The sequence below is a fragment of the Cibotium barometz genome, chromosome 36 (assembly GCF_041138505.1).
Source record: "Cibotium barometz isolate CiBa-2024 chromosome 36, ASM4113850v1, whole genome shotgun sequence".
In the NCBI taxonomy this organism is placed as follows: Eukaryota; Viridiplantae; Streptophyta; class Polypodiopsida; order Cyatheales; family Cibotiaceae; genus Cibotium; species Cibotium barometz.
This window is the reverse complement of record NC_141081.1, coordinates 44,615,893-44,687,981: the sequence shown is the minus strand read 5'-3', so window position 1 is coordinate 44,687,981 and position 72,089 is coordinate 44,615,893. Positions and strand designations below refer to the sequence as shown.

Sequence of the window (72,089 nt, the reverse complement as noted above, 5' to 3'; positions counted from 1 at the left end):
TTAAGCATTTTTATGGTTAAAAATGTATTTTTTATACATTTTTGCGGGTTCTTCCGCGGGTATGCGATCAAATTTCTGCCGATTTTCTGCTGAAATACAGTAGGGGGCAGCATGTTGATGCATGTAATGCTCTCTCCTGTGCTGCGTGGGACCCTCTTCGCCTCTCAAATCTGGTTTTTCTCGTCTATTTTCCTCCCGCTTGTGTGAACTTCTCTTAAAAGGGATTTTTTAATTAAATATTAGTCATAATTAATATTTAATTATGATTAGTTTAATATTAATTATAATTAATATTTAATTATGATTAGGCTTAGTTTAATTAAAAAGATTGATTAAAGCTTAATCCTCCTCTTTGTTATAACAGAGAAGGAGGGGGTGGAGAATAAGAATTGGATGGAGAAGAAGGAGAGGTGAGAGGTGAGAGGTGAGAGGGAGTCTCCTCTCCCTCTCATTTTTTTGTGCACGCAGGGGGGGGCAGGCAGAAAAAATGCCAACCCCCCCTTAAAAAATCATTTTATAAGCTTTATAAAAATCTTATTAAAGTTTTTGTTTTTTTTTAATTTTTAAAATGAGTTTTTTTATTTAAAAAAAGCTTTTGAAAATTTTTCAAAAAAAGCTTGGAAAAAAGCCTAAAAAATCAGGGAAATTTGACATTTGAGAAAAACAAATCTCTGGAAATTTTTTATCTTAAAACCTTTTGGCTTTTCATCTTCCGGGAAACCGGCTTTCCGTTTTCTCGAAACCTTTTGGCTTTCCAAATTCCGAAAAAACTTTTGAACTTCCGTATTACGGAAACTTTTGACCGTTCACATTCCGATTTTTTTTGTCTTTTCATTTTCCCGAAACTGTTGGCTTTCCGTATTCTAGGAAAACCATTGGGATTCTCAAATTTGTGACTGTTCGTATTCTAAATGCGTTCGGGGTAAATTAAAAATTTTTAAAAATTCTTGAAAATTAGTGAAAAATTAGACAAAGGTTATTTTAAATTTCGAGAAAATGTGGGGTTGGTGTTTGGCATGTGGTGTGTCCATTCGGGCACCCGTGACCATTCAACTTCTTTTAAAAATATATTTTTTGACCCAGGAAATTAGAAAATCCATTAAAATTGTAAATTTTCATTGGATTTGAGAATTGTCGGCGGAATTGGAAATTTCGTGAACGATGGGATTCTCAGGAAAAATTAGTAATATTCTAGAAATTATTTTTAGAAATCCTAGAAATTGGTATTTTTTAAAATATAAATGGTATTTTGGTAAATTTAATTGCTATTTTTTTTTGAAAAAATATAAGTTTGAAATTGCCATAAGATAGGTTTGGTGAAATTCAAAATTATCATATTTTGAGGCCTTATAAAATTAGGAAAAATTAGAAAAAATTTATGTTAATTCTTTTTCTTGAGAATTTAATATTTTTGAGGGTTATTTATTGTTGAAGTACATTTTCTCGTACTGACATTAGATAAATGCAAGTTATTCGCATATTATTAATACGATTATACCTCGTATTAGTAGATATTTCTATTTGGATTAATTTTAAACGATGTTTTCATGATTTTTTACCATTGTTTAGCTATTCTTTTTGGACATGTTCCTTAATTTCTTTTGATGGCTATAATTTGCGTTCAAAGTGGGTTTCAACTTTGACACTTTTCCATGATAATTTATTTTGCACTTATTTAAGTGTGGTCTATGCTTAATTTCTTAAGCCTAAGACAAATTCTATTATGGGTTAGTTGCAACCGGAATCTTATTCTAGGAATTGATTGTGGAAGAGTAGAGAATTAATTCAATCATAAAAACCATTGCTTGTAAGCTTCAACTAAATCAAATCAATTGAAATTTAAACACTTAAACAAAATTAATAATACTTAGCTCATAGACCATATTGGGTGCAATCTTCCCCCCTCTTGTGCGTGGCCTCTCCCCACACAAGAGTATTTCTTTATTAGCTTTCTCTTTCCACAAAATTAGGCCATAGCCCCCAAAATATACAAGATGTGCTTTTTAGAGAGCACGGCACTCTTATTTAACAAAAGTAGAGTGTCAAATTGGGACTAGGGTAAAGCCATAGTCTTTAATAAATTCCACATAAATAAATGTATCTTTCCGAAAGTTCAAAATGAAAAAATCATTTGATAAGGTTACAAGCTACTATGCTTGCCAAAAATGAAATGAGATGAACCAAGACATTTCTTCCAAAGTAAACTCTTCAATTTTCATAGTCTTTATCACTTGAAAATATAAGCCTAATTAATTATTAAATTAATCCCACAAATATTAAACAGGCACAAATCATCACCAACTCATGACTACCAGGCGTAAGTACCCCAGGAATCACCCTGCCATACAAACCTAACTGAAATAATCATAGGTGGCCTCAAACATACGTCATATACCGCACGTATTAATATTTATAGTGGTGTCACCCACGATATTAACCTAGCCGGCATGACGCAAGAGTAATCTAGGCGTCCCCAAATTACTCAAGAGGGGATAAATAATATTTTTCTAGAGGACTTAAAATATATTCTCATGACATCCCTCTTACTTGAGTTTGCAATTGTCCTCAATTGCGGATTTGCTGGGTTTGAAAAGAATGAAGAATTTCAGGGTAAACTCGGAAAAATTTCTCAGGCATCCATTTAGCATCTTCTTGTGGATGATTCTTAAAAGTCAAAAGATACTTGAAGTATTGATTACCTGTTCTTGTTGTTGTTATCTCTTGGTCAATGATAGCATCAGGAACTAGTACTTCTTCCTCTCCTTCAATAAGAGGTGGTTCCTCATATGTTGGATGAGTAGGAAGTGTTCCTCGAAAAGGTTTCAAGAGATGGATATGAAAAGAATTGTGGATATTCCAATTAGATGGAAGCTCTAGTCTATAGGCCACATTATTAATCTTTTGAAGGATTTTAAATGGCCCATAATATCTAGGCGCTAGCTTCACTGCAGGGAATTTTTCCACACTCTTTAATCGACGTTTTTCAATTCTCAAAAGTACATAATCACCTTCTTGAAATGAAAAATCTTTACGCTTCCTATTTGCTTAAGATGTATACTTCTCTTGAGCTCTTGCAATACAATCACGCACTTCAGATAGAATGTGATCAAAGTCTCTAACATATTGGTCGGCAGCTTCAATTTTATGAGAGAGTCTAGTAGCCGGAATAGGCAATGCTCTTCCATAGATAATCTCAAATGGTGCTCGACCAGAGCAGTATGAGGAGTATTATTATAAGCAAATTGGAGTAGGTGTATGTACTTATAAGCATATCTAAAATAGTGCTATTTGTAACTTCGGTTTGTCCATTTGATTCCGGATGGAAAGCCGTGGAAAAATCTAACTTAGTGCCTAAGTTTGAGAAAAGAGCAACCCAAAAGTGACTACAAAATTTAGAATCTCTATCAGAAACTATCACTTTGGATAGTCCATGATGAACAAAAATTTGCTTAACAAATATGTTCGCGGCTTGCTGAGAAGTTAGTGTTTTTTTACATGGAATGAAATAGGCTTGCTTACTAAATCTGTCCACTATTGTCCAAATCATGTCATGGTGACTGGACATAGTAGGAAAGCCAGTAATGAAGTCCATAGACACTTGTTCCCATGGTCTATCAGGAATAGGTAGAGGCATAAGCAATCCTAAAGCTTTGCCTTTGTAGCTTTTAATTGTTTGGCAAATGTTACATTCAGCTACAAATTTAGCTACATCATTCTTCAAATGAGGCCAATAGAATTCTCGAGAAACTACTTGAAGTGTTGCGGAAACTCCTCTATGTCCCACAAATGGTGGTTGGTGCATCTCTTCCAAGACAAGTTGTCTATAAGGTTGAGTAACACACAATCTTTTCTCAAAGAAAAGATAGCCATCATTATGAGAATAACTTCCTTGAGGTGTCCAATTGTTTTCACGCAATTTGATCCATATTTCAGAAAAATCTGGATCAATTTCATAAGTTTCTTTCATGAGTACAAATGGTTCACTTTCAATAATGGAAATGTTGTTGATATTTGGTCTTCGACTCAAAGCATCGGCAACAACATTTTCTTTTCCAGGTTGGTATTGAATCATAGGTTGGAAACTTTGAATGAAAGATGTCCATTTAATATGCCTATCTGAAATAAGAGGTTGCGTAAGCAAATGCCTAATGCTTTGTTGGTTTGTCTTGATAAGAAATTCAGAACCCATTAGGTAATGCTTCCAGATTTTCAAAGCATGCACTACTGCTGCTAATTTCTTGTCATATGTGCTATAATTTTGCTCCACAGGCTTAAGCTTTCTACTTTGATAAGCAATAGGATGGTTGTCTTGCATAAGAACAGCTCCAAATCCTTTGCCACCACTAGCATCAGTCACTACTATAAAGAATGGTCTTTGAAAATCAGGTAGTGTTAGAACTGGTGCTTGTGCTAAAGCATTCTTGAGTGTTGCAAAAGATTTATCTTGCTTTTCAGTCCAATTGAAATTTGTAGCTTTCTTAAGGAGTTCAGTCAAAGGATGAGCAATACAAGCAAAATTCTTGAGACGAACTTCTTATAATAACTACATAAGCCAAGAAAAGATCTAAGATCATGTATGTTTCTAGGTGTAGGCCAAGAAGCAATACACTCAATTTTCTTAGGATCTACACGAATCCCTTCAGCCGACACTATATGACCTAAGTATTCAATCTCCTCTTGAAAGAAAGAACTCTTTTCAGGATTGATATACAATTCATTTTCTCTCAAAAGATTGATATACAATTCATTTTCTCTCAAAAGATTGAACACTTGTTCCAAGTGTTGTTCATGCTCTTGTCGATCCTTGCTGAAAACAAGAATGTCATCAAAGAACACTATAACAAAACTTTGAAATTTAAGGAATATGCGATTCATCATACGGCTGAAAGTAGCTGGAGCATTGGTCAAACCAAATGGCATAACCAAAAACTCATAGTGACCAGTTTGGGTTCTAAAAGCTGTCTTGAAAATGTCAGACTGAGTCATACGAACTTGATGATACCCAGACTTTAGATCAATCTTGCTAAAGACCTTTGATCCTCTAAGCTTGTTTCAAGAAGATCATCTACCCTAGGAATAGGATATCTGTTCTTGATAGTAATCTTATTCAATGCACGATAGTCTACACACATTCGGTAAGTTCCGTTCTTCTTCTTAACAAGAAGTACTGGAGCTCCAAAAGGTGAACTACTAGGTCGAATAAGGCCTCTCTCTAGCAAGTCTTCTATTTGGCTTTGGATTTCTTTTTGCTCTAAATTGTTGACTCTATAGGGAGCTTTACAATGCGGGGAATTTCCAGGCAATAAGTCAATACTATGATCCTCAGGCCTAGACTTAGGTAATCCTGGAGGTAGATCTTCCATGAAACAGTCACTAAATTTGGAGATAAAAAGATCAAACTTTGGTCTTTTGGATGTGTCAGACTCAGCATCAAGCTGGTTAACCCATACCATATAAGTCTTGTCTCTTTTTCTTAGAGCTCTCTTTACTTGAGTGTGACTCAACAAAGGACTCATTTCTCCTTTGAGACTTGACACTGGAGGATAATATCTTCATTGTCCTTCCTTAGAGAAATGCTATGAGTGTCATAGTCTATAATAGGATTGTATTTGTGTCTCCAAGGCATACCCAAAATTATATCTACCCCTTGTAAAGGTGCAACTAAGAAATCCCTCTTTTCTGTTAAAGGTTTGATGCATAAATCCAAACTTTTCACCTCTTGCATGCAATTATACTTTGCTCCAGTAAATGCTGCTTTGACTTTAAAATGCGTAGGTAAAGAATGAAGATTTAATGCTTTAAGTACCTTTTCAGAAATGAAATCATGTGTACTACCATCATCATGCAAAATAAGAACTTCATGTCCATTTATCGTTCCTTTTATTTTAAGCAAAGAATGAACATGAGGTTTACCTTCTTGTTCTGAGTAATCTGGATCGGAATTACCCTCTTGCTCGAATGATTCTTCTTCATTGTCGTCTTCTTCAATCATATTGACTCGAGCTGCTGCTTCTGCTGGTGTTGAATTCTCGGTACGCTCCGGACAATTCGGTGCTATGTGACCTTCTTTGTGGCACTTGAAACATTTGATAGGAGATGTCTTGGGTTTGCCACCATTGACTTTCTTATTGGTACTCATGTTACCTTTAGCCTCGTCCTTGCCTTTGTCATAACCTGGTTTATACATCTTCTTTGAAGCATAAAAAGATTTAGTAAATGGTTTAGAAGAAGTACCCTCATGTGCTTTAATCTCTTTGGGAAAACCATTTTTACGTTCTGAATTAGTTGCCAAGATATTGCAGAAGATAGTGAATGAGGTCGAAACATATTCACATCGGCCCTAATGGTAGATCTAAGGCCCGATATGAACTTCCTTTTTTGATCCTTCTCGCTGACTCTATCCACAACCTACACCTGTAATAAAGTATTCCAGAACTTTTCTACATACTATGACATAGTTTCCTTTTCCAATTGATGCAAAGTGTCCCATTGGTGCCTAACTTTGGACTTGAATTGTGAGGGTAAAAAGTACTTTTTAACCAGCCGTTGAAATCTTTTCCAAGAATCTGGCTTGTCACGACCTTGCTTTACTACACTCCACCATAAAGCTGCACTGTCTACCAAATGATTGACTGCACATTTAATCTTATCACTCTCTGAAAATTTTTCTCCAGAAAAATAGTCATCTAGTTGACTAAGCCAAGCTAAAATGACCCTAGCATCCTTCTTTCTATCATAATTTTGAAATATGAAAGCTTTCCGACTAATCTTGGATTCTTTTTGTGAAACCTTTGTGCTTGCAATGTAGCATTTACAGCCCTTTGAATAGTGTCATCTTCGTCATCAAAAGATAGCGAAGAGTCACGCTTGCGTCTACGACTCGTGAGCTGTCTTTCCAATTCAATACGCTTCTCTCTTTCTTCTACAATTTGATGTTGTAAAGAAAGGAGTTGCTCTTGAATTGATGGCGAGATAGGCAAATCTGCCATAGTGCTTGTGCAAATGATATAGATAAATAAAATTTTACTTTATTTGATGTAAATAAATAAAGCAAAAATAAGTACTTATCTTGTTTTTCTCCCGCAATTTGATCTTGGTTGAAGCTGAACAAAGACGTTGTTCAATGGCTGAATTAAATTCTCGTCGCCTCAAACAAATCCCGAACGATTCTGCGTGATTCAAGAGTCTTGGGCTAGTCGAATTGTTGATGAAATAATTTTTTTGCACTTTGAAACCTGCTGAAACAGTCCTGTAAACCTTGTCCAATCTCTGTAATATTTTTTGAATTTTTTCATAATTTTTCAAAAGCGATTTCGGAATTTTCTGGCCTTTTCTAGGCAATTTTCAAGCCTTTTAAAACCTGTAAATCACTTTTCTGCACCCAAAAATTTCCAGAATTGGAAATCTTTGAAATTTCTCTTCAAATTTGAAAATAGGAGAAGTAAAGGTTCAAAAAGGAGTGATGTGACTTGTATGGGGATTGGGAAAAGTAAGATTAGATTAAGAGTTGATTAGCTTATAGAGGATTAGCTTTGGGTTTTTTTTATCACATCCACACGCCGTTTTGCGCCGGCAGGCTGCTGCCGTGCGCCTCCTTCTTAGAATTCTTTGTGTGATTTATTTGATGGCTTTTACAGAGATTTACCTCCTCCGTCCATTATAGATTTGCTCATGCTTGAAGCTTTCTGATTTCTGAGAGATACCCGTGTGAGGTTTTTGGCTATAAGGATTTCATCCATACGATCAGATTTTGATTTCACTGAGTATTTGGAAAAACCACTTTTTGATAGAGAGGGATGGTTTTGCAAGGTGGTGAGTGGGTTTGAGAGTAGATCTAGTTTTGAATCTTTGACCTTTGGGTAAAGACCTACAAAACAGCCTTCTGTCCACTGGATAAATTCCTACACTTTCTTAATTTTTGAGAAGTTGAAGCCCTTTCCTACCTTCTCCACAAATCTCCTAGCCCAAGCTCTGATACCACTGCAACCGGAATCTTATTCTAGGAATTGATTGTGGAAGAGTAGAGAATTAATTCAATCATAAAAACCATTGCTTGTAAGCTTCAACTAAATCAAATCAATTGAAATTTAAACACTTAAACAAAATTAATAATACTTAGCTCATAGACCATATTGGGTGCAATCTTCCCCCCTCTTGTGCGTGGCCTCTCCCCACACAAAAGTATTTCTTTATTAGCTTTCTCTTTCCACAAAATTAGGCCATAGCCCCCAAAATATACAAGATGTGCTTTTTAGAGAGCACGGCACTCTTCTTTAACAAAAGTAGAGTGTCAAATTGGGACTAGGGTAAAGCCATAGTCTTTAATAAATTCCACATAAATAAATGTATCTTTCCTAAAGTTCAAAATGAAAAAATCATTTGATAAGGTTACAAGCTACTATGCTTGCCAAAAATGAAATGAGATGAACCAAGATATTTCTTCCAAAGTAAACTCTTCAATTTCCATAGTCTTCATCACCTGAAAATATAAGCCCAATTAATTATTAAATTAATCCCACAAATATTAAACAGGCACAAATCATCACCAACTCATGACTACCAGGCGTAAGTACCCCAGGAATCACCCTGCCATACAAACCTAACTGAAATAATCATAGATGGCCTCAAACATGCGTCATATACCGCACGTATTAATATTTATAGTGGTGTCACCCACGATATTAACCTAGCCAGCATGACGCAAGAGTAATCTAGCCGTCCCCAAATTACTCAAGAGGGGATAAATAATATTTTTCTAGAGGACTTAAAATATATTCTCATGACATTAGTTGATCCGTTTGTTTTGGTGGATTTTATTGGATGTTTTCCAAGTTTTATATGGACTCATCAGGTTCTACCTAGATCACTTGTGTTTAGGGGTTTTTTATTGAGTGCTACACACATGTGTTTCACTTTTGCTTACTTTGGAGTTTTGCTTGAACGACACCACATTCATATACTCCGGATTGATGAGTTGGCCACTAATTTTAATGCTTCTTTTGGCATGATTAATGACCATTAGATGGTATGCATTGATTTTTATGATCAACTATGGTTTTCTTGGATTCGAGAAGCTTCTATGCTTTTATCCATGGTTTTATATTGATCTTTTGGATAATATCATGTGCTTTGAAGTAGCATTTGTCTTCGTTTTTTGCACTTAATTTTGGAGTATATTGCTTGTACTTTTGTACATATTCCAACTTGTATACCTAGTTGCTTATGTATCTAGGTGAGTTATTTTTCTACCCTAGCTTTAGTGTGTGTTCATTGGGTAGTTATCATTAGAAAGGCGCCAATATTTCAAAATTCTTTTCTAATGATGTACTCAGAAAGAGTTATTCCTTGATGTGGTCTCAGGAATATAGAGACAAGTTTTAGTATGTGAAAGTTTGGGATAAGGCCATCTTATTTCTTTTATAAAGGATTTTATTCATATCTCGTAGACGGCATACTAGGGAGTTTCAAATTAGTAAGGTATGTATGGGTGGTATCATGGTGGTATGGGATGCTAGCAATCCCTCCCATATATTATCTTATGGGATAATTTGTGCTCAAGATTATTGCTTTGCTTACATCACTTAGCATGTTGACCTCAACATTCAAAGACAATCTCATTTTCTAAATTGACTAGAAGTTATAGTGTGGGCATTCTCTAGATAAACTTCTTTTATCTATAGCCTGCATGTATTGATGAGTGTAATCTCGTCGGCATTTTCACTTGTTGAAATCTCTTTCTTTAGAGTTCAACAAGTTTATCTTGTTGTGTTTGGATTAAGGAAATTTGGATTTTTCCTTTATTGGCATTTCTTTCTCTAGTTCCGTACTTTAGGTGATTTATACAGTCAACCTGATGGTTTATGGATCAACATATGTGACTCATCGAGACGCTCATGACTCTCTATGTTGATATGGGTAACTCAAGACGTCGATTATTCCATGTGTAGATGTGGGTACGTTGGGGCACCGATGAATCCCTGGTTTTTGCTGTTATAATGCCATGTTTTCCTACTTTATTCTGAATGGTTTACAACGAGGAAACTACTTTGAGTATGAATTCCTATGATCATCCATAGTCTGATGGGCAAACAGAGCGTATGAATCAGATTGTAGAGGATATGCTTTGTGCATATGTCTATGGAAAAGCATCAAATTGGGAAAAATATCTTCCAATGATGGAATTTGCCTATAACAGTTTTAAACATACGGCTATTGGTTTTAGTCCGTTCATGCTTATGTATGGGTATCAACCCAGGGCACCTATTGATGTCGGTCTTAAGGACATCGAGCTTGATGCATCGAGGGATTTCTTGCATGATATGCCAAGAAATGCCGACCGAAGCTCAAGATTCTATCAGGAGTGCTCAGGATAGGGCATGGTTCTATGCTGATGGAGGATGCTCAATTTGGTCTTTTGAACTAGGAGCGTTGGTTTATTTAAAAGTTCCCAAAGATTTTCAGACTTTGTCAATAGGAAAATGCTCGAATTTATCTCCTAGATATTGTGGTCCATTTCGATTTATACATGGGATTGGCACGGTTGTGTATGAACTAAAACTACCTCCAATTGTTAGAGTTCATCTAGTCTTTCATATCAATAGATTGAAAGGGAAACTGGGAGGTGAGGATAACACAGTTACTCCTCAAGAACTCGTTGAAGTCGAAGAATTATCCTATGTTCCACATGAACCTGATAAGGTACTTGAATTCAGGGAAAGGAAACTTTGTAGTTGACTAATCCCTGAGGTTAAAATTAGGTGGAAAGATAGGGAAATAGAGGATTCGACTTGGGAGTCCGTTGATATTGTTCAATGCATTTCTCCTTCTTTTCATTGCAAGAGTGCAATGTTTTGAGAGAGGGGAAGCATGTTATATGCACATTATGTGTGCATATACTAGGAGGCTAACCCACATTAACATGGGAACAAGTTCTAGTGGAGCATGGGTTAGGACTAACCTTAAGGTTTAAAGTTAGGGTCAGGCATCCAAGGGTCAAGCATGGGAAATAGAGAGTCAAGAGTCACTTGGGGACCCTCCTATATAATAGGGGCATGGGGCACACTCAAGGGAGGCTTAGAGGCTTGAGGCTTGGAGGCTTAGAGGCCAAGGCTATGTTATCTTGAGGCTTAGGCTATGGTCTCTTGATGTTATCTTGAGGCTAGGTTATGTTATGCTCTCTTGTGTAGAGGACCATAACTACTCACCTACCATTTCACACTATAGCTACATGCTATTGGATTGGAGTTATACCTCTTGATGGTATGGGACATCAAGGTAAAGGTATGATGTATTTCATTATAATTCATATGTGCATCCCTTGGACTCGGGGGTGGTCGGGTGGATGAGTTTATGCCTGATTTATGCATAACAATTATCTAGAGAGATCTTAGGGTTTTAACAAGGTGAAAAGTCAAGTGTTTACACTTGGCACAAGGTTCTAGATGGGGGTAATGGTAAACCTCAACAAGATGTAAGGGTGGGAAAAGCTTCGCGGAGAAAAAGAGAAGAAGGACCTTCACAACTACATTCAATTGATAGAGATTGACTCAACGAGCTTCAACAAATGGATGCCAACTGATAAAGACAACCAAACTTCACATTGCTAGCACCAATCATTTAAAGAGAAAGATAAGTGATATCTTTTCTTTTTCTTTATTTTCAAATTCTTAAAATGTTGTTTATCAATTAGTCTAGAAAAAATTGCTTTTACATATCTTTTTATAATAATTAGTTAAACTTTAACTAAATAGAAAAAAAAATTAATGGAAAGGTAGTCATTGTTTAGTATTTATTTAAAAAAAGGCTATTGAGATTATTGCTTATTAGTCAATTCCATCAAATCAAAAAGTAAGATTGCATTCTCTTTAGAATCAAATAATATAGCATTAGAGTAAAAGAAAGATCCTGTTTTACCCTGTTTTGGCCTAGAGAGAGAAAATGTCTAGAGGGAGATAATTCAAAATTGAGATATTTTTTTATATAAAAATCCTCCTAGTGTCTAAAATGGTTTCCCCTAAAACAGAAATTCAAAAAGAACTTTCCAATGTGTAATTGGAGTTAATTGAAAAGAGATAAAAAGAACCTTAGCCTAAGGGTCTAGATTTTCCATTTTTTTTTTATTATGGTCCAATTAAGGTTCCTATGGACCAATAAGATTAATCCAAATGTAGGGAGGAGATAAATTGAAGAATTAAAAAAAAATCCCAAAAATGAGTAAATGCTCACATAAAATGAAGAGTTAACTGAGTACAAGGTTCATTAGTTAAAAATTAAGCGATATTTAGAGAAAATGATGCATTTTTGACACCTCAGTGTGGGGATCTTCCCTCATGAAGGAGGCACCTATTTCACATGTGTGGAGGAGTTTTAAACTAAAAAATAATGAGATATTGAGATATTTTCATCTCTCCTCTCTCCTATTTCAACTAGATCTAAAAAGTAATCTAAACTGACCCAAAAATGGTCAAAAATTGACCAAACTAATCTGGAAAATTCTAGAATCAGTTTGCTTGGTTAGAGGCTCACTTTTTCCTATAAATAGAAGCCTTCCCCTTTGTAAAAGCTTAATGGTGTTTATGAACTGTTACTCTACTCCTACCCAGAGTCATTTACATTGAATTTTCTTGATAATTCAATTGTTTTTGGCTTAATCCTCTCCAAAGTAATTGGTGGCCACTCTTGCTTCAAACAAGAGTAGAACCCTCAATCCCTCAAGCCAAAGGAAAGCTTACAACTCTATGTAAGCTGAATTTTTCTTACTTTTTAATTTTAAATCTATGGTTTTCTTGATTTTCTTGTTTTATAGATGATTGAAGTAAATTCTAATGCTATGCCTTGATAAAAAGGCCACCCCCTTCTCTTCTTTACATTTCAGCCTTTCTTTATCCTAGAATGATTAACAAATCGATTAATTAAACTTTTCTTATTGTTTACTCTCTTGATTTCTAAAAATTGAGTAGATTAGAGTCCTATACATCAAGATTGGGTTAATTTAAGTTGATATTAGAATGATAAAAATAAGAAATGGTCAGCCATGTTGCCATATATATAGGCAGTGATGTGTGTGAACACACTTAGGACCGCTGGGGCACTTTTTCCCTCTTTAGGAGGTTTTTTCCCCCGACTTGTATATACGCCCATCCTTCTAGGGCTAACTTATCTTTGTACATTGACACAATCTAATACTTTTTGTGTTGTGTGCATTCTTGCTTCTTCTTCTCCAAGCTTTGTGTGCTTTCCTGCAACCCTAATTCCAACAATTGGTATCAGAGCAGGCATCGGCTCCCAGGGCAACACCGCCAGCACCCTCCGACTCACGTTCTCCGATTGAGGTGAGTTTTCACGAGCGCTTGCAGGTCCTTATACTATGCAAATTTGCCCGTAGGGCTGTGCGTTCTCAGAATTTGCATCTAAGGTCGTTTCGGGCTCCGTTTTTGCATTTCAAGTTCTGCACAGGTGTTTTCGTCATTTTCTGCAGAAATTTCGACAGTGCAGTTTTCTGCAAAACAGGCATACGTACTCTATTGTGGACCGTGCTACATAGCACGAGTTGTTTTCTGTTCAATCTTTACTTCATTACAGGCAGCTTTTGCATCAGTTTCAGTCAGTGGCCATGGCTGATAACAACAATGATGTATTTCGCATGTTGTCTGCTGAAGACAAACTGGATGGAGATAGCAACTACCCACTTTGGGCATACATGATGCAGCATGTTTTGGTTGCAAAAGGAGTGTGGAACATTGTGCAGGGTATAGATGTACGTCCAGGTTCTGTGGATGTAGGATCTGTTGAGGATGTTGCAGGTTCTAGCAGCTCTACTGTTGCTGCTGTTTTACCCACTGCTGAACAAGCTCATTGGGATGGTAAAGATACGCAGGCTCATGCCTTGATTGCACTTTCTGTCAAACGTAACATCACCCCACATATTCGTTCAGCTAAAACAGCAAAACAGGCTTGGGATATTCTAGCTGGTTTGTATGCAGGTCGTAACGAGGCAAAAATCGCTTACCTGCGTAAAGAGCTAGAATTGAAGATTATGCAAGAAGATGATGACATGAATGTTTTTCTTGCTGAGATTAAAGATCTCAAAGAGCAGTTGATTTCTGCAGGTGAGATTATTCCTGATCATTCTCTTGTGCAGACTGTTCTTGATGCTTTACCTGAGACATATCAGACTTTTACTTCCACGTGGAGACTTCTTAATGAGGACAGACCTGATGCTGTCAAGTATGATACTTTAGTCAACAAGCTCTTGCAAGAAGCGCAGTCCAGGCAAAATAGGGCCAGGCAGCGTGCAGTTGATCAAGCATTTATTGCTGCCCAGCAACAGAGAAGAAGTGGTAAGGCAGCCCCTTCCACTGTTTCTTCTCCTATTAGTAGGTCTGCAACTTCTTCTCCTTCCACAGGTAGCAACAATAAGTCTGAGAAGGCTCTTGATAAAGGCAAGAAAAAGACCAGGTGCAACTATTGTAAGGCAAATGATCATGTCATTAAGAATTGCCCTAAGCTAAAGGCTAAAGAGGCAAAGAAGAAAGAGTCAAATGCAGCCACAATAGCGGATGCTTCTACAAATGCAGATTCAGCAAATGTTGTGCAGGATACAGAATGGGCGTTTAGCGTGTATTGCAAGTATGACCCATCTGTACATGATGCATGTTTGGCAGTTTCTGTTGACTCTCATGTTTGGTATTTTGACAGTGGTGCTACAAAGCACATTACCTCGCATCGTGATATGTTCACTTCTCTTGAGGCTGTCCCTAATGGGAATACTGTCACATGTGCCAATAATGCTTCTTACCCAGTGAAGGGCATTGGTAAAATTATGCTTACTGCTGCAAATGGCAGCGCTTTCACACTTTCAGATGCTTTGTATGTGCCAGGGATAAAGAAGAATCTATTGTCTGTCTCTGCGCTTGCTAGACTTGGATTTGTAATCAAATTTGTGGATGACAGATGTACTGTTCATGATTTGACTTCTGGTGATACGATTATTGTATCTGGCACCTTGTTTCGTGGGCTGTATAGGCTCAATTCTTATGACAAGTGTGTGGAAGATTCAGCAAATGCAGTTTCTGATGGAAAGGCAGTTTCAGATGCAAAACTATGGCATGCTCGTTTTGGTCATCTGAACTTTGCTAGTTTGCTGCGTTTGCAGAAATTTGATATGGTTGCTTCATTGCCCCCTCTTGAGGCACCATTGAAACATGTTTGTGAAGGCTGTATTTTGGGCAAAATGCAGCGTTCTGCGTTTCCAAAGGATGGTTCTGTGCGGGCCACTCGCAAATTGCAGCTTGTACATAGTGATGTATGTGGGCCTATGCAAACTCCGTCATTTGGTAAACACTTGTACTTCGTGACTTTCATTGATGATTACTCAAGGCATGCATGGGTATATCCACTGAAGGCAAAGTCCGAAGTGTTTTTGTGCTTCAAACAGTTTTTTCTTATGGCTGAAAATGTATCCAATTGTACTGTGGGCACCCTCCGTACTGATCGAGGGGGGGAGTACATGTCTAAAGAGTTTGATGCATTTCTGGCTAGTCGTGGGATAAAACACCAATGTACAGTGCCGTATACCCCTCAGCAAAATGGTGTTGCTGAGAGGAAGAACATGTCACTTATGGAGATGGCACGATGTCTGGTCAAGAGCCAAGCTTTGCCACATGCGTTTTGGCTTGAGGCTGTCATGTGTGCTGCATATGTACTCAACAGGTGTCCCACTAAGGCCTTGCAGTCTATTACTCCATACGAAGCTTGGCATGGCAGGAAGCCTTCTATTGGTCACTTGCGTGTCTTTGGTTGCTTGGCCTATGCTTTAGTGCCTGTGCAACAACGCAGAAAATTGGATGATAAGGCTGTCAAATGCATTTTTGTTGGTTATAGTGCTGAGAGCAAGGGTTACAGATTGTATCATCCGCAGTCAAAGCGTATCTTGATTAGTCGAGATGTTGTTTTTGTGGAAGATGCTGTGCAGCCCTTGTTATCATGTACCAAAGAGACAGGTGTAAGCTCACGGGATGTATTTGATACGTTGTTGCCTCTCTTTACAGGTGGGAATTCAAATGTAAGTCCTAATGAGGCAAATATTCAGCCTATGCAGATTTCAAACGACATCATAGATCAACCTATTTCTGATGCAGATTTACAGGATGTAATTCATGAGGATAGGGCTGAAAATGAGCAGGCTAGAGGTATGCCTAAATGGCTGGTACAAACCTTGCGTGATAGTAAGATTGATGCACCTATTACTAGTCGTACTCGTTCAGGTTTTCAGCATGCCTCTTATGCATCAGATTGTTATGCTTTGGCTGTGTCTAGTATGTGTGAAGAGGAAGAACCTCTTTCATTTGATGAGGCACAAAATTCAGAAAATTGGTTGGCTGCAATGCAAAGTGAATATGATGGTATAATGAAGAATGGTACATGGTCTTTGTGTGATTTGCCTATTGGTAAAAAGGCCATTGGATGTAAGTGGGTTTTTAAATTGAAACGAAAGCCAGATGGTAGTGTTGATCGCTATAAGGCTAGACTTGTTGCAAAGGGTTATGCTCAAGAAAAGGGCATTGATTTTGATGAGACCTTTGCTCCCACTTGTCATATGACTACCATTCGTAGCATTTGTGCATTGGCAGCTCATAATGGTTGGAATGTACATCAGTTGGACATAAAGACTGCGTTCTTGAATGGAGATTTGCATGAGGAGGTGTATGTATCGCAGCCTCGTGGTTTTGTTCAAAGAGGGCAGGAAAACAAAGTGTGCAGGTTGAAAAAGGCTTTATATGGTTTAAAGCAAGCTCCACGAGCTTGGTATGAAAAGATACATGCATATTTGACTGCACATGGGTTTCAGAATAGTCCAACAGAAAGCACTTTGTATGTTAAACGTGTGGATGGTGTACATCTAATCATTGCTCTCTATGTCGATGACATGCTGCTCACAGGACCAAATGAGAGTCATATTGCTGATTTTAAGGCTGATTTGAATGCCTCTTTTGAAATGTCAGATTTGGGGCATTTGCATCATTATTTGGGGATACAATTTAAGCAGTGTGATGGAGGTATTGCTTTGTGTCAGACAAAGTATATTGAGACATTGTTGCGGAGATTTGGCCTTGAAGACTGCAAGCCTATTGCTACTCCAATGGAGACAGGTTTGAAGTTGAGTCTTCATGATGCTGGAGATCACTTTGATGTCACACTCTATCAGACAGCTGTTGGTTGCCTCATTTATGTATGCATTACGAGGCCGGACATTCAGTTTGCAGTCTCACAGGTGAGCAGGTTTATGCATAGCCCAGGGTCTCAGCATTGGAAGGCAGTTAAACGCATCTTTCGCTACTTGAGTGGCACCATACATCTTGGGTTGTTTTATCCCAAGGGGGGATCGTTGCCGCCAGATTTACATGCTTTTTCGGACTCAGATTGGGCTGGTTGCTATGACACAAGAGTGTCCACAAGTGGTTTTTGTTTCATGCTCGGTAGCTCATGCATATCTTGGTTGAGCAAGAAGCAACCTACTGTGGCCACTTCTAGTTGTGAAGCTGAGTACAGGGCAGCTTTCACAGCTACGGTTGAGTGTGTGTGGCTCAGACGGCTTATGGCTGACTTGGGTGTTGGACAGGAGTCTGCCACCTCTATCTTCACTGACAGTCAGAGCGCATTGGCAGTTGCGAAAAACCCAGTTTTTCATGCTCGCACAAAGCACATTGAGGTGCATTATCACTATGTCAGGGAGAGACTCTCAGCAGGAGAGATCAGCTTGGCCTATGTGCCAACACAGGACAACCTCGCCGATCTTTTCACAAAGGCGCTTCCTCGTGAGAAGTTCGAAGCTTTCCGCAAAGCTTTGGGCTTGCTCCCCTTTGTGGATTGATCTACTTCGGGCATGGCACTCCCCTATACATGAGTGCCAGCTCTCGTTCACACCATCACTCCCAGGGGGGATTTGTTGCCATATATATAGGCAGTGATGTGTGTGAACACACTTAGGACCGCCGGGGCACTTTTTCCCTCTTTAGGAGGTTTTTTCCCCCGGCTTGTATATACGCCCATCCTTCTAGGGCTAACTTATCTTTGTACATTGACACAATCTAATACTTTTTGTGTTGTGTGCATTCTTGCTTCTTCTTCTCCAAGCTTTGTGTGCTTTCCTGCAACCCTAATTCCAACAAGCCATACAAAGGAGGTTATGGTAAAATTTTCCAGAATTTTGTGGAAAAGAAAGTTTGTTTTTATGTTATTCTAAAAGAGTAATTCCCACCGTTTGTGCATTCAAAAAGAAATATTCTAATTTATTCCATGTACATATTCACCTATGAATATACATGGATATCATTGATACTAATTATTAAATTTAATTTCTATGCATGGAAAGATGCATAATAGAATTTTTTTATTATTAAAGTGTTATTTTCATTAAATTTAATTTCTATGCATAGAAAGATGCATAAAGGAATTTTTTATTTCAAAAGTGTTATTCTCATTAAAATTGATTTTTATGCATAGAAAGATGCACAAAGGAATTATTTTTATTTCAAAAGTGTTATTCTCATTAAAATTGATTTTTATGCATAGAAAGATGCACAAAGGAATGATTTTTATTTCAGAAGTGTTATTCTCATTAAAATTGATTTTATGCATAAAGGAATGATTTTTATTTCAGAAGTGTTATTCTCATTAAAATTGATTTTATGCATAAAAAGATGCATAAAGGAATTATTTTTATTTTAAAAGTGTTATTCTCATTAAAATAGATGCATAAAGAATTTTTATTTTAAAAGTGTTATTCTCATTAAAATAGATGCATAAAGAATTTTTATATCAAAATTAGAATTCTCTTAAATTCTATGTTTAAATTCTATAATAGATGTGAATGAATGGATGGATAGATGTGATGTGAATAGAGGTGATGAGAATAGAGGTGATGGATAGATGTGCTGTGAATAGAGGTGATGAGAATGTGAGGTGAATAGATGTGATGTAAATGAATGGATGGATGGATGTGATGTGAATAGAGGTGATGAGAATGTGAGATGAATAGATGTGATGAGATGTGATGTGAATCAGATAGATGTGAATGAATGGATGGATGGATGGATATGATGTGAATAGAGGTGATGAGAATGTGAGGTGAATAGATGTGATGAGATGTGATGTGAATCAGATAGATGTGAATGGATGGATTGATGGATGTGATGTGAATAGATGTGATGAGATGTGATGTGAATGAATATATGGATGGATGTGATGTGAATAGATGTGATGAGATGTGATGTGAATCAGATAGATGTCAATGAATATATGGATGGATGTGATGTGAATAGAGGTGATGAGAATGTGAGGTGAATAGATGTGATGAGATGTGATGTGAATCAGATAGATGTGAATGAATATATGGATGGATGTGATGTGAATAGAGGTGATGAGAATGTGAGGTGAATAGATGTGATGAGATGTGATGTGAATTAGATAGATGTGAATGAATGGATGGATGGATGTGATGTGAATAGAGGTGATGAGAATGTGAGGTGAATAGATGTGATGAGATGTGATGTCATGTGAATCAGGATGTAAATGAATGATATGGGATGTGAATGAATGTATGTGATGATAAATGATGTGAATGAGTATGTGAAAGAATAGATAAGGATGTGTATGTGAAGAATGGATGTGAATGTGTATGTGAAGAATGGATGTGAATGAGTTTAGAAAGAATGGATGTGGATGTATGTGAAAGAATGGATATAGATGTATATGTGAAAGGATGATGTGATATAAAGAGATGTGATGTGACATGAATGTATGTGTATGTAAAGTGATAGATATGAATGTATGGATAGATGTGAGTAGTCGTACATGTGAATCGGGATAGATGTGAATGAATAAGATGTGAGGTAAAATGAATGAGATGTGAGTGAATGTGATGTGGTCTGAATGGATGAGTTGTGAATGAATGTGATGTGGATATGGGTAGATGCGATGTGGATATGGGTAGATGCGAGTGGATGAGATCTGATGTGGTCTGAATGGATGAGATGTGAATGAATGTGATGTGGATATGGGTAGATGCGAGTGGATGAGATCTGATGCAGATAAATGAGAAAAGATGTGATGTGGATATGGGTAGATGCGAGTGGATGAGATCTGATGCAGATAAATGAGAAAAGATGTGATGTGGATATGGGTAGATGCGAGTGGATGAGATCTGATGCATTTATCTGATGCAGATAAATGCATCAGATAAATGAGAAAAGATGTGATGTGGATATGGGTAGATGCGAGTGGATGAGATTTGAATGCAGATAAATGAGAAAAGATGTGATGAGATGGAAAATGATGTGATGAGAATGGAAACACGTATGAAATAAATGAGGATTGATGTGGAACAATATGGAAAGACGAGAGTTCGTTATAGAAACTGTATTTATGACATTTTTAAATGACTGTTTTATGTCAAGAATGCTGGGGAAGCATTTTGACCGTCTTGTGAATGAGGTCGTGGAGACCTAATCTGATAAAGTTGCAACAGCTGACGGAGAGTCAATGGAGGATGTCTCGCGTAGCAAGGTCAGCAGAGGTCTTAACCAGCCTCGGTTTGATTAAAATGGTGAGCTTTCGGTACGGTGGATGAGGGACCAACGAAGCGGCCTATAAGTGAAGCGCTAGGTCACCTGCCTGCTGCGAAGGATCCTAAAGGGTGCTGACCATACGGTGCTCGGGCTCTGGGTCGCACGATACCCACGCGTGCATCAAGGAAGATATTGGAATAAGGAGTAAGAGTTGTTTTCTGAATCCGAGCATGTATCTGGTTGATTGACCTTGCTGGCCCTCAACGGATGAGTCCATGGCTCTTTTATATGGATCTATTGGTTGATCTTGCTGATCTTCAACGGAGAGTCCATCTAGATTTTTATAAGTGAATATATTACCGAGTATTATGAGCTAGGAACTATCGAAAAGACCCCTGAGTGGACATGTGGTGAGCATTCTGGTTGCCAATGATGCCATAGGTACACCGATAAAGGAATGATTGGAAATTAGAATTCAACCGAAGATTTTGAGGATTATGCTTTGTGACACTATGATTTCATTAAATGATTGTTTTAAAGACAGCTGAATCCATAAAAAAGGTAATTTCATATTGGGTGTGTAAGTGGTGTGACTAGTTTTAAGTTTGCATGAATATCCGGCTATGGGAGCCTGGGAACTCTTTTCCTTGGTACCCGGGACAAAACCTATTCAAATTCCTAATTGGATCCCATCACTACAATGGTTGGGACAGTTGGCTAACCCACGGGACTGGATGGGGTTAGGCTGGACTGATGGATCCCTAAAATGAGACTCAATTCTGTTATGGTACAATAGATGAAGTGAATCCCGGATAAAAATTGTTCTATGGAAAAGAATCAATGGCTGTGCCTCTCAATGAGGAAAAAAGTGTTGGTCTCTATAATCCAAGTGCAAGTCTTTTCCTTGATCTGTCTATGATACTTACGGGTTCGGTCAGATCAATTCAGTTAGTTAAGGCTCTTGACTACGTTAGAGAAAAAAATATCCTAGAGGAATCGCCCGTGCTTTCCGAGCGAGGGAAGTTTTTCCAGGTTCGGTTTTGGAAGAAACGAGGGATTAGTCTCTTGTTCGGATATCTGGGGCGAGGACCCGAGTGAGGGATCCTGCCCCGCACAAGAAATGCTACTTCCGCTGCTAGCACCCCTGAATTCGTTGCGCGGTGGGGACAGGGATCTTTCAACACTAATGTGAAAGAGAAAAGTCTATACTGTTAACCCTAGCTACATGACAAAACATTATAAAGGAAGAGGGAGAGACTAGAGACTATAGAGACCATAGAGATCATAAACAATAGCTTGAAACACTTTACAAAATTTATGAGTTACTACACATGAATATCCTTGTGAAGTATAAACTTAGAATGACCATAATAAATTGCTTTTAGCTTAGATAAGATATATGTTTGAATATCATTATTTTATAACTATTGAAAAGCCTAACTTATAGACTTGAGGAAAACACAAACTTAAACAATCATGGTAGTTTTATGTTTGGTGTGTATCTTCTAGATGCGGAAGAAGATACACGTTGGAACATCATTTGTTATTAAGATTCGAAATACTTGAATTTTGAATGTGATTAGATAATGATAATCAGCACACATGTCTCACATGGCTGGTCACCAATGAACATGTGTTACTTATTGTCCTTTCACATTAAAAGAAACTTTTAGAATATTAAACTTTATTGTTGTCCTTTCCTTGATGCCATACTAGTATGGGATGGTATAAAAGTTAAGGAATTTGATAGTAACAATCACAATATTCATACGAACTAACTCGACACTTGACCATAGTTCTCATCACTTTATTTCACCAAGACCATTTAGATATTTATCATTTAGAGTTATTACTACTTAAAAGCTATCCATCTAAACAATTGAATTGTAGAAATGATACTTGGTGTACACATGAGTGGTTTTTCCACACTTGTCTAGACCTTATCATCTCATATAAGAAAACACGCAACTGAGATAAGTTACTAACCTAAGAAAGAAGGATGTTAGATATTTGAGTCTATGGTTGATTGGGAACACTTGAGATACCGCTATACCATCATGCTGGCAGTTGGTATTGTGGGTGATACCACATTAATAATGATGAGCTAGTGTTATTGGTATATGCATTTGCGGCCATGCTAGTGTTATTAGTATTACAAGTGATTTATAGTGTTAAATATCGAGCTAGTGTATTTATTATGTGTTTGTGCCTAGGAGCGTAATACAAGTGATTTATAGTGTTAAATATCGAGCTAGTGTATTATTATTCGTATTATGTGTTTGTGCCTATGCCACATTAATAATGATGAGCTAGTGTATTATTATTCGTATTATGTGTTTGTGCCTATGATACCACATTAATAATGATGAGCTAGTGTTATTGGTATATGCATTTGCAGCCATGCTAGTGTTATTAGTATCACAAGTGATTTATAGTGTTAAATATCGAGCTAGTGTATTATTATTCGTATTATGTGTTTGTGCCTATGAGCATAATCATATTGGGATTAATTGTTGAGGAGTCCAATTAATTGTTATGACCAATGTGATTTGATGCTTGTGAATAATAGGCATTGAGTAGTGCAAGGATACCATTTGAGGTGTCGTATGGATGGTGGCCTGAGCATGGTATTCACAATGGTGGCTTGAGCATGGTATTCACGATGGTGGCCTGAGCATGGTATTCACGATGTTATATATGGCAATGTGCCAATTTTCATATTTAACTAATGTCGTATTTTGGCTTGGTAGGGCATTGTATTTGTAATGTTACTTTATATTCCATGGTTAGCACATAGTAGATGTGTAGAAGATCAATTTCTTTATTATAAAGATAGTGTAGAAGGCACTAAAGTTTCTTTTTGAAAAAAAAAATCCAAATTTGGACGGAGCAACCTATTATTTTTCTCTACTAGACATATCATATTCAAGCTGAGCAAACAATAATTAATTAGCGCCCATAATTAATTATTGTGGCCCTAAGGTCTCAACCTTAGGGTTATCTACTTGGCAGCTGGAGAGCAGAGCGTAGGGCAAAAAAAACACACGTTTTTTTTTTGTCTCCTCATAGCCGAAGAGTAGAGCGCAGGGCAAAAAAATATATGGATTTGAAAAAAAAACCGCTCGTCATTGCTCTCTCTCTCTCTCTCTTTGTTCGTTTGCATTGTGCTCTCTCTTAGATAATGCTAACTGCGAAAAAAGCCATTCATCGTCGTCATTTCTCTTTCCCTGTTCATTTGCATCGTTCTCTCTCTCTCTCTCTCTCTCTCGTGGCCCAAACTCATGCTCTTGTTTAGCACGCCTATTTATAGGCTTCCCAAAATCCTCTAGATCTAGAACAGTCTGGAAGCCTCCTGCTCAATCCACATGGCATCTTCACGATTTCTTTTTTTAAAAGGTTGATTAACCTTTTGCCTAAAGTCTTTCGCTATCCTAATTAATTAATGCCCAAACTAATATTGGGCACCTGAACTCCACGTTTTTTTGGGAAAAAAAAAAGCTACACAGAGCGAGAGAGAAACACTTTTTATCCCCATCCGGAACACTGTGCACTGCGCAGAACGTGTGCATGGAGGTCACCTTAACGCTAAAGCCGTTCTTGCACTCGCGCCCTTTTCCTTCAAATGCAAAACCAGGGCGCAAGCAATGGAGCCCGGGCCGCGTTGAAGCTATTGCATCTTGCACAAGCAACGCCGCCATGGTAGGCGATCAAGAGAAGAAGGTAGCAGATTTTACAGCGTGGCTCCAAGCAATGGGGCACGACCAATGCAACCTGCGCCTCCACACCTTCCCTCCAGGTGCTGTGACTCCAGGCTTTGGAACCATCACAGGTCCGGGTGGAGTCCAGAAAGGACAAGTTGTTGTCCAAGTGCCCCTCCAAGCATTCATGTCTGATGAGGTGAGCTCCCAAACAGTGCTTATGTTGCATTTAGGGTCCACATGAATCCTCTCAACCTTAACCTTGGGATTAAGGTTGAGCGCTCAGTATGTATTACAGTGAAGCTTAACCTTGCGGCAAACAGCTTATACTTTGAACTTTGATTGCAGACTGCCCTTGCTTGTTCTCATGTCGGTCCTCTTATCAAGCGGGCGGAGATGACGCCTTGGCAGGGCATGTGTTTGCATCTGTTGTTTGAGAGAGCTAAAGGCTGTAAAAGCATGTGGCATCCATATATTGCATTGCTTCCTACCGAGCTGGAGATGGCCGAACACCATCCCTTGATGTGGCCAGAGGTATTGTTGCAAGGTTATGCATGTAATTGTTACTCCTTTGATCCAGCTGAACATGTGCATATGCCATGTTAGTTCTAATTCACCATTTGATAACTCACTCCAGGGTCTGTGCCAAGAGTGGCTAGCAGGATCACCCATGCTTTCAAAACTGGAGGGCAGGTTTGCTCAATGCAAGTACGCATTATCCTGCAGTGTCAATATGGCTTTCTCGCTCTCCCTGTTGTTTGATGAAGATTTTGGAAGACTAAATGTGTCAGACTCTCAAGGGTTTCAGGGAGGACTACGAAGCCATACTTGTGGCTGGTGCAAGCGCACTGGTATCTTTTACTTCAGGCAGTAACTCCTTCATAACTGAGACGTCTGTACGGTGGGCAGCATCCATTTTGCTCAGTCGAGCATTCTCTTTGGACCTTAACAAACAGGCAATTCTTTGTTCTTTACCAAAACATAACATTCTTGAAGTTGCTCAAGCTACTTACGAAGCTTATGTGTCTCATTGTTGTCTTACTCAGGGTGACAATTTATGGAGTGATGAAAGCCATTCCACTGTTCTTGTTCCTTGGGCTGACATGTTAAACCATAGTAGTTCAGCTGGAAAGGAGTCATGTCTTAAATACGATTGCAGCAAAAGAGTTGCTTGCTTAAGTGCACACATAAGTTATGAGGAAGGGGAGCAAGTTTTTGACTCGTATGGACCCAATCTTTCTCCCTCTCAGTTGTTGCTGGACTATGGCTTTGTGGACGACAAAAACCAGAATTACTCTGTCGATTTACCGGGAGGTGTCTCTTTCGCTAAGTTGATGCAATTTTGCATGTGTAGTGAGGATTGGATTAGCCTTCGCAATCATTTGAAAGCTTGAACTCTTCTGCAGGCTACTGTCTTGGGTCCCATTAGAAGCAAGACAAATAAGGCCCTTTTGCATGCTATTGGGCTTCCACCAGGTATGCCAATCAAATTTCTGTGTTATCTCTGGTTAACATGTATGCTGCTCAAGCCCATTTTCGTAGTAAATGTTGGATGATTATCGCAAGGATTGTTTCAATACATTTGTAGCATGCTTGCGCAGGTGATAATTTAGTATTAAGTGGATCGTTTTAGGCTCTTTTGAAGCTTCTATTGATTGTTTTGATGTTTTTGAGATAGAGAGACTCTAGAGTCTCGTATATTTGAGAAGAGGTTTTTTGAGAGAACTTGATCCATAGATATTAGATCTCTAGGTTGGGGATCGAGCATTGTTTTGGGAGATCCCAAGGGTGGATGATTTACAAGTTTCCTTAGATTGATCAACTTCGTGATGATGGGATTTAATGTTTCTTTTGGGAATCAGAGTGATGCTATTCTAGGTAATATCTTTCCTTGGGATTCTTCTCCATAGATTGGGACAAATGAAGTCCTTTGTTAGGTATAAACCCAGTGGGGCATGCTATGACAGATTCCGCCACGTATCCAAGAGATAGAAAAATAGAGAGAGAAAATAGAGTGAGGGACAGTGTAGGGTTTAGAGAACTTTGCACATACGACACACACTGAGTGGGGAACAGGCCCTGCCCCCTTTCAAGAATTTATTCTGGAACAATCCATGGGCTCGCAAGCCAAGATCAATACATCAATGAATACAAAAGCAAACAAATATGCCGATGTAGAAATCAATGTCTTGGTCGATGTCAAGGCACAAGATCCCGTTGCTAAGCACACCATGGGGATGGCTCACAAGATCCATCATCGGGCTAGTACCAAATCCAAGGGGAAATTTGCCCAAAACTTGAGCAAAAGCACAAATTCTCCATAAGTTTGATCTTCCCGCATGAAATCCAATGTACCCCAAGCTTGTAAATGAGGTACACAAGTGATAAGTGTAGATGATGAAGTTTATGATGTTCAGCAGCAGATTAGACGCCAAATCCGGAGTAGAAACAGTCCAAAAGGCCGTACAGATGTGTACGGACTAGAACAGATCCACATGGCAGCATGACAACAGCCAGTCGGTGCAGAACAGCAGCGCCGCACAGTTTTGTACAAACTGTGTGGATCCGTACAATGTACGGCCGGTTGATGATATGGCATAGGGTGACACCAGCATCGCTTTGGAACAATAGCACGGCGATGATGAAGAATTCCACGCTTCAATGATGATGGGGAGAGAGAGGTTCATGCTGAAAGAAAGAGAAAAACATAGGTTGGAGGCGTAAGTACAAACTGTAGAAGACTGTACACAGTTGATTATTGCTGAAAATGAGCATGAGGGAAGCCCATAGGTGCTTACAAGCATAAGAGGCTGTTGCAACAACCAATTTCCTCCAGCAAATATGTAAGAATGAGGTGTAAAGCCTTATATATCTCCCATATGAGCTAGTCGGCCAGCTATAGCAGGCTGACAGCAGTCGTGAGGCATAAATGTGTAACACGCGGAAGCTTCGGGGGTCTTCTTTCAGCCCTAAACACTCCTGGAAACATGCTGATGCAAAACGCAGATATGAAGAGAGAGTAGAGAGAGAGAGAGATGCTGGAAATTCAGTATATTAATATAGTTCAAAAAGGTACTCAGCCCACAGCCCTAGGCTTCTGCCTTGTAAAAGGGTGAACATCACCAAAATTCTAGTCCTAATATGGACCCTAAAGACCCAACCCCTAATGAGTTGAATGCCTAACACAATGAGCACTGTATACCTTTTATAGGCTCTTGGATCATAGGAGTACTACAGTCGGTCAGCCGACTAGGCCTATTTTCTCCATAAATGCTGGTTGGCCATCTTGACCATGCTGGTTCTCCACAAACGCTAAAGCGCCTGCAGCCCTTTCTTCTGGTACATTCGACACCCTGGTCTTGCAGCCGACAGCAGCAGTCTTGGCAGCCGACAGCCTCTTCCATGCCATGCTCCAAGTCCAAAATTTTGCCTTGTGCTCCAAAATTCTGGTTCTTACTGTCTTTTTCTGGCTGCCCTCTTCTGGATAATCTCCAAGAATGTCCATGGCATATCCATGCACATGACATCCCCCTCTGCTAAACTTGATGACGGGATTCCAACATGTTCTTGGATGACTGTCATCATCCCACTCTATTCCCGGAGTCCCTCTGTCATCCATCCATCCCTGGCAACCCTTTTCTCTGAAAGCCTGGCTCGGTCTCCCAAACCACTCTGTCTCATATTAAGATCTATGCATCTATTCCATCTAGTCCCCAATCCATTCTTGCCCTGACTCTAAACACTGTCTTGGTCTTCATTCCTGAGAAATGAGTCTGGCACTCACATCACCCCTTGGACCTCCCTTGGGACCGTTGCTCGAGAACATATCTGGCTCACAGGACTGCCATCCCCTCTGGCTCTGTGGAACACCACCAACAAACCTCCTAGGAGCTCTTCCCGATTCTGTGTTCCTTGCCTTGGGCTTTGCATCCGTGTACTTTCGTGTACCTTGAACCTATACACCATCATATGGGATTGAATCGCTCTGAATCCAAAATTCTGGCTTGTGCTCCAAAATTTTGGTTCTTACTGTCTTTTTCTGGCTACCCTCTTCTGGATAATCTTTGAGAATGTCCATGGCATATCCATGCACATGACAAAATATGCCATAAATAGCCTAAAAAGGACTTATAAAATGCTAGAAATTCCTAAATGATGTCTGGTAGATATGCTAATGCAAGGCCTCATAGAAATGACTAGTATAAGCATGCTAGGGTACATGTAGACCATCTGGAGATGATATATTTTCCAACACCTCCTCTTTAGCGCCAAATGGGTGGTCCAATACTAGCACCTTGAAGTAACACCTCCAAAGTAGCTCTTGGAAGTGGTTTGGTGAACAGATCAACCACATTGTCCTTGTGTAACATGCAGAAGCTTTGGGGGAGATCGGTAACTTCAATGCTCATAAAAACAGCACACTTGTCGCGACGAAATTAACGCACAAAACTGAATATAGATGTGCAGAAAAATAGAGAGAGAGAGAGGGAGAAGAGGACACAACATTGGGTCCGAATACCCTTTGTAGGGTCCCCAAGTTGATGAAGATGCAACCATGGACACTGCAGTACTGCGCTGTACTGGATACACCTCGGAAAGAGCACCTGCCAACCTGTGTCCTCGAAACAAAATGCCGCCTTGAACTCCGAATTCCCACACGAGTGTGCAGTGAACTCCAAGAATAAAATGATGAGCTTTTGGACACACCGCGCTTATTATCCCCGAACAGTGGATTGTGAACACATCACGTCCCAAAACCTCGAACAATGAACTTGGAACTCATCTAGTCCATTATCTTTGCTATACCAAGCAATAGACGTGGAACACATCTAGTCCATAGCTCCAAATTGAACTTGTCTCGCCAGATATTTTTAATGCTTGGAACTCCGACTCACGGATCCCATGCACCAGAAATGGAGCTACTAACAATCCCCTCTCTCGCCCACACGCCTTCTATGGCTGGAAGCACATGGGGGAGAACTATCTGTATAACTATAGAAGTTGACCATCTAGGTCCTCCCTGGCTTGTGCAGCCTTGGGGACACTAGAAGTATTAGAGTCATCATTGTGTATATGATCATTGCCCATCTTTGAAAACTTAGTCCTGGCTTGGGCTGCACCTTTGGTCTTGCAATCCTTGGCCAAATGAACCTGCTTTCCAGAAGAGTAGTAAGTGTCTGAGCCTGTCCACTAGAAGGAAACCTTACCTGCTCTCAAGAAACAAGGATAGATGCCTCCTCCAAGAGGGAACCCATATCCACAACAATAGCACCCCTCTGAAAGCAAGCCTTTGTGACTGAGAGAGGAAGGGGCTGGACAGTAGCAAACAGCCACCAAAACTTACCGGAAAACACCCACAAAGTAGGTAGTTCCATCGAAAAAGAGGCAGGCTGAATATGCTAGGAGTCTGTGGCACTCCACATGCGAAGAAGAGGACCACCAACTGCTGTCCAGAGATCTGCTCCAAACGCCAACACCGCGAAAGCACAGGACCGACAGCCCCCTCTGAAGCGAAGGCAAGGCTGAAGCACACGGGAAGAAACACCTCCACTGCTACCCAGGGCTGAAAATGTAGCCCACGCACCACTAACAACAACGGATGATGGAGAAGATAGCATAGGAGAGCAAGAGCTGCTGCCACCTCAAAAATGCAGCCACCAAAGCTGAAGCACAGCACCCCCAGAAGAAAACGCAGCCACCAATGTGAAAACGCAGCCTTTGGGAGGGAAACGCAGTCACTAAGTGGTGAGGAAAACACAGTCGCGTGGAAAATTGCACAAAATGTAGCCCTTTGCTGCATATGTAGCAAGAAACGCAAGCCTTCTTCTGCCGCCAAAAATGCTGAACTTCTTGCAGTAAGGAAACTTACCACTGCCTTCTTGAAGTGTGTCACGTGCATCCCGCACTTGGATGCCACGTAGACATTCTGTACAGAAGGTGCAGGACCTGGGATGGTGAACTGGTCCCATGTGAGCCCAGTCCGGGACGAGTCAGCCAGGGATCCATCTCAGTCGTCCGAGGTCAGGTGTGCATTGTCCTGCACATGAGTCCAAGGTCAGGTGTGCATTGTCCTGCACATGAAGCAGTGCCAGTCCGCGCTGTGAGTCTCCCTCTGGAATGATGTCGGATGTGCTGTGTATCTGGTTTGCAACTGGATGCCAGACATCTGTAGGCATGTAGTTTGCATGTAGAGATGGGGTCAGCCCATAGGGCTACCCCAGGACAAGGGTTTGCATGTGCATACTTAGATGGGCATGGGGGAGGTGTAGAACCACCCCCAAGGGGCCAGGAGGGCCCAAGACATTGCCCACCAGCCAAGGCAAGGGCTGGAGGGGCAGTCGGCCAGCTCCAGAGCCTCTGGACAGGCAGCCGACAGAGACTGAAACCCTAACAGCAGGCGGCCAGGTGTGGGGGGGCAGTCCCACACCTATGCGCAGCATGCCCAGCAGCCAGGGGCTGTCCCAGAGTCATGCGCAGGCTGGACAGGTGTGAAAACACTTTATTATGGTGTGAAAACATTTATTGCACAAGACACAGTCGTGAGGCTGTCCTGAAGACAGCCGACTGCATGATATGAGTAGTATATAAGCCCAGCCCATAATTCATTCATCCCATCTCATAATTCACCAAGAGCTCCAAGCAACCAAGGGCCAGGACAGCCAAGAACAGTGCTAAAGCTAAGGGGTGAAGGACTGAAGGTCAAGGGCAGGTTTTCCAGCCAAGAAAAGGTCAAGTACTTTGTATTTGTTTTCAGATTTACATCATTCTAATAAAGCAAATACACCATCCGTGGTGGGGGCCCTACAGAGGGTAATTGGGACCCAATACTGTGTCCTTCTCCATCTCCCCCTTCTCTCTCTATTTTCTGCACATCGTCTTTCAGTTTTGTGCGTTAATTCCGTCGCGAAGAGAGTGCTGTTTTCTGAGTTTTGAAGTACCGATCCTTCTCCGAAGCTTCCGCATATTACAGTGGTATCAGAGCCTACTTCAAGGACGAAGATTCAGCAAAGAAAACCAGAAAATTTTTCGCTCGTGTGGTTGGTTTTTAGACGCCGGTGGACTACCCCTTTCGGAGTGACTCCTGTCCCTCGAAGGACGGTTGGTTTTTAGCCTCCGGAAGCCTCCGGAAGTCTCCCACACAGATAGTGGATGGTCAGATTGCGTTCCGGAAAGGAACTGCATATTCCCGCTATGGCGAGCTTTGGCGACGAGAGAGAACCAGAACCATGGGACCAGAGTGCACCAGGCAGCCCAGCTAGGGCACCCGGCTTGAGTGTACAAGACATGTTCCAGCAGATGATGCGAGCAATCGCAGACCAGACAACCAAGTTGGACGAGCAGAAGGCGCGGATTTTGGCTCTGGAGGAGCGTTCTCGCTCTCCAGCGTCGCGTTTTCCATCTCCTCCTCCCTCTCCTTCCATACCCCAGATACCAGATCCTCGTCACAGGGACCCTCTCGAGGGGTCACAGCCGCAGTCAAGCTCCTTGCTTGAGATGCAGATACGGGCATTGGAGATTCGACAATGAGAAGACGAAGCCATGCGACGAGTGGAACACGAGCGTTACCTCCGAGCTTTGGACGCCAGATTAACACCGGCGGCGCCCTCGAATCATTTTCCCGAGAAAATGAACTTCAGTAAGTATAATGGTAAACTCGATCCCACTACTCTGTATTCATGGTTACATCAATTTGAAGCTTACTTTGCCGCAGTTAGGAAATCAGATATTGACAAAGTGATCTTAGCCAGTTGGTATTTGGAAGGTGAGGCCATTCCTTGGTGGACTCAGTGGGCCCATGCCCACACCAGATCAGGTATGGCAGCTTATGGGTGGGACGAGTTCGTCCGTGACCTTAAGCAGCGGTTTTTACCGCCCCAATACCTTGAGCGACTCGAAGACGAGTTCAGGGGTGCGCGTCAGAATGCGCAACCAGTCCTTCAGTTTGCCAATGGAATTTCGACCTTGTGTCTACAATTAGGCTTATCTGATGCGGACAAGAAAGGGCAGTTTTTGTATGGCCTGGACACGCATATCCAATGGGAGGTGCGTATGTTTAGACCAGCCACCTTTGAGGACGCACTCTCGCTTGCGCAGAGTGCAGAAATGAAACGCAATGGTGGCAAGCCCAAGACTTCCCAGCCGGCTTCTCCCAAGGCTAACACCTCGGGGGGCAAAAGCCAGAACCAGACGGGGTCTTCCCCAGGACAGAGCCCGGGAGCCTCTGGCTCCAAGAACTCGAACAATGCGTCTAAGCTTACTCCAGACCAGAAAGCGGAGGCAGGCAAGACAGGTGGCAAGTTGAGTGCTGAGGAGCTTGCTCAGTACAGGAAGGAGGGTAGATGTTACTTTTGTCACACAAAAGGACATACTTCTCGGGATTGTCCGAAGAAGCCTCCAAAGCCCGCCCCCGCCTCCACAGCTTCCGTGGTGAGCACAGCTCCCACACAGACCCCAGCGGCTACCCCTAGTTCTTCAACCCCCGGTGCTTCAGTCGGAGCAATTATTAGCCGGGAGCTCGAAGATAAGCAGAAGGGCGCCCATGACCAGGAGTATGAGCGCAACGAATTGCTCAAGTCCTTTGGCTACATAGGTGGCCAGAGAGTCGTTGTCTTGTTTGACAGCGGCAGCACGGAGGATGTGATCATGGAAGAGGCCGCTAGGCGTGCCCGTTTCGAGCTCACTCCGGTGGACAAACAAGTTGAGGGTTTTAGCACAGGTATGACTACGAGCGTCAAGTATGAAGCTCTAGGTGCTAAATTAGTCATTCAGGGCATAGAGTTTGTGCGTGATTTTATGGTTGCCCCTCTTGTAGGAGCAGACATAATTTTGGGGATCCAGTGGTTTCACAAGTTTCTCCCTGATGTCAAGTGGGACAAGCACACGTTCCAGATTGATCGGAATGTGTCAAACACCCCTGTGACCATTAAGTGTGAGCCGGGTATTCCAAACTTTCCGCTCATAAGCCACTTGCAGGCTAAGCGAGCAGTTAGGAAAGGCGCACAGTGTGCGATGATTTACATCCAGACAGCCCAAACGGTGGCCAGTGCTTCCGAGAGGTACTCGGTTCTCCATGAAAAGTTCCAGAAGATTTTTCTTCGGGACAGTCTCCCTCCCCAGCTTCCCCCGTCCAGACCGGAGGATCACAAGATTGATCTCCTCCTAGGCTCGGAACCCCCGAGCAAGTTTCCGTATCGCCTTTCTAAGGCAATGGAATCGGAGTCGGACCGCCAACTCCAAGAATTGTTGCAAGCTGGCTTCATCCGCCCCAGCGTGTCGCCATTTGCAGCACCGATCTTATTTGTCAAGAAGAAAGATGGGTCTTCTCGGTTGTGTGTCGATTATCGTGCACTCAACAAGCTGACGATCAAGAGCAGATTCCCGATGCCTCGAATTGACTATATTCTCGAGAGGCTGAATGGAGCTAAGGTGTTCTCTAAATTGGATTTAAAGAGTGGGTACCACCAGGTTCGGATTGTTGAGGGGGACATCCCCAAGACAGCTTTCCGTACAGAACGGGCCCACTATGAATTTGTGGTCATGCCATTTGGTTTGACGAACGCCCCAGCTACATTTAACCGCATGATGATGCGTATTTTCCGGGAGTTGATTGGAGTGTGTGTGTTCATATTTCTGGACGACATACTCATATTTTCAGCTACAGTTGAGCAGCATGACATTGATGTGGAGAAAGTCCTTAAGTTGCTGGAAAGCAACGAGCTCTATATCAATGAAAAGAAGTCAGAATTTTATCTGTTCCAGGTACATTACTTGGGATATATAATCAGTGCCGAAGGCATTCGACTTGATCCGGCTAAAGTGGCCGAGATTGTTAACTGGGAAGTACCTCAAACTGCTTATGACATTAGATCATTTGTGGGTATATGCCAGGCATATTCCACCCACATTGACAAGTTTTCTGATCTCTCGGCAGACCTCACCGATCTGCTAAAGGGAGTGAAAACAAGGAGGCAAAAGATTCGAATGACTCCACGAGCGTTGGAGGCATTCCAGAACCTCAAGGTGGCTTTGTCAGAAGCGCCTTGTTTAGCCCTTGCCTCGTGGGACGAACCATTTCAGGTGATCACCGATGCAAGTAACATCGCAATTGGAGGTGTATTGCAACAGAATGGTCATCCGGTAGCTTACATGTCTCGTAAGTTACTGCCCGCCGAAAAGAACTACTCAGTCTATGATCGTGAACTCCTAGCAGTCATACAGGCCTTGAAACATTGGAAACATTTCCTGTATGGCCGTGACTTCGAGGTTCGCACTGACCATCAGGCATTGCGCTGGATTCAGACGATGCCTAGTGCACAGTGGAGTGATCGACAGCACCGCTGGAGTCAGATATTCCAGCAGTTCGGTGGTATGATTGAGTACCTTCCAGGAAAGGCCAATCCAGTGGCCGATGCTTTGAGCAGGAAGGGACAAGTATCTGCGATTCAGACCACTAGACTGGACCTTGTTGGTACAGGACTAGAAGACATGAAGCACACGTACGCGGATTCCGAGGAATTCGGTACACAGTGGGAACAGGCATTGGATGCCACAGGACCATGCCATTTTCTGATACGCGATGGTTGGCTTTATTACAAAGGCCGACTGTGTGTCATGAAATCATTCCGGGCAGCTCTTCTCCATGATGCCCATGACGCCATTACAGGTGGTCATAGGGGCATGAATTCGACTCTGGAGAAATTAGAACGGCAATACTATTGGCCAAAGATGAGGCGTGATGTGTTTACTTATGTACAACGCTGTGACATTTGTCAAAAGGTGAAAGCTCCTCGTGGAAAGAAGATAGGGTTGTTACAGCCTTTGCCAATTCCTGAGGGTCCTTTCCAAGACATTTCGATGGACTTTGTCACAAATCTGCCTCCCAGTCCGAGTAAGCGTAATACACAGTGTTTGACTATTGTTTACAGGTTCAGCAAATTTGTGATGCTTATTCCTTGCAGGGCCAATGTAACCGCCGAGGATGTTGCCCAGCTATTCATTCGGCATTGGTACCCGATTGGTGGGATTCCTAGGACCATAGTGTCAGACCGAGATGCCAAGTTTACCAGTCATTTTTGGAGGGCATTGTTTGATAATTTTGGTACTAAGTTGAATTTTTCCAATGCATTCCACCCACAGACAGATGGCCAGACAGAGATATACAACCAGTTGGCCTTTGATGTGCTGAAGTGTTATGTCCACGATCAGCAAGGTAAGTGGGAATCGTTTTTGCCTTTAGTTCAAGCTGTTCTGAATGACTCTTTTTCTTCAGCTATTGGCAGGACTCCATATGAGGCAGCGTTTGGAAGGCCTTTCCAGTCGTTGTTAACCAAGACGTCGTCTTCAGTACCGGAGGCGAACAGAGTGACGGAGTCTTACCAGGAGACACGTGCATCCCGCACTTGGATGCCACGTAGACATTCTGTACAGAAGGTGCAGGACCTGGGATGGTGAACTGGTCCCATGTGAGCCCAGTCCGGGACGAGTCAGCCAGGGATCCATCTCAGTCGTCCGAGGTCAGGTGTGCATTGTCCTGCACATGAGTCCAAGGTCAGGTGTGCATTGTCCTGCACATGAAGCAGTGCCAGTCCGCGCTGTGAGTCTCCCTCTGGAATGATGTCGGATGTGCTGTGTATCTGGTTTGCAACTGGATGCCAGACATCTGTAGGCATGTAGTTTGCATGTAGAGATGGGGTCAGCCCATAGGGCTACCCCAGGACAAGGGTTTGCATGTGCATACTTAGATGGGCATGGGGGAGGTGTAGAACCACCCCCAAGGGGCCAGGAGGGCCCAAGACATTGCCCACCAGCCAAGGCAAGGGCTGGAGGGGCAGTCGGCCAGCTCCAGAGCCTCTGGACAGGCAGCCGACAGAGACTGAAACCCTAACAGCAGGCGGCCAGGTGTGGGGGGGCAGTCCCACACCTATGCGCAGCATGCCCAGCAGCCAGGGGCTGTCCCAGAGTCATGCGCAGGCTGGACAGGTGTGAAAACACTTTATTATGGTGTGAAAACATTTATTGCACAAGACACAGTCGTGAGGCTGTCCTGAAGACAGCCGACTGCATGATATGAGTAGTATATAAGCCCAGCCCATAATTCATTCATCCCATCTCATAATTCACCAAGAGCTCCAAGCAACCAAGGGCCAGGACAGCCAAGAACAGTGCTAAAGCTAAGGGGTGAAGGACTGAAGGTCAAGGGCAGGTTTTCCAGCCAAGAAAAGGTCAAGTACTTTGTATTTGTTTTCAGATTTACATCATTCTAATAAAGCAAATACACCATCCGTGGTGGGGGCCCTACAGAGGGTAATTGGGACCCAATACTGTGTCCTTCTCCATCTCCCCCTTCTCTCTCTATTTTCTGCACATCGTCTTTCAGTTTTGTGCGTTAATTCCGTCGCGAAGAGAGTGCTGTTTTCTGAGTTTTGAAGTACCGATCCTTCTCCGAAGCTTCCGCATATTACAAAGTGCCGGTCACGTAAGCGACTGATACCATGATAAAGTTGCACAGTGTGGAAGACAAACATAGGAGAGACAAACATGATAAAGTTGCATCTCCGGAGGTTTGACAGAAACTCAGTACGAAGGGCTTTGTGTGAATATATGCTCCTATGTGTATGTATGTGTGTGTGTGGAGTGCGTGTGTGAGAGCATATCTTGATACAGAGTTCTGCACCCACTATTTGGGCAGTGATGACGTTAGTGGGGATGTCGTAGTATCTAGTCCATAGTACATACTATGCATAATGGAGTTGATGTAGTTATATAGTCTTGTGGGTTGACTACCATGAGTATATAACACGCACGTTCCTAAAAGGTGAATTTGGGCATGTTCCTGGATTCATCTAGGTATATATATAGGAGAGAGGGAGAGCAAAGGAGAGAGAGAGAGAGAGACATCAGACAATGAACATCATGTTATGTAGCAAGAGGCTTTTACAATGGCAGTACCAGCCAGCAGATGGTGTAGAACATGTGCTTGTCAAATAGGCTAGATGGATTACAAGTGAATATGGGAGGTCCCTTTATATAGTGATGCAAGGGAGCTGGCCGACTGTCCACGACCAACTAAAAAGGAAGAAAAATAAGATAAACCCATAAATAGGCATTTCCCAAATACACTGAGATGCACAATTTCTAACAATATGTTGGTGGTATGGGACAATAAGAACTATGGATACATTGAGAAACCTTTCTGCTGCATGTAAGTTTTCTCGATGTATCCATAGTTCCTTTTTTTTTTTCCCAGGAAAAAGATCCTTCAATTAGTTAAAGAAAAACAACCACAAAGGGCTAGATACAACCACGAAGGGCTAAATACAAACTCGCCTCATTTATGGGCGGGAATCAAATGATCATAAGGGGAAGAGATGCTTCTCCTCCGGTTGGCCGCTCTGTGAGGAGAAGGCTACCTCATATAGTGGGAGGGGGGAGGGAGGGGGGGGGAACAACCACACTTGTGGTCTGTAATGCCAAATGGGGTCACCGCCATGTGTGAGGAAAGGGCCAGGCCTCCAAAGTCTCAAGAAAGCTTCCCACCGCTTTCGCATGTGGTCAGAACCTCCTTGTAACTTCCCCCACTGACCGTAGAGGGTGTGAATGATATCAAGCCATATGCTCCTGATGGTCTCAGCAGGCGGGGTGTGGGTACCCTCGTTGGCGTTGCTGCATCTAGCACGCCAAATGTGCCAGGCTGCTATGCTACTGCAAATCTTCCATCTTTGGCATGAGCCTGGCCGCCAGTCGCCTGTAGGTGGGTCTGTTACTAGTATTGCTGCAATACGATGGTGAGAGACTTGAAGGCCTAGCCCTTCTCCATCTTCCTCATAAGCCTGACCACTCTAGTCTCTGTGGCCCTAGCGACTATGCCCCATGTAATGATCCGGATCGGTGCCCTGTCCATAGCGAAGATGCGGAGAATCCGCTGCCGAATTTGCTGAGCCTTTGGGCAATCCCAAAGGCAATGTCTCTGAGACTCCTGGAGGTGGCCAAACCGTGGGCAAGCTGCTGGTCGACCTCCAACTGTTAGCCAAGTACCGACCGCCAAACTTCTATGTGCCATCAACCAAAGAAAGAGGGTGATCTTTCTAGGCTGAAAGCCGTCCCATAGTCTCTTCCATAAATCTGAAAGGAAATGCTTGCTGTTGCTACCGGTGTGCCATCTATTCTTAGGCATCTGGATCCTGTGGCCTAGCCGCATAGTATATGCAAAGAAGGGGGCATCTAGAGTCTCCTCCCAATCCGTTGGATCATGCCAAGTCCACTCTCTCAGGTCCCACTGAAGGCGTGTGAGAAGTCGGCCGCCATAATCTTTGCTTGGCCACCTTGGTTGGTGCTGGATCAATGTGCCATTCCTGTGCCCGAAAACCAATCACCCTCACCCTCTGCAAGGTGCAGCAATTGAAATCCTCCAAGGGAAGCTCAGATCTCTTAAGTTTGCGATGGGATCCAATAGAAAAAGTGAGCAGATCACTGTCCTCATCTGCTCCGTGAACTGCCACAAGGATATCGTGTCTGGTAAACACGCCTGGCCACATGGCTCATTGGAGCAACTTCCAAAAATGAGGATACTGGTGGTCCAACTTAGAAACAAACGGGGTCCAATAGCACGTGCCAAGTAGTCTCTATAGCCACTTGCCATAGCCAAGGTCCAAATTCTTATGACAACTTGTCGTAATGGACCAAATCCCTACAGCTGTAGTACATTTTCAAATGTCTATGGCTATTTGCAAAATAGCCATAAGCAGGGTCCAAAGCCTATGGGGACTTGCCATAAAGGACCAAATCCCTACAAGCACTTGCTGTAGTACATATTCATGGGTATATCACCTCTTGACACATGTCCAAAACTCTATGGCCATCTGCCATAGCCATGGGCCAGAATCTTATGGGACCTACCATGATGGAGCAAATCAATGGGAAACTCCCATGAAACATGTCCACTCTAGGAGTCTGCTCAAGATTCAAAGATCGGAGACCCCATCAAATAGTGTACCTTACTCAAAACCATCACCATGTGGAAAGCATGTGAGTCTGTCAGACGAGGGCCATCGTTACATCCCACTATATATAATCAGCTCATGTACAGCACCCATGTTGTGGCTAGCTTACGGTGCCTACTGCTTTTTCTGTTACCTTCTTTATGATAGTTGAAGGATTCAAACAGATAGACAATTAGTGTGCATTTAAGTTGGTTTTCTTTTTGGCAAGAATATAGCTAAGAGCATTGTAATTGTACTCTGATGAAAACCAGGTCAGAGATCACTATCAAATTCCTTAAATCATTTGGCATTTGCATGTCACAGATGGTGCTGTCTTTTCTATCACAGAATCAGGTGTGGATGAAAGTGTTTTAGCTTGGACTAGGGTGGCCATTGCATCTATAAAAGAGCTTGCAGATGCCGGCTGGAATGCGGGATCACAGGTGGATGGATGGGCTTGCAGCAAGGCTGCCTCTTCCATGGCCTATTTTCATAAACCAGTCAGCCAGGAAAACGAGTCTGAGGTATGTCAAAGAGAGGAGGAGGTATTTGATGTGGGTCTAGTCATCAACTCATCACCCTGCATACATTGATACATCTCTACAAACTTGTGTAGGTTTTGAGGAGATTGCTTTCAGCTTGTGGAAGACAGTATCCAACGTCACTCGAGGAAGATCTTGCTTCGCTTGATACAAACAGTAAGATTGAGGAAAAGGTAGTGAAGGAATTTCCATGTATTAAGTTTGCTGTTAGTTTCTGTTTTAAAATTGATTATTTTTCCAAGAGATTGTCCTTGCACCCTAGACAAAGGCACACCTGAAAATGTCACATGCAGAAGCCTTGTACTTATTGAGTTGACTGTGCAATCGGGTGCCAAAACCCACTGAAGGTCCCCACCTTTAAGTGTTTTGCTTATATTATGAAGTGGAGATTAGTACATTACATATCTTTTACCTTGAACTTTTGATGTCTCCTTCCTTTCCTTGATGACTGGAATCTGGTTTCCAGACTGATCAATAGGTAGTCTTGCTGCTCTGAACAGTTTCTCGACAGAACAACATGTCCACTACAATCTCCTTTTTTTTTGAGAGAAAATTTTGTGTATATTATATATCCCCTATGCAGGCAAAATCACAGACACACAGACTGTCCTTCCTACTGCAGTACTGCATGGGCCATAAGATGGCCATGACAAACTTACAAGAGGAGAAGCACACAAGCTAAGCTGCCAGCAGAAACACACAAGCTAAGCTAGCAACAAAGGCCACATGTGCAGGGCTGATCCCAGAGCTGATTCCTGAAGGGGCAACAGATAAGGAACATGAATAGAACCAGATCAGGAGCCTGTGATGCTTGTATGGGCAGGGAAAACCTGGTGGAGAGAACCAGGGGCTGTCGGACAGCATATGAAGTGGACCCATCTCCTGTTGGCTGCCGTCCAACTGACGGTCCACCGGGAACGTGGGGGGTGTCGGGATCTTCACATGTCTCTCGGCCATCTCAAACAGATCTGCCATTGCGGGGATGTCCTCTGAAAAGGGTGGGTGGGTGGCAACAAAGAAGAACTAAAACCTGCAAGTGGCTGTCCAGCAAATCAGCCCGCCGTCCTCTTGCTTCTCCTCTTCCCGAACAGTCCAAAACAGTCCACCAATCAGCCACAAAACAGTCCCCCTCTTGCCCACACAAATCCCAAGACCTATGTAGAGCCTAGGGCTCTGATACCATGTCAGAATACGCAGCGGAGATGATGACCAGATCTGGGAACACAAGAGCAAAAAATGCATGCAGAAAAACAGCACAAGAGAGAGAGAGAGAGATATAGGCTTGTAACTCTGCTCTGATATACACAAGAAGATCCCGGTATGATACACTAAGTGGTATGGGGGCTGGGGGCCTATTTATATGCCCCCACATCAGCAGTCGGCTTGCTGAAAAAAAAGGCTCCACAACTGCATCAATAGTCGGCCAGCAGCAAATGAGGCCCACGACTGCATACATCCAATCGGCCAGCATACAGAAGTCCACGGCTGATGTCTGGGCAGTCGGCCAACTACTGGTCCTCCAGCCGCCTTAGGGCTACCTCCCAAGCCATAGAAAAAATGGGAAAAATAGGGGAAAAAATGCGGAGAGTGGGGAAAAATGATAAAACACCTCATAAGGGTGGGCACACCCACAACAAAGGCCCTGGTGTATAAAACTGGACAGGAGATGACTTCTAACACATTGTCCTCATGAGAGGGACCTATGCTTTTGTCACGCAACCAATCAGACCAAGACACATAGCAACCAAACACACTCTTACACCATCTTGACATGTGTGCCCACATGCGTCTGAGAGTAGGTTAGCTCCAAAAGCCATGCCAAGAGCTCTTCTTAGATGTCCTGCATCTAGGGCATCCCCCAAAAGCAATACTTCTGCACTACACTTCATCACTTATAGGCAAGGCTCCCACCATAACTCTCCAAAGGAAGACAACCATGCGTAGGGACAACCCAGATCTGCACAGCATATTGCATCTCCATGACCACAGCATATTGCATCTCCATGACCAACACCTATCAGAGAAGCGCACTCTCCCCAGCCTGTTAAGATGATCCCAATTCATCTCTGCCTCTTTCATATGATGATACAGCTTTGCTGTCACAGGATTAAGCAGAGGGCCCCCACCAATCCAGAGCCAATCTGAGGCCCGGTCTCACCTGAAGTAGTATTCACTTGCAAGTGCCTCAGGCTCCTCATTGCTGTTCGTAACACAAGCTAGTTGTATTTGGACACCCCGTCCCACACACCCCCTAAATGCCTCAAGCCTTTGTTATTCAATCTTCTAGCAGCTTTGATTTATCCAGGCTAAAGTGGGTCACTGGACCACCATAAAGACTAACCAAACAATGAATTCCCAGTCACCCTTAGTGACCCTTTCCACACTAATTATAAGCTCTTAGCCAATCTAGACCTCTTCTTGCTTGCGCTCTTAGTCCATGTATAAACCTCTCAATTAAGCCTTAACCCTTATCCCAGTTAACCCTAATTGTCACCATTTGGCCACCTAACTGGTTCACCCGTGCTTTATCATTATGTATATACATTGGACTTGGCTTTCCGTTGGGACTTGTGCCTGTGTACATACCTGGAAATGCTCGGAGGATTGGTGCTCCATTGGGTTTGGTACCTCGTGAACTTGCTTGGAACACGCCGATTGTGGTATAGTCTTATGAACGGGGATTGTCCATACCAATGTTGCATTGCATAATGTGCTTGCCTGCAAATTGAATTTGCGTGCTGTTTTCATACTTGCTTGACCAATGTGTAGTTTTAGGTAAGGGGACGCCTGCCCGTGAACCGTACGTGTGAAATTGTCCGTTGACATGGTTATGTGGCATGTGACAGGAGGTAAGGATTGGTCAAAACCCAACCTTAGAATCCACCATTAATTTAAAAGTGAGTGTACACATTAATTTTTGGGCGACCAAAACTCACTTATAAATTATGACTAGCCATGTGTTTACACCGATCGATGGAATTATATTGGTACCAGAGCATACGGTTCTCTTTCACTTCCATCGTGGAAGACGATCATCGCAAACACTAGCTATCTCTACACTTAGCACACTATAGACAATTGTACAATGAATGTTGAAGATGCCTACACAAGAGGCGGGGACAATGAAATGCATGCTTCCAATGCTTTACAAGAAGTGCAAACTCATGTGGTGCATACCAAGGAATAAGAACATGTGGGACATCCGTCCCGTGGTAAAGTGAAAATGCAAGGAGAGTCCATAGCCTTAAGGGCTGAACTTTGTCGTATGCAGGCTCTTCTTTATGCACAACAAGAAGAATTGAAGCTCTACCACTAGGATCCATTGGCACATGACTGTTTGAAAGCCAAGAAATATGAATCTTTATGGATCATGCCATGGCAATGATAGCTCAAGAGTTGCCTATGCTAGTCTCATTGCTGAGCAAAAAGGGTAGTATATGAGCGAGGGAAAATGCTTTACTTTTGGCAGCACGAGCATATTGCAAAAGCATGCCCAAACAAGAAGCGTGATAATGTGAATGCACCAAAGCCCAATGTGCATATGGTTCTCGATGTGGAGGGGAAGACTTCACATGATGGCAAAGACAGGGTTGTATGTAAAGTTTGGAGACAGCTTAAGAATCAGCCCGCGTTGTTCATGTTTGATGATTGTGCAACTGAGAACTTCATGTCTATACAGATGGCAGCTGATTTGGGTATTGAGGTGGGGAACATAGGTCCTTAAATTGAACCAGGGGCTGCCTTTGTTGGTAGAGAAGTACAGGTTATGTCGATTGTTGGCAAGTTGCATATACACATTCAAGGCTATGTGGATCATGAAAACCTTTTTGTAGCGCCTTTAAATGGTCATGATGTATTGCTTGGAAAGCCTTGGCACACGCACATTGATCTGTGCAAGACTTATAAGACAAACGTGATCACTTTCATGCATAAAGGCCGAGAGCATGTGATTGATGCTGGTGAACAAGGTGATACCATTCCCATTGTATCTCATGTACAAATTAAGAAACTAATGAAAAAGAGTGTTTTTGCGTAATTGATTTTTGTACAGAATCATGTTGAAGAAACTAATGTGCATGTAAACGCTCTTAGTAGTCATAGGTTGAAATTCGTGCAAGAGTACAATGATTGTTTTGCTGATGAGTTACCAAATGGGTTGCCACTTGTACGTCCTGAAGATCATTGCATTGATCTTGTGCGAGGTAGCTCACCACCTGATAGGTGTAACATGCAGCAGAAGTCTTTATATTGGAGGATCCTATCACACAAATGCACACACCGTCTTCTGTATCCTGAGTTTCACGAGTTTAGCAATCCACTTTAATACTTCAAACTTTAGAGAGATATGAGAGAGAGAGATGAGAACTGTACACCGTATGGGGTCTTGAATTACCCATTGAAGGGCCCTCTATCCCGTTACCGAGATAGTATTTGCTTTATTATCTTTAAAGAGACTGACGGTGTGACTGACGATAAGCCAAACGCAAGACCTCTGAAGACCAAGTGTTGGACTGAACTGTGCACTGCTATAGAAAGGAAAACCTTTAGAGATAATAAATGTGTCCTGCCCGCAATTGGGAATAGGTTCATACTGACGAAACCACTGGATTCCTAAGATCATGTCACATCCCAAAAGAGGAGAGACAATGAAATCTCGCTGGAATGAGGCCTTTTGAACTTGAAAAGAAAACTGTTGTGCCTGTTGAGATATGTGGGTGCAGAGACCAGGTGTAAATCCGTCTACCTCCAAATGATAGGGTACTAAGGTACAGCTCATGTTGGTAGCCAACTGGGGAGAGATGGCGTTCTCAGAATTGCCCATGTCAAAAAGGATTATGAACTGTTGGCCCTTGGCAGAGCCATAAGCTTGGATTAGGCTTTTCTGTGTGGTTGTTGCCTCACCCTCCTGCTTAGCATCAAGTACCACGGATGGCATGGAATGCATAGAAGGTAAGATTTGAATTGCGTTTGTGGTAGCAGGCGGGTCTGAAGGAGTGGGGGATACTGCGGGCAACAGTGGCAGAAGGCTCTTTGGAGGCTTGCTCCGCTTGCCTTTTTGGACAATCCTTCTTACCATGCCCTATGATGTGACAAAAAAAACATCTGTTTTCTGACTGATACCTCTTTTGCTCCTCTGGAAGAAGATAACCTCCAGTAATGCATGCTTGAGCCTTTTCCTCAGGGGTCTTCTTAGGCATGGGTTCCTTACCCCTTGAACTAGAGCTAGGACTGTTGTCTGTCTTAGTGTCTTTAGAAGACGAATTACTCTTCCCCGGTTGGGGTTTGGTACTGGACTGTGATGACTGCTTGGGCTTGCCTCCGTTCATCTTCATTTCTTCATTCTGAGTGAGAGTCAAAGCTCGGTCATATGTACTGAGTTCAAAGTTACGAACTGTGAACCGAATATTAGGATCTAATCCACAAATGAATTGCTCCATCTTGGCATGCGCAGATAACCCTAACTTCTGTGATAAAGTAATAACCTTTCCGGAAAACTGAAGCACTAGGGATCCGTTCTGTCTGAGTCCATAGAACTCATTTGCCATACCGGTCATGTACTGGGGCGGGAGGAATCTGGTCTTTAGGTCATGGACAAAGATGTCCTAGTCAAAGGCTGTGACACCTGTGGTCTGGTCTGTATGAATACTAGACCAATGCTGCCACCAAGTGACTGCCTCACCAGTGAGATGGGGAGCCGCTAAGTGGACTTTATCTTGTGGGTCTGTGATCCTAGCTAATGGAAAATGAGCATTAAACTGATGAATGAATTGATTAACTGTTGAATGATCACACTTACCATCATACTTATTGAAGTTTGGTTGACTGTGAATGACGGTGGTTGATGTTGCTGCGGACTGCGGGCTGGTGACACCTATGGCTGGGGATACTGAGGAGAGATGCTGGTACCTCAAGTGTATGGCCCCCTTTTCCCGTTGGTGCTCGAGTAGCATACGTTCTCGATCAAGGTCACGTTGATGTTCCCGAGCGGCGAGTTCAGCCTGACGCCGGTCTTCATCGATCTTGCGTTGGGCTTCCTCGTAGTCTCGTCTTTCTGCTTTTTCTTGTTGTTTTCTTGCTTCTGCTTCTGCTTTTTCTTCTCTCCTTCGGGCCTCATCCTCTCTCCTTTGTTGTTCCATTTGAAAGAAGAGGGAGATGTAGTCTGGTGCTGCTGGAGGCGGAGGAGGACGTGCTGCTGCTGCCTCCAAGAGTTGGAGACGCTCCATGAGCAGCTGGTTCTGAGCTCTAAGAGAGCTATGGTGTCTGCGGTATACGGAAGAGCAAGGTCTCCTTTGGGGAAAATGTCTTCCGGCTGATGAGTACTCTCCTCTGTAGATACCAATGTAACATGCAGCGGAAGTCTTCGTATTGGAGGATCTTGTCACGCAAATGCTCACACCGTCTTCTATATCTTGAGTTTCGTGAGTTTATCAATCCACTTTAATACTTCAAGCTTTAGAGAGATATGAGAGAGAGATGAGAACTATACACCGTATGGGGTCCCGAATTACCCACTGAAGGGCCCCCTATCTCGTTACCGAGATAGTATTTGCTTTATTATCTTTAAAGAGACTGACGGTGTGACTGACAATAAGCCAAACGCAAGACCTCTGAAAACCAAGTGTTGGGCTGAACTGTGCACTGCTGTAGAAGCACCAAAGATGTCCAATCTCGAGCCTATGCACTCTTCCCAATGGTACGAGGGAGGGATGCAAAGCTAGGGCTGAGAGAGGGGCTGTTTGGGACTGTTCTAGATTGTATATGAATGCTGTAAATGAATGAGAATGCTACGTTTTACCTTCACCAAGTGGCTGGAGCAAAACGATGAATTAATGAATGCTGAAAACTACATGGATGCAGAAAACGCAAGATGGATTGAAGGCTGAATGCTGAACTCTTGCATTTTACTAATGTAGATGGCTGAATGCTCATGCGTTTGAGGCGCCTAGCTGTAGGAGACAAACGCTAATAAAGAGAGATGGCTGAAACTGCAATCGCCTATGCTCCTTATGCTGAGGATGACAAGCGCTTGATGGCTCTCTTGCTGAATATGATGAATGAATAGATGATTGTGCAAAGCCTCTATTTATACTAGTGATGTTGCTAGTCGGTTGGCTTTAGATGTTGGCCGACTGTATAAACATTAAATGCTTAATGATGATGCATAAATGTTGAAAATGATGGAAAAAATACTAGAAAAATCCTAGATAAATCTTGGATAATTCCTAGATGCTATCTGAGGTTCCTGCAATGGTCTAGATGCTATGCATGAATGATGTGCAATATGCAGGAGGCTTTTTGATGCAAACCCTAAGGTTTCTACTGACTGTATATGCATGAATGCGTCTCTTTAAGTGGGTTAAGGGACTTAGACTGACTGACTGACTATGGCTGAGAATGACCTACGTAGCTCGTGCCTGACGTATCCTGGACTGAGGATATACAATGGGGTCACGGCGTACGACAAATATCATCTTGAATGGAACTAATACTGTACAAATGTCGCACTGCTGATGATGAGCTAGCTTGTCACTATGCACTACAGTGCAGAGTGCATGTGACAATAGGTCAGCCTATCGTGTGAGTGCATCCCAAAGAGAGGAGATTATGAAGCAGGGAAGGGTTTGGTTCAGCCAAGCTCTTTCCCATATTGTTTACCTGTCTTCTTGGTTCAAAAGAAGGATGGATCTTTTCGTATGTGTGGATTATAGAGCTTTGAGTAAGCTCACCATGAAGAATCGGTTTTCGATTCCACACATAGATGACATCCTTGACAAGTTGGATGGATCGGCATGCTTTAGCTGAATTGATCTCAAGAGTGGGTATCATCAAGTGCGTGTGGTGTCTGAGGATTTACATAAAACTGCTTTCAGGAGAGGATTTGGGCTTTGTGAGTATCTTATTATGCCTTTTGGTCTTACGAATGCCTTGGCTACATTCAATAGAATGATGGATCACATGTTCAGTACGTACAAGAAATTTACAGGTGTCTTGTTTGATGACATCCTAGTCTTCTCGAAGACGGAAGAAGAGCATAGAGCTCATTTGACTATTGTTTTTGAAGAACTCCGTAAGCATAAACTCTTCATAAACGCAAAGAAGAGTGAATTCTTCTTGTCAAAGACACTATCTTGGGTATATTGTGTTCAAAGATGGAGTGAGAATGGATCTTGTAAAGATTGATGCAATTCAGAATTGGCTTGAATTGAGTTTGGTACATGAGATTCGTAGTTTTCTTGGATTATGCTCTTACTACCGCAGGTTCATTTGCCATTATGCGTGAAACTGTGTGCCGACACGGTTATGTGGCCTGTGACAAGTGGTAAGTATTGGTCAAAACCCAGCCTTACAATCTAGCATTGTACACACTTTAGTAAGTTTTAGGCGACCAAAACTCACTTATAAATTATGACCAGCCTTGTGTTCGCCCACACTGATGTTCCGAAGTGGACAAAGCTCAATGCTCACTGCCTAGACCTTATTTCCTTTGTTTAAACAAAGCAACCAACCATGTTTCCATCTCAGCCTGCACCCCAACTCACTTGCCCTCTCTGCCTTTACTCAAGGTGGACATCGCATCATCTCTCTCTAGAAGTTGGTGCCCTCCTTCATAAGGCTCTGTGGTTGTATTTTCTGCACTTTTCTCTTTCCCAATACCATATCCAAGCTTGGTAGTGTATTTTCCAAGCTTCTAAGAGTGTTTCTAGGTGGTATTCACTCTCCTACACACCCCCAATTATTGAGATTAAGCAAAACAGTCCTTTTATTTCTTGTATTTTTTGGTTTTTTGGTTGAAAACCGTAATTTCAACGTTCCTTTCTCAAGCTGAACCATCGGGGAAGCTTTTCCAAGGTTCCCTTCATCCACTTGAAGACATTTGTCGTTACCTCTTGCTTGCCTCCTTAGCTCTCAAATGAACTGGAGCTCTGATACCATAAAGAGAATACGGGGGAAGGGGAGAGCTTGAGTTCCTTGGAGGCAAACACACACACACACACGAGAGAGATGGATGATTGAATTTTCTTCTTTGTTCTTCTCTTCTGTACAACCGTTAACATAAAGAGATAAAAGAATGTCCTAGTATAACATACAATGGTTGGTCCTTAGTGTGAACCCGACTATATGAGCTGGTGCTATAATTATGCCATAACTCTAGTACTCCAAAGTGGCTGTCACACAGCTTGTCGTCCACCACTGGTGGCATATCAACCATAATCTCACCAACCGTGCCAGTGGCATAAGTGCAGAAGCTATCACCCAGGCGGGTTATCAATGTCTGCAACACTAGTTGAACTTGATATCTCAACAGATAGGAGGCGGACAAGCGGTGACGAGTGCTCTTGATGGTCTCAAGTTGCTGTAGTTATCGGCGACTGCTGAAAAGGTGTTGATGGCAACTATGCTCTTGACAGAAACTGTGCTCTTGGAGTCGTTGTGCTGTAGCTATTGACGATTGCTGCCTGGGCTGGTGGATGATGGTGGAGCTGTTGGACTGGGAGCTGGAGCATACCACTGCAAGCTGATGAGCTGCTGGATGGTTAGTATATGTCCTAAGTTATGCTTTAACACCCCCGCCCTCCCCAGCCCCCTCCGCTGGACATTAGGGCTATGCCCGGGGGGAGCGACTGGAACAGAGGAGGCGGCATCGTTGGAACAGATCGAACAGGAGAGAGAGAGAGAGAGAGAGAGAGAGAGAGAGTCTTTAGTACTTATTTTGATGCTGATTGGTGCAGGTACAATGCTTGCCATGGGCACGAATGCAAGCACAGCGAGCAATAATCTCAGAGAAGAAGGCGCTACGGGCAGCTTGGAAACGTTTATACATACTGTCAAAGAGGCTACAGGACAGTGGTCACATTGATACGCTCTACAAAAATAAAGGAAAGAAACTAGCTAAAGGTAGTAACAGGGTCATCTAAGGTTATGCAATTGCACAAGGTTCTGTGTTTGTTTCCGTCTTAAAGTGTGACTAGGAAAAATTGAAAATTGAACTTCTGCAAGAGTTGTAAATGACCATGTGGTTGTCTTTTGTATCATCTCTCACTCTCATGATCAACCATGTGCATGTTCAGCGAATGGTCTTTAGCAAACTACGGTTTGAACTTAAATGGTAACGATGAAACTTAAATGGTCTTTAGCAAACTACGGTTTGAACTTAAATGGTAACGATGAAACATTTTCCAGCTGGCATGCCCTTGCTAACATTTGTTTCCTCCTCGTGCAGGAGAGGCCACTCTCTTCCACATCTTTGCCTAGAATAGCCTCATTTAGTTTTCTTGCATGGGAATGTATGAGCATCAAGTTTGATGTATAAGGAGTAACCTAGTGCTGCATAGCAGCCGAGGCCAAAAAGTGAAATCGAGCGTATGATATGTTACTAGAGACTGAGTTCAATCTGAGCCATTGGATGATCCTTGAACAAATCAAACATTGGATGAACAGCATAGTTTACTGAAAAGCAAGTTTGAGCAAGGTGCAAGTTTATGTGGACCCACACAGTACACGGTCCTCCATACATCAATGCCGCACTGACCAAAGTGTCAAATAACCTCATCTTGGTCCTCAGCTGCTGGAAATGGGCTTGGAAGCACTGTCTCTCCATGAGAGCGAGAGAAGCATACCCTCGCATCAATCTAGCCTTTGCAGCATGGCTCATCGAGAAGATTTGTCCAGTAAAAGTGACTCCCAAGTACACGTGTGTGCAATTGCTGCCCAAACTCAGTTGAGATGTGAAAAGAGGTGATGTGTTGAGGACCATAACCTTGGTTTTTCCAACGTTTACTGTAAGATCCCTGCTGTGCTTAAAGCCCTGCAATGTGTCAAGATGCCTTTGGAGCCTCTGGAGAAATGCAAAAGCACAATGTCATCAGCATAAAGTAGTATGGAAACGAGGATGCCTGCTAGTGGTATGGCTCTTCCCCCTCCTCTATCAATGAAGGCCGAAATTTCGTCGATGTAGCCAAAGAGTGAGGGAGACAGCGGGCATCCTTGCCTCACTTCGATGGTATTGGTGGAGATCTCCTCTGATTATCCTCCCGGGCATCTCCTACGACCGACTCATATAATGCAATGATCCCCTAGATGATGTTTGATGGTACCCACAAATCCTTGACTCTCTAGAGTAGTTTGGCTGGGGGCTTTGTATCCAAGGCTTTGTGAAAATCCACAATGTAGCATAAAACCTATTGTGGTCATGCTTTGGCCTCCTCTATGATGGCTCGGAGGGTGAAGATGCGATCCAAAGTGGAGAATGCAATGCGGAAGCTTGCCTAGCATGACGCTTTATGCTCGTGTCACCCTGCTAGTGTGTTGAGCTCCATCTCAAGTGCTGACCCACAAAGTTTGGTCAGTGTGTGGCCAATCATAATAGTCTTGTAATTGTTGGGGTCCATGGGATCTCCGACTTTACGTATGGGTGTGATGGATGGGCTATCTAGGTGGGTGGCAAGCCTTCCGAAAGAGCTCGGTTGAACATATGGGCTAGGAGGGGTGCCAGAGTTTCCCCCACACGGGAGATGTGCTTTGCCAAGAGGAGCTTGTGGTCTTGTGGTCTACCGTTTTTGAGTCTCCGGATGGCGGTCACTATGTGGGTGTGAAAAAGGTGAATGTGATGGTGGTGGGATGGGTGTGGGTTGCCGTTTTTTTCGAGCCTTGGTTACTAAGTTCACACCTTTGAGAGATTGGTGTAAGTACTTGTATTGGCCATTAACACGTGCTCATTTCTTATACGTGGTTGTGTATTGGTTAATCTTTTGAGCATCTTGCTCTCCAATTTGGCTAGTTTTGCAACCTTGCATAGGAGACGCTCACGTGTTATGCGACATTCCTTGTCCTACCAATCATTCTAGAGCATAGTGCTAGGAGGTCTAGCAGTGGCTAGTTATGGCGGAGGTGTGTAAGATTGTGGTGAGCTGAAAGGTGAGGTCGGTTAGTGGGAGATTGGGGTCTATATATGCTAGATGTCGGTAGAGATGGTGGGAGTAATTCTAGTGTCCATGATGGTGGAAGTATATCTGGGTGTAGTGGGAGATGGGTGGTGGTGTTGAGGATGGTCTTATTGATAGTCCATGAGATCCAACGATGATATAATATGTATAAGTGTTGTGGTAGAAGATACATAAGCTCTCCCCTAAATCCTAAATAAAGTAAATGAAAATGAAAAATAGATAGAAAGTGTAAGGTATGTGTTTAAGTCAAGAGCTCACCTTAGCCTTGTCGTTGGGTCTTACCTTTGAGCCGCAAATATAACTTCCCATTGTGGGTGCACTAGCTGGTCTGTTGCATCCTCACTCCGTTGAAACACCGGAATGCTCCTTGGCAAAGGAGTGAAGGGAGAGCTCTTTATGCTTAGATGCAAGCAAGAAGAGATGGTCCTTCGCAATGGTTCTCTCTCACAAAATCTGAGAAGAGAGCAGTTGATGGAAGAGGAAGACCTATAATCACACCTATTTAAACGAGCATCCATCAAGCAAGTAAGATTCCAATAGCATACAAGCAAGCAAGAAGAGGGAAGAAGGAGATCTCACAAGAAAAACTATTTCAAGGGAATGATTATGCTTCCTTATTGTAAAAAATGACTAGTTTTTACACTAGACCAGCCAAACTTAAAAATGCTCCGGTCTTCGTAGACTTTTGCTATTTGACTGCTATTTGACATTAAGTGTAGGGTAAGGCCGCTTAATGGGCTCCATCGTCGTCTTACAAGAGAAAGGTCCTCGTTTACGTGGGTAAGACGGCAAAGCGTCTTACGGTGGGTCGGGTGGGCGAAACCATGTTAACCTACAGAATGGAAGAATTTAGGACACACCGAACCTGGTAGGTACATTGGTAAACTGCAAACTATGTGTGGCTTGCCGGGCATGGCCGCATGGATCCGGGTGCTTCTTGAGCCACTTTTTGGAACATTGGTGGGTAATTGGTCCACTTCCTTGTAGCATGGTGATGTCGCCGAACAGAAGGGAAGCATTACATAATAAGAATGTGGGGTAGAGGATGAGTTTGAGCTCCTTCTAAGCAAATACACACAAAAGAGTAGAAAAGCGCACACACAGAGAGATGGATGACTAAATTTTCTTATATTCTCTTCTCTTCTCTACAACCATCACATAAAGAGATAAGAGTATATATTATAAGGGAAAGTACTCTCCTACTATAATATACAAAGGTCATTCCATAATGTGAACCCGACTACATGAGCTGGCATTATAATTATGCCATAACTCTAGTATACACCAGTGGATGTCATATAGCGTGTAAGCCCTTGGCAAGACATATCGCCCATAATCTCATCAACCCAACCAATGGTGGTTAGTTTCCATACACCACACACTCTCTCTCTCACACATGCAATGAGCACACAAGAGCTCAAATCGAAACAAGCAAGCAAGACACAAGAAAGCAAGAGAGTAGAGAAGAAGAGCACTCTATTGATTATGCATAAGAGAATGAATGGTGAGGATACAAATTGACCCTTATCTTGGTTCCAAGCATTCACACCTTAGTCAGCCATACTTAAAATATAGGTCCTTAGGTATCCAAGGCCGCCTAGGCTTGTACAGACACTTTATCTAAGCATTCAATCTCCATAATTAATCTTGTGGTGCGCCTTTCATAGACAAGCGATGATTGGACGTAAAATATACAATATTAGCATTTTTAATGTCAATGATTAAATGAAGTGACGGTTGCTAATAGATAGCATCGACGCTAGAGAGATGTCGAATGAGGGTTAACATGTTCCTCTTTCTGATGCAGATTCTATCCTTAAAATATGTTGATGAAAACGAGTCGATGCCATCAAGGAAGATGATAATTCAAGACCGAGTATTGGATACGTGAAAAACAAATTAACCAGTAAAGAGTTCTTTGTCACAATAAGATGAAACATGGTTATGTATGCATTTTTGTTTTTCATTTTTTTTAAAAATTGACCAGGTAAACTTCAAGTTGTGCTACGAAGAGGAAAGATAAGGCTAGTTTAACTTAGAGGTAAGTAATAAGCCTATCTATATCTAAACTAGTTTTAGTCATATGTCTATGGTTATGGTTCAGTCTCAAGTTACACAAACTTTAGTGGACGACACTAAGTCGAAAGGTGTGTTTTTTTTTTGTTTAGTAATTATAATATAAGGAATAAGGCACCAACCCATGGAGACCAAGACAATGGCCAAGAAATCTCCGCCAAGTGTATCTAAGGACTACCAAAAGAATCTCCTAAGTCAATGGTTAGTCTCTCTTTATTAGTTTTTTTACGACACAAAGTCCTACTCCATAAAAAACAAGGCATCGGCCTCAAGGTACTATCACTAGTAACCAAGAGTCCTTATCAAGATCCTATATGGCGATGGTTATCTTCTTGGTCTTTTTGTGTGTTTTTTTGTCTTTTTTTTTAATTTGAATATTTTCTCACTTGAAATTGAGCTAAAGGTTACTAAAAGCTGAGTGGGAGTACTTCGCATACTCCATTAGCATAATTTAAGGTCAGTCATGGACAAGTAGGAACATTACTACTTCTAAGAAAGAATATGGCCTTAAAGTTCCTCTAAGTGGCACTTAGAAAGAAAATTTTACCTAGTCATAAGATCTTTTTAGTTCTATGAATGCATTTAATGATGTACAAGAATAGTTTCAAAGTTGTGAGAGAGTTAGGATACACTAGAGTAAGTGAAAAAATCTGCTCCATATTGAGTGTCCACTGCAAGTTGTAAATCTAGATTTGGTCTACATGACTACACCTCCATACCCTATAAATTAAACTCATCTACTAAGCTTATTGTCAAATAACCATAGTTCGTAAGCATGCTCTGATTCGATGTCACTAGGTTAATCTTTCCTCTCACTTGGGATTCCTAAAATATAAAACCTTCGGTTGGATGGGAAGGTAATGGTTTCTATGCATCCTAGATATTAAAGGACATAGATACTATAGGTAAGTGAGCTAAGTGGCTAACACTAGCTAAGCTATCTAGAAAATGATCCACCATGCTCCAGAAGGGACAAGGAGTCGGTAAAATATTATTTCACAGAATGACGGTGTAAGTGCATAAGTATTTGCTCTCCTCCCTTGCTCTATAAGCTTTTCATGTGCATTTCTTACTTGATAGGGTCCTTCCACTAGTGGATAAAGTAAACTCACATCATCATGTCGTTGTGTCTCTCCTACCATGAACTATAATAGTCATGTTCCATAGCGCCTAAAATAAGTTCTACATTGCTAGCATAGGTAGGACGCTGCGTATGACATGCGATGTTGATAAGTAAAACATGGTGCACGAGGATGAAACTGTAGGTAGAACAAGTCTACAAAAGTGGCTCCACAACATCGCTCCCCTAATGGTGCATAAAAATAGCGAGTGGATTTGGAAAGGAGGAATACTTAGTTGTCTTTGATAGTACCATTCCAGGCAATTCGGGTCCAGGATAAGGTAACTCGTATTAATCCACGAAAAGTCCATGCTCATGGTCTATAGGGATAATAGAGTCATACTTCATTATCTTATTTTGACATGTGCTCTTTCTCATCATCTTTATATAAAAAAATTATATGGTTAGCCGGATTTTCAGTATGTGTATAGGTGCTATATTGTTGTACATGTTGGTGCGAGCTATATTATCATAAGTTAGTTTTTTCTAACATGCTTCCTTTGATATGGACGTGAAATGTTTCGGGAGCGAAACATGGAGGCAAAGATAAAGGTTTCATGAAAATGTCCCGTTCCTATTGCAGGTCATCCCTGGACTTCATGGAGACTTATGTAAGCTTTCTATAGCCATCCTCTCCTTCTTTTATCCACTTGGGACTCTTGCTTTGGGGCACACCTGGTTGTTGATGCCGTTGAGTAATTGAGGATTAAAGGTAATATGCTTTCATAAGCACGTATAGAACTTGCAAGTTCTTGGAGAGGTGTTGACATTGATGCAAGAACTTATTGGGTAGCAGGCCTTTCCTCAAGTATTGGATTCTCTTGACGTGCTTTTGAAAATGGAGGTTGAGTAGATGTTGAAGAACTTATAGAGGCCTCATAGGAACTGTAGGATTTGCTAGAGTTATCTTTTGTTAAGGGCCGTGCCATCTTTTGAATAGCTTTCAGAATCCAAATCTTCTGGGATGTTGGCAATGAATGTATATCGATTTGTTTTTCCTTGTCTGCTGTGGAATTAGGGTTGGCAGAGATTGTTGATTGGTCAATAGATTTGTTTGTGATTGATGAGGCTATAGACATCTGCATCCTCTTTGGTACCCAAATTCATGTGTTACCGTTGTAGCAGCCTTGAGCTTGAAGAAGGCGAGTTTGAATCTATCGAGAGGTAAGAGTTTGGGATCTCCACACAAGTGCGTAGTCATCATGGTCTTTGTTTCAAAAGCCATGAACTCCAACAATTTAGGGATGTTCAAGGGAGTACCCATCACCTCTCTACCATATGAGGGTTCTAGTGATATTGGAATTTCCACCTCTTGAACATGTTCATGGTTCTCATACTAAAAAGTTCTCCTAAAGAGTTGAGAATCCATGCTTGGGATAGATAAGTTTTTGTGGACCTCAAGGATGACACTAGGTATATCCAAGGATTTGTGGGCTACAATAGTCTTTAGGTTGTTTGGATGAACAATGTTAGAGATGTTTACCTACTTTGGTATTAGTTCTAACTCCTCCTAAGTATGTGTGACCATATCCGTGAGTTCATGAAGTTCTCCCAATTCTTTTACAGGGTCAGGGTATGAACCAAGTTTCTCTTTGTTTGGTTTCTTGAGGGCCTACATCCCTTCCTTTTTAATCTTCTTAGTTTTTGTTTGAGTGTCTCTAGTTTGCTCAAAACCAGTGTGGGTGTCCACTGAATTGGAATCCTCATCAATATCATTTAGGTATACTGGTTGGTTAGGTGTTTTTAAGTTCATTTGTTTTTTTTTTCTCCATTTTGTCCCCTTTTATGGATTTCTTTCTTTTATGACCCCTCTTCTTTTTATTTGGATCATGCTACTGAAGTAGCTTGGTTTTCTACTTTATTTTCCAGAACAGGTGTGTTTTGAGCCATGAGTCTCATTATTGCATTCACAGATGGGTTAGGATTTCTCACAATTGATCTCTGAGTTTGATTACCCACTCTAATCATGTTGAGAGGTGTGGTGGTAGGACCATTCAATTGGTTTGCAACCACCACTTTCATTGGGCAATCCTTAATCCAATGATTTATGCGACAACGATTATAGGTTGCAGGTGGCATGCTGAAAGATGCAACTTGGGTGACTGGTTGGTTTCTAATAGGACACTCAAAGACTCGGTGGTTTCCATGATAATGATAGCATTAAAGAGGCATTCTCTTGATAGTAGAGTTGTTGATGTCTCGAGCTCTTCCTACTATGGCTAGCTGGTATATTGGTTTGACTCCGCCTCTTATATCACCTAAAAGTAGTCCGGATAAAGCTCTATGGAGTCCTCACCGACGTGAGCCACTGTCCAAGTCAACCTCATATTTTGGACACTCAAAAGTTTCCTTGAAACCTATTTGATTCAATGGTGTGATCCTTGGAGGTGGAGGTTGAGGTCCCAAAACTGGTGGAGGTGACGACACATTTTGTGTATTCTAAATTCTCCTTGCAATAGGTTATGCTATTTTCTCAGCATTGGGTTGAGGTGTTGCAGTAGGCATTCTGACTTGTGGTTGTGATGGAGCTAGTAAAGCCAATTGTTGAGGTTTGGAAGCATTAGCAAGGGTTTGGAAACGCGTGTGGCACTGTGAAGCCTCATGACCATAACGTCCACAAAAAGTACAGTTTTCATTATAGCGTGCCCTTAGAATTAGACATTGTATGAATACCCTTATCAATAGATTGAGCACCATTGAAGCTCTTTCCTTGGATACATTTGTACGTTTTCTGGAATAAAATTGGCCTTCGTTCCCTCTTGGAGTGCTTTTATGAAATCTGTGAAATTCATCTCCGTTAAAGTATTACCTTTATCTAGGGGTTTAACTGTAGAAGTGCTATGTCCCGTGACTCCAGAAGCAACATATTTAGAATTTGATGCTTTGGCTCCCTTGACCACCAACCATCAGATTATCTTCTAGTTGAATGGCATTTGTTATGATTTCATCCCATGTAGTAATGACTAAGCCATTATATAGATTGCTTCATGGTTAAGCTCATGGATGAATCTATCAAGTAGATTATTTGAATAGGGTTCATGTGGAAGGCAAAGAGAGTTCAAATGCTTGAGACGGCTAATGAAATCTCTAACCAACTTCTCTTCTTCTCTCTCGGCTTTGTAGCTGTGAAGCTACACCCCATAAGACTCCTTCATGCACAAATTGCTTCAAGTACAATCTCCTAAGAGCGGTGAAGTTCAAGCGTTCCTCAACCTTGAGAGTTCTATACCAATCCCCAGCCTTAACCATCTAATGTTAGACTTAAGGCATTGGTCTTGGAAATCTCATTTCATTCTCTCGACGTCTCACACACTTGATCAAATACCTCCAAATGTCTCCTAGGATCACTATCTCTAGTGAATTTATGAGTTAGCTTGACTATTTGGGCAATCTTTCCATGGCTATGTTAATCACCATCTCTCACAACAGGCGCTATGCTCTCTGCTATCACTCTTCCCAAGGCCTGTGCAAAAGCAACTCGGTCTGTGGTGGGTAGAGCTGACCAAGTGGAGGTACAACACGTGGCACTGCATGAGGATGCATTGGTCTAAACCTTGGTGGGGGTAGATTTACTACATAAGTTATGTGTCCTACTGGCATCCCAATAGGTGCTTTAGTCATGTGGGCATTAAGTGCAGTTGGTCTTGCATGAGGAGTTCGTAGCACACTCACTCTAGAGAAGGGTTGTTTCATGGGTGCACTAGAATGAGATGTGATCCCTTTAGGAATGGCAATACTAGATATGCAAGGCATAGGGTGGTCCATGTGTGAAGTGGTGGTGTGGCTACCATGGTAACCGTGGGCATGTGGCTGAAAGGTGATAATGTATCAGTCATAGGTGCCATAGTTGGTGGTGGACTCAGGCAGTGTACTAGTAGTGTCTTGGGTGGGGACAACTTAAGATCTAAGAAGGTGAATCTCAAGCTCGTATGCTCTTGAGTCCTTGCATGGCCTTGTGGGTTAGAAGATGTGGGTTGGCTCATGGTATAGCTAAGGGATACTACAGAAGTAGGATCTGCTGGGCTCACAGGAGGTGTTACTATTTTGCTCATTGTGGGCATAGGCTTGCTTTGGATGTCCCGAATTGCGTCATAGGTCTTTGGATCCTTTCATATTCAATGATTCTACATATGCTATCGTAGATACCTTGCAATCGTTCCTCCTTTGTTGTAGCCCCATATATTGATTGGACAATCCCTTCCCAACTAACACAATAAGCTTGGCTTGTACTGAAATCCACCAGAGTCTGTTGATGCGTCATACTTCCAATCATCTGTGTGAGAAGACGTTGATCCAATATTTGTAAGCCTAGCTCTTTTCTTGAGGTAGAAACAATGTTATTTCTTGTGTCGAGACTATCGGGCAATACTTGTGCAATCTTGTGGCTTGGGACTCGTTTTGGGTGTACTATGCTATTTGGGTTGTTAATTGTTGCTGTGCCACTTGCAAAGTCTCTTCTTCTTTTGCTCTAGGAGCTTGGATTAGTGTCTCTACTACTTACACTTCTTCTAATGTTCTACCATCAGGCATAAGGACGTGTAAGGGGTGGTTAAATGGTCACAGTTGCAACCGCTTCGATTAGTGTCTCTACTACCTACACTTCTTGTAATGTTCTATCATCAGAGGCATAAGCACTTGTGTAAGGGGTGGTTCAATGGTCACAGTTGCAACAGGTGCAATAGGAGCTGTATAGACAGAGATATCAATGTGAACGCTCCTTTCTTGTGATGTGATGAGAGTACACCAGGTATCTATTTGGAGTTTACCTCAACTTCTTCATCATGTGGTCTGTATGTAGTAAGATTTGGTTCAGAGGTAGCGGTTGAGGCCAAACCTCTGAGATAGCTAGCTATACGGTAAAAAAGACTAGTAGTTGGCCTGGCTGGTAAGGTCTGGTTAGGGCTCTCACTTCTTGGGACTGGAGATCCTTCCATTAACTCAAAGTCAAACGAAGTATCACTGGTCCCTATACAGGTCCTTGTACAATACTATATTGGGTTCCGACTGAAGGTCATGAGTCTAGTGTAGGCTGGTGCACACTTAGCTTGATAGATGCACTATCTCTAAATAAGCTTCTAATACACGCCCAAATCGTAGGTGCATTTGAATATGGGGTGTTTGAAGGCTCTACGGATAGCCTAGACAAGTTAGAGAATTTTTTAAATTTTCAGTTTTTTTTTGGATTTATTTTTTGAGAAAAAATTTGGATTGTCCGAAGTTTTTCCAGAACACGTTTTTGGTGTTTCTTAACCCGTATGACATAAAAAATAGTATACTTTTTTCGGGTCAGTCAAGCGTTACAAGCACTGGCTTTCATAGTTAAGGAAGCTTAACTATGAAAAAATGTAATGTTTTGGAATGTTACACAAGTTGCGTCAATACGATCACAATGGCCTAAAACATATATTAGGTTAGCTTGTGCATGTGCTTTTTAAAACATATATATATATATATATATATATATATATATATATATGTATGTATGTATGTATGTATGTATGTATGTATGTATGTATGTATGTATATATATATATATGTATGTATGTATGTATGTATGTATGTATGTATGTATGTATGTATGTATCTCGGACCTTTTATCTTTTATTTTCTCCCTTTTACTTTTTTAAAAACTTTTTACGTTTTAAGTTTATGGCTTACGTTTACCCGCCAAAAAAGAGTATTCTCGGAATATTTGCCTTGGGCTTGCACACATTGAATGCGTCCAACCATTCATCAAAACTTGTCCAAAAATGGGTATTGACAGGTTTTTAGACTTTTTTGGGTAGTGGCCTAAAAGCTTGCACGCATTAAATATGGCCATGGCCAGCCATTCAAATCTAACACCTAGTGGTCTAAATTATAGGGAGATTAAGCTAACTTAATTAGCATTAATTATAGTAATTCAAAAAACTTATAAAACATAGAATTTAATTTGCTTTGCAAATCCTCCTCAAATTTCTATTTCAATTCCAATTTCTCTATGTAAGGAGTTTAAATTGGGATAAATTCTATGCTCGAAAATTGATTTTGAGGTTTGTTTATCTAGATTAATTCAATTTTATGTACAGTTTATTATTTTTCATTTTTAAAATTAGAAAAAAATGCATAAAACCAAAAAATGTAGAAATCAACTAAAACATGAAATGTAGAATTGAAAAACATAGTTTTTGTAGAAATCGATCAAAACTAAACACAGATTCTCAAATATGACAATAAAATGCAATAAGAAACATAAATAATGCAGCAAAATAAACAAATTTTTGAGATTTTTCTTATGTTCATTTTTTGACAAGAAATAGAATTTTCACAAAGATGAATCACACAAGCATTCAAGATGCATTATAGCTATGCGGTGGGGCTATTCCCTGGTAGCGATGCCACTTATGGAAAGCCCTTGCACCATAGAAAGAGTACATGAATAAACCAATGTTGGGATTTTCCTAATCACAATATTGGTTGAGTTGTTTTATACTCGCAACCACACTCGGGAGCATAAAACACCTCAATCGAGAAGGTTTTGTTCCATGACCTAACTCACAAATGCAAAAATAGGGTGTGTCACTCACCTAGTGAATACTTATGCTTGGAATCCTCATAGGTTGTGCCACCCTCCACTTGAGAACCCAAGAGCTCCACTTCGTCATCGCCTTTGTACTCAAAACTCGATCCTCCTCTCACTCTTACACACTCACTCTCTCACACACATGCAATGAGCATAGAAGAGTTCAAATCAAAATAGGTAAGCAATACATAAGAGAGCAAGAGAGTAGAGAAGAAGAGCACTCTATGATTATGCATGAGAGAATGAATGGTGAGAATACAAACCGACCCTTATCTTGGTCCTCAGCATTCACACCTTGGTCGGTCGTACTTAAAAATATAGGTCCCTAACTATCCAAGGCTGCCTAGGCTTGTGCAAACACTTAATCTAAGCATGCAATCTCCATTATTAATCTCGTGGTGCGCCTTCCATAAACAAGCGACGATTGCACATGTAAAATATACAATATTAGCATTTTTAATATCAATGGCCAAATGAAGTATCGGTTGCCAATGGATGGCATCCACGCTGGAGAGGTATCCAATGAGGATTAACAATTCATCTCCTCATGGATGAGGACATCAATCAGTTCGTTCCTAAAAACCATAAAATTCTCTCAAACCACGATGGAGGTCTGATACCGCTTGTATTCCCTGCCAAGACTATTCAAGGAAACCGATACCATATTATCGTTATCTATACTAATGATCCATTAGAAGCAAGGGTATCTGCAAGTCTTTTAACCTTCACCGAGTAACCATTTATACTTAACGTTCCTCTAGTCACATTATGCATCTCTATCTTTAGTTGCATCTTCCGAGCTTGAGTTGTAATATACATCTTCAACAAGGTGTCCTAAGCCTCCTTAGGCATTTGTGCATCCTAAATATGCACAATAAAAGAGTCTCTCACATTGACAGGAATAACTTTCTAGCTCTTTTATGCCATACTTTATATGCTTGCACCTGTTGAAAGGTGGAATTTTCTTCAGCAATCTCTGGCTCCTTTTTATCACCTATGATAAAGTCCTTATATCCTTTTTGCATAAGGAAATCGGTCATCTTAAATTTTCAGGCCTAGAAAGTTTTCTTGTCTAATTTCTTGCTCACAATTTGTGACAAGTTGTTAGACATCTTTCCATGTAGTAACTTATCAAATAGTGCTTACAAAAGCTTCTACACTCAACAAACCTTTGGTTTATTTGTGTACACTTTAAGATTGAGTGTGCCAATTAGGAGTGTGTAGTTTAGTGACATGTCTTCCGGCCACATGGCTCACATGCATTAGTCTTATCTTTCTATGTAAGGGTGCTACCCTCATTGTATGTTGTGAGAGGGTCTTTGAGATAATGCAAGTTTTATTGGATGCCACATCTTGTGTTCATGATGCTTCTCTCCCTCCCTTCTTGATCCACATGTTCATTATCTCTTTGTGAATTCATTGTCACGAGCTATGGTTCCATGTGAGCATAGCTTCTTGAAAGCGTTATGGTTTAGGTCTCTCTCCCAACTTTTTAACTTAAACCTTCAATGAAAGGTGCCTTAGATTTAAAAGTGGCTACTACAAAAAACATATAGGAGTGATTTCCTAGAGTGCAAACGTAAAAAAATTTCACCTTTTTACAAATTTAAAAAACCAATAATCTATCTTTCTTTTCATTCTTTAAATATATGGGGATATTAGGAAATCAAATACTAAAAATAAATTAGTAGTTAAATGCAAAAATTGCTTTAAAAAGTGTTGCTATGTTTGATAGTCTTCAATCCCCCTTCATGATTGGGAAGGATAATAATTTCCCAAAACAAGCAACTCTTGGCAAGCTGTAACCATAAGACATTGTGGATCACCTTGTTTAGTTATCTAATGCATCCACGACCATAGTACCAACAAGAAGTGACATACCAAGCTGTTGTGGTAAGAAACACTTGATTTACCACTCTGGGCAGGTATAATGTCCATCCTACATAGCATCCAAGATATCTTGTAGTGTGTCCTCTCTCAATCCATGTGAAGTCAACATCTATGCCCTAATTACACCGACCCAAAATGTGACATACTTATGCTAATTTATATATAAAAGCCCATGTTGTTCTTCTAAGGTAGTATGAAATGAGAAAAGACATGAGTAGGAAGTTTCAAGAAACATCATAGAGTATCGATGGCCAAATGAAGTGATGGTTGCCAATGGATGTCGTCGACGCTAGAGAGGTGTCCAATGAGGATTAACAATTCATCTCCTCATGGATGAGGACATCAATCAGTTCATGAAGACCAATAAAAGTTCTCTCAAACCACAATGGAGGTCTGATACCGGCTATATTCCCTGCCAAGACTATTCAAGGTCACCGATACCATATTATCGTTATCTATACTAATGATCCAATAGAAGCAAGGGTATCTGCAAGTCTTTTAACCTTCATCGAGTAGCCATTTATACTTAACGTTCCTCTAGTCACATTATGCATCTCTATCTTTATTTGCATCTTCGGATCTTGAGTTGTACTATACATCTTCAACAAGGTGTCCTAAGCCTCCTTAGGCATTTGTGCATCCTATATATGCATAATAAGAGAGTCTCTCACATTGACAGGAATAACTTTCTAGCTCTTTATATCATGCTTTATATGCATTCACATGTGTTGGGGTGGAATTTTCTTCAGCAATATCTGGCTCCTTTTTATCACCTATGATAAACTCCTAATATCCTTTTTGCATAAGGAAATTGGCCATCTTAAATTTTCAAGCCTAGAAAGTTTTCTTGTCTAATTTCTTTCTCACAATTTGTGACAAGTTGTTAGATATCTTTACATGTAGCAACTTATCAAATAGTGCTTACAAAAGCTTCTACACTCAACAAACCTTTGGTTTATTTGTGTACACTTTAGTTTAAGATTGAGTGTGCCAATTAGGAGTGTGTAGTTTAGTGACATGTGGAAGGCCACATGGCTCACATGCATTAGTCTTATCTTTCTATGTAAGGGTGCTACCCTCATTGTATGTTGTGCGAGGGTCTTTGAGATAATGCAAGATTTATTGGGTGCAACATCTTGTGTTCATGATGCTTCTCTCCCTCCCTTCTTCCTCCACATGTTCATTATCTCTTTGTGAGTTCATTGTCACGAGCTATAGTTCCATGTGAGCATAGCTTCTTGAAACCATTATGGTTTAAGTCTCTCTCCAAATTTTTAACTTAAACCTTCAATGAAAGGTGCCTTAGATTTAAAAGTGGCTACTACAAAAGACAGACATAGTAGTGATTTCCTAGAGTGGAGACATCAAAAAACTCTCGCCTTTTTTATGAAATAAAAAAACTAATAATCTTTCTTTTCATTCTTTAAATATATGGGGATATTAGGAAATCAAATACTAAAAATAAATTAGTAGTTAAATGCAAAAATTGCTTTAAAAAGTGTTACTATGTTTGACAGTCTTCAATCCCCGTTCATGATTGGGAAGGATAATAATTTCCCAAGCAACTCTTGGCAAGCCGTAACCGTAAGACATTGTGGATCACCTTGTTTAATTATCTAATGCATCCATGACCATAGTACCAACAAGAAGTGACATATCAAGCTGTTGTGGGTAAGAAACACCTGATTTACCACTCTGGGCAGGTATAATGTCCATCCTACATAGCATCCAAGATATCTTGTAGTGTGTCCTCTCTCAATCCATGTGAAGTCAACATCTATGCCCTAATTACACCAACCCAAAATGTGACATAATTATGCTAATTTATATATAAAAGCCCATGTTGTTCTTCTAAGGTAGTATGAAATGAGAAAAGACATGAGTAGGAAGTTTCAAGAAACATCATAGAGTATCGATGGCCAAATGAAGTGATGGTTGCCAATGGATGTCGTCGACACTGGAGAGGTGTCCAATGAGGATTAACAATTCATCTCCTCATGGATGAGGACATCAATCAGTTCGTGAAGACCATAAAACTTCTCTCAAACCACAATGGAGTCTGATACTACCGGCTATATTCCCTGCCAAGACCATTCAAGGTCACTGATACCATATTATCGTTATCTATACTAGTGATCCAATAGAAGCAAGGGTATCTGCAAGTCTTTTAACCTTCACCGAAGAGTAGCCATTTATACTCAATGTTCCTCTAGTCACATTATGCATCTCTATCTTTAGTTGCATCTTCGGAGCTTAAGTTATACTATACATCTTCAACAAGGTGTCCTAAGCCTCCTTAGGCATTTGTGCTTCCTATATATGCACAATAAAAGAGTCTCTCACATTGACAGGAATAACTTTCTATCTCTTTTATGCCATGCTTTATATGCATTCACATGTGTTGGGGTGGAATTTTCTTCAGCATTCTCTGGCTCCTTTTATCACCTATGATAAACTCCTAATATCCTTTTTGCATAAGGAAATTGGTCATCTTAAATTTTCAAGCCTAGAAAGTTTTCTTGTCTAATTTCTTGCTCACAATTTGTGACAAGTTGTTAGATATCTTTACATGCAGCAACTTATCAAATAGTGCTTACAAAAGCTTCTACACTCATCAAAACTTTGGTTTATTTGTGTACACTTTAGTTTAAGATTGAGTGTGCCAATTAGGAGTGTGTAGTTTAGTGACATGTGGAAGGCCACATTGCTCACATGCATTAGTCTTATCTTTCTATGTAAGGGTGCTACTACCCTCATTGTATGTTGTGAGAGGGTCTTTGAGATAATGGAAGTTTTATGGGGTGCCACATCTTGTGTTCATGATGCTTCTCTCCCTCCCTTCTTCCTCCACATGTTCATTATCTCTTTGTGAGTTCATTGTCACACAAGCTATGGTTCCATGTGAGCATAGCTTGAAAGCGTTATGGTTTAAGTCTCTCCCAAATTTTTAACTTAAACCTTTAATGAAAGGTGCCTTAGATTTAAAATTGGCTACTATAGAAAACAAACATAGTACAAGAAGTAACATACCAAGCTGTTGTGGTAAGAAACACCCAATTTACCACTCTAGGGGTAGGTGTAATGTCCATCCTAACATAGCATCAAGATATCTAGTGCTTACAAAAGAGATTCTTAGACTCTTCTTCTTAAGGTGTGTCAACCACAAAATCTCTAAGTGTGCCTTATATACACAGGCACTAAAACACACATGCTACATCTAATGTGTAGGTAGCGATAAGCTGTGTGTCCCGCTTATTAGTCGATGGTGTGCTCCGCCTATCCACACTAAGCTAGACGGATAGAGACATGTGTCTCTATACTCAATCAATGTATCCCATAAACTGGCGGAAGTACTCTAGCTTCTTGCAAGATAAAGCCTTCATAAAGATTTCTACAACCTGCTCTTTCGTAGATACATATTGCATGTCTACCTCTTCACTGAGAACCTCTTGATGAAATGATAGTGGACCTCTATGTGTTTCGTGTACGAGCATGAAACACCGGGTTATTAGTTAGCATGATGCTACTAATATTATCATAGTAAAGAGGTTCTGGGTGAACCAAATCATAACCAATGTGTGCTAGTAGATTGCATAGCCAAACTACCTCACGTGCCGCAACAGCTACCCCTCGATACTCAGCCTCTGTAGAAGACAATGCAACGATCGGCTACTTCTTAGATAACCATGAAACTGCAACACTTGCAAGACTGAATACATAACCTGACGTGTTGACCTACTATCATCTGCATTACCTGCCCAATCGGCATCTTTGTATGCATAGAGTTTGGGCTTTACATCAGCCCTGTAGTGCAATCCATAATTTATCTTATGTTTCACATACCTCATGATTCTCTTGATAGCATTTAAATGTGGCTTCTTGGGTGTATGCATAAACTGACTGACCACACCCATTGCATAGTTGAGATCTGGTCTCGTAATGGTAAGGTAGATAATAGACCCCACCATCTTCCGATACATGTTACTGTCCTCGATCTCATCACCCATATATGCTGTCAACTTGGCATTTTGCATCCAATGGTGTAGACATAGGCTTACATGTTGTCATTCCGTACTTAGCCAACAGTAATGACAGCTCTCACGGTCGCCATTCTTGCAACTGGGTTGAATGTTTCCTCATAGTCTTTGCCATAAGTCTGTGCATAGCCCTTGGAAACCAATTTTGCCTTGTACCTGCTCATTGAACCATCAGCATTGTGCTTGACTTTATACACCCACTTACATCCAATTGCCTTCTTTTCCTTAGGCAAAGGCACTAACTCCCATGTTGCTTTTGCATCCAATGCTGCCATCTCCTCATCCATGGCATCTTCCCATTTCTTATTTCCAATTGCCTGCTCAAAGCAAGTGGGCTCAACCTCCTGTATTTCTTTTACCATGTAAGCATAATGATGGGCTATATATCCATCATATTTCAACCTGTCAACATGGTATCTAACCCTTGTAGACCTGCGTATACCTGGATCACTGCCAGGTGTCCTCAAAACAGCCCTAGTTCTCCTTACACTAGGAGTAACCAGAGACGGAATGCCAAGCTCCTCATCAAGGCTCTGCTTAGAGCCACTAGAGTCACCATCCACATATGAGCGACCTACTGACAGATCAGGCACAAAAGGTTGATCTACCTTTTCCTTCCCTTTCTGTGATACATGTGTACTTGCATCATTCCTCAACTTACGTGACCATGGGCTAACATTGGATCCACTACTCGAGGACTCCCTAGGTCCACTCAGCACCTGTGATTGCTGCTCTACATGTGGTGCAACATAAGCACTTCTTACATCTGCATCTTCTGTTGCCTTCACTACTGGTGCATACCAGCTACTCATCTCATCGAAGACAACATCTTTGCTTACTCGCATGTCATGAGTGGTAGGGTTATAGCATCTATAACCTTTTTGCTCCTCCATAGCATAACCAATAAAGATGCATTTCTTTGCCCTTGGATCCAACTTTGTTCTCACTTCATCAGGAAAATATACATATGCAATACACCCAAAAACTTTCAAGTGAGACATCCGGTCTTAGGCCTGTAAACTTTTGTTCAGGAGTCATACCATCATGAACAACTGCACAGTGAGTGTCCTGTTCATAATGTACACAACAATTGCTACTACTTCTGCTGCCCACCAAAAGTAATGTGGCATATTTGTTTTAGCCATCAAGGCACGTGCCACTTCTGTAATGTGCCTGTTTTTCCTTTCTTCAATGCCATTCTGTTGCGGGTGTACCTGCACGTAAACTGCCTCTTGATTCCCTGCTTTCTCAAGAAATCGTTGAACTCATTGGAGAAATATTCTCCCCCACCATCTGATCTTAGGCATTTTATTTGCATGCCTTTTTCCTTCTCGAGACCAAGGCTTTAAATCTTTGAAAGTGAGCAAACACCTCACTTTTTGCCTTCATGAAATAAACCCACACTTTCCTAGTGTGGTCATGAATGAATGTAACATAGTACCTTCAACCTGCAATTGTTGCAGTATTGGTCGGTCCCCATACACTTTCAAATTTGTTAAGATTCCCATACTTAAAAGGCCGGGTAGGTATATCACATCACTTGCCATGTTTTCTTCATGTTTCCCATGTTTTTCTTCTTTGGGACCTCCCACCCATTTGACACCCCTCTTAATGCTTTATGCTTTCCCCCAAACCTCATAGACCAATGGTTTCCACAAGCCATAATTGTGCAATCTACACAATCACGGCCCTAGCACCAAGAGTGCATATTCACGTCATATCAAACATCACATAACCAACAATCAGCCCCTCCACAAAAACACTCGCGTTGCTAATAACATTAATTCATGAATCTAACACATCCAAGGGCAACCGATTCTACAGTCTATAGAATCATGGTGCTTGGTTACCACGTCACCAATCACGGTGCCACACCACCAATCATATCTTAAAAATCACAGTGCCATATCACCAATCATGGTACCATGTCACCAATCATGCCTCAACAATCACTATGTTGCCACATCACCAAACATGCCTCAAAAATCATAGTGTAATGTCACCAGTCACACCACCCAATCATGGCATGATTTTCATGTCATCTTTGCACAATCATGCACAACTATGACTGCATAATCATGAAATTTAATTCTTCATGCACACACCCCAACCTTCACCATCGAGCCTTCTCCTGCATGATGTTGCTACATATAAATGATTAAAATAATGAAAATTATCATGATGTGTCTACAATTTGCTAAATCATGGTTGTGATTTGTGAAAAGAGAGAGCTACATTTCCTTCCTCACCCCTCACGTAGTTTTGTGCTAACATATCATTCTAACATTTAACCTCTAAAACAAGGGACCATGATGGTCCTACCAGTCAATAGACTGACTAGTACTCTCTATTTTAGCATCATGGCAAGAAAAGATACCAACCCAGATCCCCCTATACAAGGAACCAAGATCACCCATTTCCTCAAGTGGTGATGATAGAACCCCTAAGAAGAGCGATCCAAGGAAAAGGTCACGTAGCTCCATCAAAAAGGTCACGTAACTCCATCAAAAAGGTCAAGTAGGTCCATCAAAAAGCAAGCTATGTTAGACCACGTATGGACCACTACCAAGTCATAGTCCTCAACCACACACAGATAGTAGACAACAAAAAAGTATACTTTCAATATCATTCACCCACTTGCATGCAGTTGGGTGAATCATAAACAATACCAAAGTTAAGGAGAATCTGGAGAAAACAAGGCTTGAACCTAGCCACGGCTGTGCAATGCAGGGTTAACACTAAACTATGTGTCGAAATTCTCACTTCCTACTAGTAGCAAGGCACCAAAAGAGGCATGGTTACAGGTCTAGATGGATCTAAGAAACCCATTTTGATAATAGAAAAGCTTATTTGGGATGCCCTCCACCTACCCATCGGGGGGGACAGAGGTGGCCCACCCCCTTTTCCAAAGAAACTAGATTTCTTGTTGGTAGACATCTACCCACCTACTAAAGTCAACAAAAATGGAGCAGAGTTTGTGGCCCGAAAAGATCCAAAATTGGAGAAGGCCTACATGGTTGCCTCCATTCTAAAGTTCAGCCCTTGATCAAACTAATTAATGTGAATGAAAATATTTGAGCAAAATTCCTATGGGGGGTGGCGAGAGATGCAAATGTGGGAGGCCCACAAAGTAACGGTTGCAAAAACCAGAATTAAAAATGTTATTAAAACTTGGGATAATAGGGGGCCACAATGAGTGAAAAAAAGAAATGTATTAATTAGTGAAGGAGATGCTTTTCCAAGGTCCTTTGGATTAAATTTAGAGGCGAAAAAAAAGTGGTGTAAAGTTATTGTAGTGTCATGGACCCGACGGTTATCCCCTTTGTGTCTTCGTTTCACCTCTGCATGCAGGAAAATCGTTGTTGCTGCGTTGGGAGCGTCACAAAAAATATAAAATCGTAGCCTTGTTTCTTGGATCTTCAATTCCTTCTGCAAGGATCGTAAGCTGAAATATGCCTCTCTTTTTCCCTTTTTTTTTTGCACGTTCTTTGCTTGGTTGTGTTGGTGGCGTGCTTTTGGATGGCTTCCGGTCGCTTCTTCTTGGATCTTCATTGGGTGTGGATGTTCATCTCTGATCCTCGGATATTCGTCTGAGATTTGCCATCTACCAACATACACGTGCCTCTCTGGATGGCCTCTAGTCGCTACTTCTTGGATCTTCCTCAGGTGTGGATGTTCGTCTCGCTGCTTCTCGGATATTCGTGTGAGATGTGCCATCTGCCAACATGCATGTCATCATTCATATATTATCTTCTGGAATCTATTTCGTGTCTCTGAATAATAGGGTATGTGCAGTATGGGTTGCCATCTTCACCGTGTTTCTCGAATTCTTACCATGTCTTTCCATAATTCGCTCTCTACAGTATTTAATGAATGTTGCTCAGTGTTGTCAATTCAATTCAATAGAGTCTTTTTTCACCCTTTGTATCATGGTCTTTTTTCACCCTTTGTATCATGTGGTTGTGATGCCACCGAGGAGGAAACCTTTTCATGATATTACTAATATCATGAAGGTCGATCAATGTTCATCTTCTTTGTTGTTGGTTCGTTCTCATGACATTGGTGCTCCATCTACTTCACCATTTCTCTGTCATGAAGTAGAACCTTCCACTTCCATTGTTCCTAGAGCATGTCCTCGAATTGAGATGCCTCGGGAAGGCAGTCAAAAATAGAGCACGCTCTTCTGGTAACAATTTCCTTTTTTATTCCTACAAAATTAGTCGTGTTTTTTTGTATTTTATTGCATGCATGTTAGTTCATTGTATTGCGACATTTTTATTTATTTTTTGTGTTTAAGCTCTCGTTTTCTTTCCATCTTGCTTTGCAATATGGCGTCCATAATATATTAAATTCAGTCTTTCCATATAAAAGAAGCCGTTATGTAATTTCTTTTGTCGAATTAGTCTTTGTATATAATATAACCGAAGATATACATTTTATTTTCGAGCAATATTATATTATTTGATCTTTATTTACCGTTTGCAGGTTTTGTGTTCCCACAAGCTAATTTTATGTAATTATATAATTTAATTAAGTTAATTTACATTTCTTCCCGGTTGCAGCTTTTTTTTTTGTCTGATGCTTTTTATGCAGAGATGAATTAAGCAATGTAAAATTATCTTAAAGTTCGATAGTAATTTTTTAAACGTGATAAAAAAGTAATTTAAAGTAATT

The 72,089-nt window shown here is 41.5% G+C and overlaps 1 protein-coding gene across 1 annotated transcript; it reads left to right on the top strand.

Annotated features, from left to right (window-relative positions):
- Positions 1–24,051: 24,051 nt before the first annotated feature.
- Positions 24,052–49,930, top strand: LOC147617935 (uncharacterized). Its single transcript, XM_086776201.1, has 9 exons — positions 24,052–24,464; positions 24,614–24,799; positions 24,903–24,973; positions 25,074–25,221; positions 25,312–25,576; positions 25,673–25,741; positions 39,568–39,767; positions 39,860–39,958; positions 49,517–49,930. The coding sequence occupies exons 1-9, from the start codon at positions 24,135–24,137 to the stop codon at positions 49,700–49,702; spliced, it is 1,554 nt and encodes a 517-aa protein (XP_086632327.1). The 5' UTR covers positions 24,052–24,134; the 3' UTR covers positions 49,703–49,930.
- Positions 49,931–72,089: the final 22,159 nt, after the last annotated feature.

Coding starts and splice junctions, on each gene's coding strand:
- LOC147617935 (XM_086776201.1), top strand. CDS start 24,135: ATGGAGGTCACCTTAACGCTAAAGCCGTTCTTGCACTCGCGCCCTTTT. Junction 24,974..25,073: donor GGCAGGTTTGCTCAATGCAA/GTACGCATTATC, acceptor CAAGGGTTTCAG/GGAGGACTACGAAGCCATAC. Junction 39,768..39,859: donor GCCAGGAAAACGAGTCTGAG/GTATGTCAAAGA, acceptor AAACTTGTGTAG/GTTTTGAGGAGATTGCTTTC.